The sequence below is a fragment of the Myodes glareolus genome, chromosome 7, assembly GCF_982192425.1.
Source record: "Myodes glareolus chromosome 7, mMyoGla1.1, whole genome shotgun sequence".
Lineage (NCBI taxonomy): Eukaryota > Metazoa > Chordata > Mammalia > Rodentia > Cricetidae > Myodes > Myodes glareolus.
In genome coordinates, this window is record NC_142032.1 from 58,245,296 (window position 1) to 58,317,057 (window position 71,762).

The window sequence follows — 71,762 nt, forward strand, 5'->3', positions numbered from 1 at the left end:
GACACCTGAGATTGTCAGTGTCCTCTACATGCACAAACGCATGCATGCAATGCACATATGCATGTCGTACAAAAACAGCCGCTGATGTTGTCATAGAGAGTCCTACCCCCAGGACCTCTTCTAACCATAACTGTCCCAAATTCCCACCTCCAAATGCAATGAAAGTGTGACCCTGAAGATAAAGTTGCTAATGCATGGACTCAGGGAGATACAGTTGCGAGTTTCATTAACACAACCCTAGACATGCCTGGGAAGAGAAACCTCAACTGAGGAACTGCTTCCATTACTTTGGACTGTGGAATCACTGGGCAGGGATGGTGCACACCTTTAATCCCAGCACTCAGAAGGCAGAGGCAGGCAGATCTTTGTGAGTTTGAGGCCAGCCTGGTCTATAAAGTGAGTTGCAGAACAGCCAGGGCTACACAGAGAAACTCTGTCTCAAAAAACAACAAAGCAAGAATGGCCAAGATCAAAAACACTGATGACAACTTATGCTCAAGAGGTTGTGGAGAAAAGGGAACACTTCTGCATTGCTGGTGGGAATGCAAGCTGGTACAACCCCTTTGGATGTCAGTGTGGAGATTTCTCAGAAAATTAGGAAACAACCTTCCTTGAGACCCAGTAATACTTTTGGGTATATATTCAAAGGATGTTCAATCGTGCCACAAGGACATGTGCTCAACTATGTTCATAGCAGCTTTGTTTGTCATAGCCAGACCTGGAAACAACCTAAATGCTCCTTGACCGAAGAATGGATAAGGAAAATGTGGTACATTTACACAATGGAGTACTACACAGCAAAAAAAAAAAAAATACCGACATCTTGAATTTTGCAGGAAAATGGATGGAGCTAGGAAACATTATATTGAGTGAGGTAACTCAGACACAGAAAGACAATTATCACATATACTCACTCATAGGTGGTTTTTAAACATAAAGCAAAAAAAAGCCAGCCTACAAACCACAATCCCAGAGAACTTAGACAACAATGAGGACACTAAGAGAGACTTACAGAGATCTAATCTACATGGGAAGTAGAAAGTAGAAAGAGACAAGATCTCCTGAGTAAATTGGGAGCATGGGGACCTCGGGGGAGGGCTGAAAGGTGGAGGGGAGAGGCAGGAAGGGGAGCAGAGAAAAATGTAGAGCTCAATATATATATATATATATATATATATATATATATATATATATATATATATATATATAAAAGCATACCTTGGTCTGTGGGGACATTTTCTTGATTGATGTGTGAAGGACCAGCCCACTGTGAGTGGCATCTCTCCTGGACAGATGGGCCTGGGATGTGTAAGGAAGGAAGCTGAGCAAGCCTGGGAACAAGCCATAAACGATATTCCTTCACATTTTCAACATTCTGCCTTGAAATGTGAGATAAACTCTTTTTCACCCAAGTTGTCTCGGTCAGTGTTTAATCACAGCAACAGAGACGTCACCTGAGGACCAGCAGAGCTGAGTGTGGGGCTCACACTTGTAATCCCAACACTTGAGAAACTGAGACAGCAGGGTTGCCACCCGTCCTAGTCCACAGTACAGGGGGATGATCGTCTCAAAAGAACAAACCAAGAAATAACAGAGCTTTGACTTTGTATTTTTTTTCATGTTTTATTTTATTTATTGTTGTGTGTGTGTGTGTGCATGTGTGCATGCATGCAATGAGCATGTGGAGGTCAGAGAACAACTTGAGGAAGTGTTTCTCTCCTTCCACCGTGTGGCTCCAGAGATGGGATTCAGATCTGCTTCTATCCCTTGAGCAGCCTCACCTGCCATCTTGAAGCATGCCCCTCAATTTGGGTTTCTGATGTTTCCTTGTGATCAGATCAAGGTCAGGGCTCACTGGCCAGATGGTCTCAGAAGGATGTCTTCTGGCTGCATCCTGGCAGATGGCAAAGTACCTCAGTTTGAGCCTCCTGGTGAAGTTGGTTCCATTGTGCCTCTTCGTGATGTAATGCCACCTGGAAAGTCACTTCTTTTCCTTCTTAGGGTTCAGGAGCTTGGAACTGGGAGGAGGCAGTGTCCATTCCTCACTGGGCTATTTACTCATTTATCTTATTTTGTTTTGAGACAGGGTCTCATTTTGTGGACCAGGTTATCCAAGAACTCACAGATATCTGCCTGTTTCCGCCTCCCAAGTACTGGAACTAAAGGTGTCCACCACCACAGATGCAACTTATCTATCCTGTACTCCTGGTCTGGAATGTGGTAAGAGCTTGGTCTCCAGGTTCATGCTGCTGGAAGGTGGTAGCAACCTTTAATCCCAGCACTTGGGAGGCAGAGGCAGGTGGATCTCTGTGAGTTCAAGACCAGTCTGGACAACAGAGTGAGTTCCGGGATTATTGACAGAGATTCTGTCCCGCCAAGTCCCGCAGCCTTTCAATCCCAAAGAAACACACAGAGGTCTACATTAATTATAAACTGGTTGGCCTAGTAGCTCAGGCTTTCTTATTAACTAATTCTTACATCTTAAATTAGCCCATAATTCTTGTCTGTGTTAGCCACGTAGCTTGGTACCTTTTATCAGAGAGATGTTCTCATCTTGCTTTCTCTGTGTCTGGGTGGCAACTGCAGATTGACTCATTCCTCTTCCCAGAATTCTCCTATTCTGGTTGCCCTGCCTATACTTCCTGCCTGGTCGCCCCACTTATACTTCCTGCCTGGCTACTGGCCAATCAGCATTTTATTAGAACAATACAATGTAAGTGACAGGGTACATAGACCATTGTCCCACAGCACAGGATAACCAGAGCTACACAAGAAACTCTGCCTTGAAAAACAAAAACAAACAAACAATAACAGTAAATAAATAAGCATTAAAAGATGGGGCGTTGTTATTGGGGGTTGAAGACCTTTCCTCTCCCTCTCTTTTACTTCCCCTGCTGTGAGGTGAGTGAGGTTTTGCTCCACCAAGTACTTCTGGCCTAGATGTTGCCTCACCAGATCCAAAAGCAACAGGGTAACCAAAGGTGAACTGAAACCTGTAAAACTAAGCCGACAAAAAACCTTTGCTCTTGGATTGTCTCAGGCATTTTGTTATAGTAGCAGAAAGCTGAACCGTCTTTCTCTCTCCCTCCCCCTCTCCTCTCTGTCCCGTCTTCCTCCTTTCTTCTTAAATTTCTCTCTCCTTACTTTCAGTCTCCTTCCCTGTCCTCACCCTCTCTTCTGTTTTCCTTTCCTCCTGTCTGCTCCCCCTCCCTCCTCTCTTCTCTTCCTGGTAGTATCTTACTATGCTGCCCAAGCTGCCTTAAACATGCCTGTGTCCTGTGCCAGCCTCCCAAGAGGGATTATGGACATGTAGCATCATGCCTAGTCTTTTTCTTTTTTGGTATTCATCTTTATGTGCAGTTGTATTTATTTTAGGCAAAAACTGTAAAGAACCCAGATGCCAGCCAGGCAGTGGTGGCTCATGCCTTTAATCCTAGTACTTGGGAGACAGAGGCAGGCAGATCTCTAAATTCAAGGTCAGCCTGATCTACAGAGCAGTTCTAGGACAGTCAGGGCAACACAGAGAAGCCCCATTTCAAAACAAACAAACAAACAAACAAACAACCCAAATGCTACTCAAATACAAAGGAATGAGCTACTATTACCAACAGCATGGGTGAATTTGTTGACAAACATCTTGTTGACAGAATGAAGCCATGAGCCACAGTTTAAAAAAAATGGGCTGGGCAGTGGTGATGCACACTTTTAATCCCAGCTCTTAGGAGGCAGAAGCAGGTGAATCTCTGCGAATTCAAGACCAGCCTGATCTACAGGGTGAGTTTGAAGACAGGCTCCAAGGTTATAGAGAGAAACCCTGTCTCAGGGGGAGAAATGGTTTGATTTAAGCTGCATAGTTCCTAGAACTAAAAACCTGTTCAGTAGGAAGAGACTTGAAGAGTCATTTGTTCCCTGGCAGGTGGCTTGCCCATGTAGACGCCAGACTTTAGGTCAGCTAGAAGGGTCTCTGGGCTCCAATTATTCAGGAGTGCATGTTGGAAAATTCTAAAATTGAACTCTATGTTCTATGGGAAATGTACTCAAATTAGAGGGTGAAGCTGGAAAACAAAACAAAAAACAACAACAAAAAGCAAATTGAGTTTGGCTCCCACTCGGTAAACACATCTCCAGTCTTCCCACGGTGTCTCTGACCCAGGGAGCTCTGCAATGTTTGTCTGTGATGTTTCCATCATCACATCCAGGACTGGCTTAGTTCACAGATCAGCTCCAGGCAAAAGCCTGAAGATTCTAGTTCCTTTGGCCAGGTATGTGCCAATTATTTCTGGAGGACATTGAGGAGGAGGAGGGACACTGTTCTATAACCTTCTCCAAACACTTGAGACTTTTCTTAGGTGCCTCCCTGCTGCTGCATGGACTGAGAGCCTTCCTAAGCTAAGCCTCTGGCAAGGATGAATCTATGACATCATCCCTCCCTCACGGTCTCCTCATAGGAGTACACTTCGGGCAGCCGACTTGTCTCTTGGTAAGTTCCAAGGAACGGTGATTCCCGTACCAGAAGCTGAGGTGATGATTTCCCCAGATCATATTCTGAGAGATTAAAGACTGCTTCCCGCTGGTCCCAGGGGACATGACTTCCCAGGTAAGGAGTCAAGGGCTGGCTCACCAGAGCAGAGAGGAAGGCTTGTGCTGTCCTTTGGACGCCATGGTCAATAACATTTCTTAGCCTGGCTGGACTCAGGGTGCACAGATAGCTGGATAAACACTGTTTTCTGGTGCATGTGAAGGATGTTTCTAGAAGAAATAAGTCAGCAAATCAGTGGACAAAGAACAGCAGCAACCTTCCCCAAGGTGGGCCACATCATCCACTCCACGGAGGACACAGATGGGATATTAAGTCTTCTTTATGACAATTGACTATTTGGAGAGTTCCATTTTCGGGGCTGGAGAGATGGGTGCACGCTTCCTGTTCTTCCAAAGTACGGAAATATTATTCTCAACACCCATGTCAGGTGGCTCACAACCACCTGTGACTCCAGCTCCAAGGGATCTGACGCTCTCTCCTGGCCTCTGAAGCACCTAGATGCATGTGCATACTCCCACATACTCACATCAATAAAAACAAAATAAACCTAAGGAAGGAAGGAAGGAAATCCAAAGCATATACTATTTTGCTTTAGTACTAGCAGAGGTTTCAGGCACCCACTTCAGGTCCTAGGACAGGTCCTCTGTAAACAAGGGAGGAACTGCTGGTTGCTGTCAAGTGGAAAGGAATCTCTACACTTGGTTTGAGTATCCTTCCTTCCTTCCTTCCTTCCTTCCTTCCTTCCTTCCTTCCTCCTTCCTGCCTTCCTTCCTCCATCCTTCCTCTCTTTCATTTTTTTATGTGTTATGTATGCATGCGTATGCGTTTGAGGGCAGAGGTGCAACGAAAATGTGTGCTGCAGGTGAAGGCACAGGTGAAGGCACAGGTGTGGCAATGGCGCACTTGCTGAAAGCTTACAACTCAGTCCCAAGACCAAGGCATAGGAAGAACATGACAACTAGGATTGACATGGCCTTAAAAACCCAAAGCCCACCCTGAATGGGACACCTCCTCTAGCAAGGTCACACCTCCTAATCCCAAATAGTTTCATCGACTTCTAACTGAGTGTTTAAATATAAGAGTCTATAGAGGTTGTTCTCATTCAAACCACCACAGCTATCAACTTGATTGGATCTGGAATCAATTAAAGACACGCCTATGGGCAAGTCTGGAAGAGTATTTCCTGGACGGAAGAATAACCCTGTCCTAGAGGGAGTGATGCCTTCCACCTGCGGCCCAGATATAAGGAAGTCTTAGAGAAAAGCTGTGCTATATGTTTATTTATGTGTATGTGTGTGTGTACATATGAACACACATTTGCATAGCATGATGCAGCTGTGGAAGCCAGAGGACAACTGGTCGGAACCATGGCTCTTCTTCCACCATGTGGGTCCCAGGGAAGGAACTCATGCATGCTCTCAGACTTGGCAGCAGGACCTTTGCCTACTGAGCCATCCCACCAGTCCAAACCAGTGCCCGCCCCTGGCTGGTGCGTCCATCTGTTCTGTTGCTGCTGCCACCCCTACACCGGAGCCCAGCTGCTTCTGCTCGCACCCTGAAATGGAGACCAGTGGCGCTCTAGGAACCTTCCAGGCCTTCAGTGGCAAGTTGGAAGTGCTCAGCTGTCCAGCTTTATGAACCGAACTAGGTTCTCATCTGGTGTGCAGATCGTCATTGGACACCCTAGCCTGTATGATGCAAGGCAAGCTAACAAACCCCCTTCAGAGTGTGTATCCACTGTACTGCATCAGCTCCTCTAGAAGACTGACTGATACAGGCTCCTTCCTGTTATATAGCCCAGACCATCCCTCTCAGCCTGGGTTCCCCAGAAGCTGACCCCAAGAAAAAGACTGTAGAGACCACCCCAGAAAGCTCCAGCATTAAGTTAGGGAAGCGGGGAAGGAAGCAAGAAGCTGGCATGAAGGTTTGGGTAACTCTGTGGGCAACTGTGGTTCAGGATTACTCAGAATCGTGGTGTCAGTGGGGGAAACACTTCAGAGCAGCGTTGTCCCAGCAAGGATGCAGAGGGCCGGAGTGAGAATCTGTCTATCACCAATGACCAGCATTACCTCTTGCCTGGTTGCAGACACCAGGGACAGAAAAACCTCCATTCCATTCACAAGTACTGGAGTGGCCACAGTGGGGACAGTTGGTGGATGCAGAAGAATGGGGCCACCCCATGGAAATGGGTCCTCGTGTCTCCCTTTCAGCCCTATTTGTCCATAGCAGTCAAGCTTAGAGCTTTCCTGTTCCCACAGGATGCTCGCTCTCTTCAGATAGCTGCTGCTCCGCCAAGCTCAGACTCGCTCTCTTTGAGTTGGGTTCCAGGCAAGAGCCTGAGGAGAGAACAGGAGAGAGGGAGGAGTCATCAGGAATGAAAGTCTCCACCACAAACTACTGAGCCTCCTCCCCTCTCCAAATCCTGCTCCAGTCTGTCATTAGATGGAGGTCACTCAGAGAGTGACCTGGAGCAGGGCTGCCCACAGCTGCTGCGGTGCAGGGGCTTCAGTTGGGGAAGGGATCTAAGCAGCACAGGAGAGCCCTGTCCCTACTGTTTGGGCCCATGAACTGGTTACTTGTTTAGTTACTGTGTCCAAATAGCTGATAAAAAGCAACTCGGGGAGGAAGGATTTCTTTTTAGTCAAGGTTTGAGGGTCTACTGTCCACCATGGCATTGGGAGTGGCACTCACCCGTGGCAGCCGGAGTGGGAGACTGATTGTTAGTGTCTGGGCGGAGCAGGAAGCGGAGAAGGAAGAAGCTGGCTGGACTGTGAGCTGTAAGAGCTGCCCTTCAACATTTCTTCCTCCCACCAGGCTCCACCTCCCAAAGGCTCCACAGCATTTCAAAGCAGGTTCACCTCTCTGTACCAACTGTTCAAAGACTATAAGGGACATTTCACCTCAGTGGCAATCCTTCCTGGACTCTAGGGGTGACTCTAGATGGACCCTCTTCCCAGTGGAAAGTTAGAGGGATTAGGCCTTTTGGGCTACAGAAACTCTGTCTGTAAAATAAAATAAGATAAGATAAAATAAAATAAAATAAAAACTAAAAAGAAAAGGAGGGTGGGGGAAGGGGAGGAGGAAAGAAAGGAAGAGAGGGAGACTTGGAAGGAGATGAATTTGGCAAGGGCCGGGCCGCTATGACTGACTGGGGCACCTCTCTTCCTCAGCCAGCACTCCTGCTAAGAAAGCTGCTTCCAGTCTCTCACCTAGTGGTGTGACTCAGGCCCTGTCCCTGGTTATTACCAGATCTTTCTCTGACTGAGGCTCTGCACTTGGCTATCTTCCATAAACAAAAATGGACAAGGGAATAGCCAGAGGACACAGACAGACAGATAGACACAGACAGACACAGACAGACAGACAGACAGACAGACAGACACACACCATAAATAAATAATAAGTCAAATAATAGAAAAACCTTTTAAATAAAGATTGGGCTGCAGGCCAGCGGTGCAATATTTGTTTAGCGTTCACGAGGCCTCCAGGTCCCTGCATAGCTGAGGACGACCCTAAAGACCACATCTTTCTGCCTCTACCCTCCTCCCCAGTACTGGGATTACAGATATACAGCTTTTTTGTGAGGTACTAGGGATCAAGTCATGGCTTCGTGGGCAAGCTTTCTACGAACTGATTTAAGCCCTGGTCCTCAAGGCCGGCAAGCAATCCTTTGTCTCAGGGGGCTGGGCTACTGGTGGTAATATTACCCTCACTGAAGAGTCAATGGCTCAAGGCACTTTTTTCTTTTCTTCTCTTCTCTTCTCTTCTTCTTTCTTTCTTTCTTTCTTTCTTTCTTTCTTTCTTTCTTCTTTAAAGTTATGACCTATTTCAGAGCCTAGGACTTCCTGGTGACTGAAGGACCAGGGTGTGCCTGTGGGCATGGGCCTGGGAGACCAGTTCAAAGTCTCAGCAAGTTGTCCACACAGGCAGGAGGGCACAGCGAGCTGACAAAGCGCACAAGCGCTGCAGACACCTGGACCGCTGCTGACATTACCCTAACCTCGCCTAATGTATGCATGAGATCTGAAGAAACAAACCCAGGAGGGAACAGGAGCTCAGAGGTGGAGAGCTGGCAAAGACCAAGCAGCAGCTGCCACCCCCAGATCAGACGGCCACAGAGAGCCAGGAGGATTGGGCCTGCTGCCTTCACACAGCCATCCCAAACCCTGCATTCACCAGCCCTGATAGCCACTGATGTCTTCTCCAGTTCTTATTAGAAAGTCATGTAATGAAATTATTGAGTCAAGAGTGTGGTACAAAGACCTATAATTCCAGAACTAAGAAGATAGAGGCAATAGAATCAGCAGTTCAAAGTCATCCTCAGCCACAAAGCCAGGATACAATGATTCATCCATGTGCAGTGGCTCATCTATGTACAACGACTGATCCATGTGTGTCTTGGTTAGTTTTATGTCACTTGGCACAAACTAGAACCATCTGAAAAGAGAGGACCTCAATTGAGGAAATGCCTCCATAAGATCCAGCAGTAAGGCATTTTCTTAAGTAGTGATTGATGAGGTAGGGCCCAGGCCATGGTGAGTGGTACCATCCCTGGGCTGGTGATCCTTTGTTCTGAGCAAGCAATGGGAAGCAAGCCAGTAAGCAGCATGCCTTCATGGCCTCTGCAGCAACTGCTGCCTCCAGGTTCCTGTCCTAGCATCCTTCAATGATGAACAGTGATTTGGAAGCATAAGTCAAAGAAACCCTTTCCTCCCCAAGTTGCTTTGGTCATATCACTTCATCACAGCAATAGAAAACCTTACTAGAATGGTGTGCAACAGCTGGTCACTGTGCATCGACTCATCCACGTGCAATGGGCGATCTGTGGGCAATGGCTGATTATTATGCAATGGCTCGACCGTTTGCAATGGCTTGTCTGTGTGCAATGGCTCATCTGTGCACCGTGGCTTTGTTGAACTCTTACATCTCACAGCTCCAGGCTGCTGTTGACTGGCATTTCTTTCTCCTTAGAAGGGCTGACAGAAGCATGCTGGACCGTAGCCTCTGTGTAAGGGGTTCTCCCTGCTCTTGTCTACCTGTTAATGTATTTAACGTTCTACTCACTCTTGAAGGACAGTTTTGCAGGACCCAGGATTTTCTGTTTACTGTTTCATGTCTTCTTTCTTTTTAAAGATTTATTTATTTGTTTTTATGTGTGTGAATATTTGCCTGAGTGTATATAACTGCACTATTTGTGTACCTGGTGCCAGGTCCCCTGGAGCTGGGTCTGTGAACTGCCATGTGGGTGCTGGGAACTGAACCCAATTCCTCTCTGAGCAGCAAATGTTCTTCTTTTTCTGCTTTTTTTTTTTTTTTTTTTTTTTTTTTTTTTTTTTTGAGACAAGGTTTCTCTGTGTAGCAGTTCTGGCTGTCCTAGAACTTGCTTTGTAGACCAGAGTGGCTTTGAACTTGCAAAATCCACCTGCCTTTTCCTTTTGAGTGCTGGGATTAAAGGCATGCACCACTACTGCCCAGCTGCAGTGAATGTTCTCAATCATCGAGCCAGCTCTCTGGCTTCATATGTGCACATGTGTGAGAGTGTGGATTTGTGCACACTGGTGAAGTCTCCCCTTCAAGCTCAGAATGGGGTGTTGAGTCCTCTAGAGCTGGAGTTACAAGTGGTTGTGAGCCACCGTGTGGGTGCCGAGAACCAAACTCAGGTCCTGTATCCCTGCAACCAGTACTCTTAACCTCGGAGCCACTTCGACAGTCCCTTGTTTACTTCCAGGACCACACAAACCTGTTCCATTGCGAAGTCTGTGATGAGAAATCTGCTGATGACCTTTGAGAGTCCCTTGTGTGCGGCAGATCGCTTCTCTCCTGCTTGTTCAACGTATAGCGGTCTGTCTGTCTGTCTGTCTGTCTTTCTTTGTTTCTTTCTTTCTTTATTTAAAGACAAGATTTCCTTGTGTAGCCCTGGTGATTCTGGAACTCTCTCTGTACACCAGGCTGGCCTCCAGCTCACAGAGTTCTGCCTCTGCCTCTGCCTCCCAAGTGCTGGGATTAAAGGTGTGCACCAGCACTGCCCAGCTTTATGTTTTTAATTTTGGTTTTTGAGACAGGGTCTCTTTATGTGGACTAGGTTGGCCTCAAACTCACACAGATCCTTCTCTCTCTGCCTCCCAAGTGCTGGGATTAAAGGCGTGTGTTACCACTCCTGGAGTGCATTCAAAATTCTCAGAATGTCTTTCTGTCAGAAGTTTAACTATTGCCTGTGTTTGTGGGTCCTTGAACTCCTCTGACTTGCAGTCTGGTGAACTTTTTCTAATATGTTTATATTTCATTTGACCTGGGAACATAAAGGCTTCCCCCCCCACCCCTCCCTCTCTCTCTCTGTTTTTGTTTTTGGAGACAAGTTTCTCTGAGTAGCCCTGGCTGACCTGAAACTCACTCTGCAGACCAGGCTGGCTTTGAACTTACAGAGAGTCACCTGCCTCTGCCTTCCAGGTGCTAGGAGTAGAGGCACACGCTACCACTGCCCATCTGGACATCTTTTCTTTCAATATCTCTCTGTTCTTCTTTCCTTCCCTCTGGAAGGAAAACACACAGTGTGTGTTGGCTCACTTATCTGTGTGTTACAGACTGTCTGAGAGACTATGTTCACTTTTACTCAAAAAAGAAATCAAAAAACATTTTTATTTCTCAGACTAGATAATTTCCCCCATTCTCCTGTTTTCAAGTTGGCTGACTTTCCTGACAGCTCAAACTGGCCTTTGAATTCCACGAGCAAATTTCAATTCTCTCTGCGTGTGGTGTATATGTGGTGTACACATGTGTCTACATACATGTGTGTGGGTGTTCTCACCTGTGCATGGCTATGTGGAGTCCAGAAGACAAGGCCAGGTGTCTTCTTTCGACTCTCTCCACCTTCTTTCTTTCTTTCTTTCTTTCTTTCTTTCTTTCTTTCTTTCCCTCTCTCTCTCTCTTTAATAATTTATTTTTATTTTACATTCATCAATGTTTTGCTCTCATGTACATCTGTGTGAGGGTGTCAGAAGCCCTGGAACTGGAGTTACATACAGGTGTGAGCTGCCATGTGGATGCTTGGAATTGAACCTGCATCCTTTGGAAGAGCAGACAGTTCTCTTAACCACTGAGCCATCTCTCTGCCCCTCTACCTTCTTTCTTTAGACAGCTTCTCTCACTGAGCCTGGAGCTCACTATTTCCCCTGGACTAGCTGGCTATAGAGCTCTGGGAATCTATCTGACTTTGACCTCTATGCCAGCCTAGTGCTGGGGTTCCAGCATCCCCCTCTTTTTTTTTTTATTTATTATGTCTGCAGTCTTCTGTCTGCACGTACACCTGTACACCAGAAGAGGTCACAAGATCTCATTACAGATGGTTGTGAGCCACCATGTGATTGCTGGGAATTGAACTCAGGACCTCTGGAAGAGCAACCAGTGCTCTTAACCACTGAGCCATCTCTCCAGCCCCCAACAGCCATCTTTTATATGGGTGCCGGAATCTGAACTCAAGTCCTTAAGCTTGCATGTACATCTTTATCTACAGAACATCTTCCCAGCCCAGGAGGAGCTTTATAGGAAGAGGAACAGAGTCCAGAGAGATGGCTCCGTGGTTAAGAGTGTGTGCTGCCCTTCCAGAGGATCCAAGTTTGGTTTCCAGCACACACATCAGGTGCCACACAAACACTTGTAACTCTAGTTCCATGGAATCTGATGCCCTCTTCTGGCCTCCTCTGGTACTACACTCACACACATAATATTCCTATACACACAAAAACATTTGAATTATACTTTTCACCTCCAAAATTTTCTTGTTCCTTTTTAGTTTTTTTTTTGTTTCATGTTTTCTATATGTTCATGTGTTATTTCTTTGGTTTTGACCAAGCATTCTTTTAGTATCTTCAAGCATTGTTTTAAAACGTTTTGTTTTGTTTTTCCCTTGGTGCTGAAGAGCATCGCATATACTAAGGAAGCATGTGACACTAAACTACACCCCCAGCACCAAATTTCTTAATTTTAAAAAATTATTTACAGCCAGGCGGTGGTAGCACGCACCTTTAATCCAGAAGCAGCCAGATCTCTGTGTTCAAGGCCAGTCTGGTCTATAGAGTGAGTTCCAGGACAGCTAAGACTGTTACACAGGGAAACCCTGTCTTGAAAAATCAAAGGAAACAGAAAGGAAGAAAGAAAGAAAGAAATACAGACAGAAAGAAAGAAGTTAAAAAAAAAAGAATGGGGAAAGAGAGAGAGAGAAGAGAGGGGAGGCGTCACCATACTTCAGTGACTCAGAAATGCACATGTAAATGATACTTCTAATGATATCTAATGATATCTAATTGATGCATCTAGTCATTATTTTCCCGTTGCTGTGAGAAAAACACCATGACAAAGACAACTCTGAGCTGAAAGATTTTATTTTGGGACTGTGGTTCCAGAGGGATAGAGACCGTGATGGTGGAGCTGAGGCATCAGGAGGCTGGGCAACAGCTGAGAATTCCCACCTTCAGCAGCAAACAGGAAGCGGAGAGAGGGTACTTGAAACAGCAGTCTTTTGGAACCTCCAAGGTCACTCCTACTGACACGTTTCCTCCAACAAGGCCACACCACCTAATTCTCCCCAAATGGCCACCAACTGTGGACCAAATATTCAAGTTCTTGACACTGTTGGGGTACACCTCATCCAGACGACTGCAGCACTGCACACAGGATGAACCTCGACTCTGTTGGGGTACCCCTCATCCAGACGACTGCAGCAGCACTGCACACGGGATGAACCTAGACACGGTTGGAGTACACCTCATCCAGACTACTGCAGCATTGCATACGGGATGAACCAATCTCTGAACGTTTTGTCAAGGGCAGCTTAGGTTTTTTTTGTTTTGTTTGTCCGACAGGTCACTGTGCTGGCCTGGAACTTACTACCCACAAACTTGGGATCCCTCTGCCCGTACCTCCTGCGGTGCTACGGATGAAAAGGATCCCCAGTAGTCTGAACCTTTGAGTACCTGCTTCCCAGTTGGCGACTGTGCTACTTGGGGAAGTTTGGGAGGTGCGGCCTTTCTGGAGGAAGTGTGTCGCTGGAGGTGGGCTCTGAGAGCGAAAAGCATCGCCTATTTCTAACTTGCTTTCTCTGCTCTGCAGCTGTGGTGGAGGATGTGAGCGAGCATTCAATGTTCAGCTCCAGATGCCCTGCCTGCTGCTCGCTGCCACACCGTCCCACCACGACAGAACCCTGGCCCTCTGGAACCTAAGCGCAAATAAAGGCTTCCTTTTATACGTGACCTCGGTCGTGGTGCTTTCTCAAAGCAACAGAAAAGTTACCTTTCCCGGTGCTGCGTTGCATGTGCCACCGCGCCTGACTTCCAACTTCAATACTGCCCAACAAAAATCTCCTCGCTGTTAGATGGGCGCCAGTTTCACAGAACCTTCCAGAGAACCTGCTCTCCCCATGGGTTTTTACTTACCACCAACCAACTTTGTGTGCTGGAGTTTGCCTTCCTTTGCCTTCCCTTCTTCCCTTTCTTTTTTCTCTGAGATAGCCTCTCAGTAGGTAGACTCGGCTGGCCTCCTAAGTAGCTGGGATGACAAGCATGCACTGCCTCACACAACTCAAAATCGTCTTCCCATTAAACCATCATTGGAAATTTCTTACTTACTTTATTTATATTTATTTCCATTTATTTATTTAGTCTTTCTTCTTTTTCACTTTGCTTATTTGTTTGCGATAGGATTTCATGTAGCCTCGTGTAGCCCAGGCTGGCCTTGAACTCCTGTCTTCCTGCTTTCACCTCCCAGATGCTGGAAATAAAGACCTGTACCACCAAGGCCAGCTCCACCGGAAGTTTCAAAGCTCAGAGCATGGCAAACTATTTCCCATAATTGCTCCTGATTCCTTTGGTCCCCAGCTGTTCTCCCAATGGCATCAGCAGCAAGAAAGACAAGGACTGTGGCAGCTGGAAGGGGCCTTTGCTCTCTGGGATCTGCTGTCCGGTCTTTTTGGGGGACCACTTTTGTTGGGGCATACTATCCTGGCCAGCCTGGTCTACTGAGAACGTTCCAAGCCAGCCTGATCTACACTGCAAGTTTCAGGCCAATCAAGGCTACACAGTGAGACACTGTCTCCAAGAAAGAAAAAGTCCATATGTTCCTGTTTCTTTTTACACCTTGTGATTTTTGCTGTTGTTGAACACTGGATGGGTGAGTCTAAAAATATGTTAACTATAGAAATCAGATTTCTCCTCCTCCAGAGAGTTTTCTGGGCTTAGTTATTTTTGTGTATTTATATATTCATCCATCCAAAATAATACGCGTTTTAAAGATTTTTTTTCATCAATTTATTTTGTGTATGTGCCTTGGTGCACAGGAAGCAGTCAATGGAAAACTTTTGGGAGTCAGTTCTCTCCTTCCACCATGTAGGTCCCAGGGACGGAACTCAAATCATCAGGCTTGGCAGCAAGTGCCTTTACTGCTGAGCCTTCTCACTGGCCCTATAAAGGTGTTTTCATTGTTGTAGAGAATCTCTATAACAGTCAACCTGGGAAACACATTCTGAGGTCGTCTCTGGTCTTTGTAGAGCTCTGTTCCTTTCCCTAGGCATACACCAGCACTTTCTAATTTTCCTTGCTTGTATAACTGTTCTTGACCGCTCCGGGGTTTAAATTCTGGTCCCTGAAAGCAGAAAATGAGGGGAAAAAGGAACATTGGCCCTTTAAATCCCCAGTCGTGTCACTTCTGCTGGGGGGAGGGGCTTGCCACAATGGGGGAGGTGCGCCCTCAATGGCCACCTGCCTCTTTGTCTGCACCTCCAATCCGTTGCAGCGGTCGGAGATCGGAGCCGGCATCCCCAGTGTTTGGAGGACAGAGACTCCTTTACTCTAACTCGGCTCCAGCAGGCTGTTCTGGAGCGTGTGTGCACAGCTGGCTGCCCGCGGGCTGGGGGCAGAGAGTGAACAGCTGTTGCCACACCGAGAACTAAAACTGCCCAAACAAACTGCGTAGCTTTGGTTCCCCCCCTTCCCCTGAGCTCGCAAACCCGGGCTGCCTTGGAAAGTTGGAAAATAATGGTAACGGACAAGATTCTGCCTGTGTAATGTCTAGGCGGAGAGGAATCTGCGGGGCTCCCACTCAGATACTTTTCCAGAATCTTCTCCTGAAGGATGAGATTTACACCCTCTTTTTTCAGCTCTGAGTTTCTCATTGTCATAATGTTGTCTTTTGCAAAGCTAAAGTTTTAAAATGTGATGTCTGTTCGTCATTTTTCTCCCCTTTAAGCACCATGGTTTGGTGTCAAATCTAAGGATTACTTTTCTAAGCCAAGATCACTTTCTCCTATGTTCTCTTGTAAAAGTTTTGTAGTTTTATTTTATACTTATGTCTGGGCTATGTGTTTGTTTAATTTTTATGTGAGGGACAGGCTGAGGATAATTGCTAATTTCTCTCTTCTGAGCCCCCTGCCCCCCAATTCCTCCTCCAATTGTTTGTGGATGTTCCTTTGTTCCAGCATTTGTTAGAAGACATTCTTTCTTCACTGGCTCACCCTTTTATCTTCATTAAACATCTATGTCTGTCTGGATGCCCTCCTCCGTGTGTGTGTGTGTGTGTGTGTGTGTGTGTGTGTGTGTGTGTGTGTTACACTCAGGTTGCCCTGGCTTCTCAGGTGCTAGGATCACAGGTGTTTTTGTTTTTCCCTCTCCCAGGATCTTTGTTGATGCTTAGAGTACTAAGCCCTGGGATTCTGACTAGGACTGATTCCTGTAACCACATTCAGAGAGAAATGAGTCCTGGCCATACATAGCCTACCAAACCACTCACAGGGCATATTTTTTTCTCTTAAGTTTTATGTTATTTATTCCCTCAGCATTTTTGTAATATTCTGCTTAAATCTCCTACACTTATTTTGTTATATTTAAATCTAATGATTTAATATTTTAAAGATCTATGTTAAACGGTCATTGTTTTTGCTTTTTTGTGTTTTTATGGTGTGTGTGAGTGTGTGTGTCTGAGTGTCTGTGTGTGTGACATAGCACTCCTGTGGAGGTCAGTACATATTCTGGGACTCCATTTTCTCCTTCCAGCATTTGGAGTCCAGGGAGTCAGGTCTGGCATCTCTCACGCCTCCACTGCTTTTTGTTACTCTAAGGTAGAGAAAACAAACGAGAGGAGGCCCCATCTGAAGCGTTTCAGGTCTGCAGTAGAAGTGGAGCCCAGCCTGGCAGCTGTACTGAGCTGAGAGGAAGGATCTGGGTGCCTGGAGGCTCTGGGCTGGAGTTCACAGGGCAGAGAACCAGAAAGAAGACAGATGGAGGGTCTTGAGAGACACAGAGGTACTGAGATTGCATAGGAATCTGTAAGATAGCCCTGCAATTAGCCTGAATATCAGTCTGTGCTCAGGCGTGAAGGAACTCCAGGCTGGGGAAAGATGGCTTGGAGGGATGAGAGAATCCAGGCACAGAATTAGTTTCTACCAGCACAGTGGGGATGGAGGAGACCCTTGGGCACTGTTCTCAGAAGGTTCTGCCTCAGTAGCAGGGCAAATTAGCCACAGACTAAACATCAGTCTGGTCCTACCCCAGAAAGCAAACCCAGGAAGGGTCCAACTATTTCCAAAGAATGTAACAGAACAAAGTTCAAGAATATTTATTACATGAGAATAGCACATAACAAAGTAAAATTATTTTAAGAAAACAGCAAGGAGAAGGAGGAGGAGGAGAAGGAAGAGGAGGAGGAGAAGGAGAAGAAGAAGAAGAAGAAGAAGAAGAAGAAGAAGAAGAAGAAGAAGAAGAAGAAGAAGAAGAAGAAGAAGAAGAAGAAGGCGGCAAGACAAGACAGGGGGAAAATGTTGCCAGGCATATATATATAAAGAAGCAAAAAAACTGACTCACATCTGAGATTGAACCAGTAATGATAGAATGATGAAAGTCGTTAAAATAGTTCTAGAGATTGTCTTATGTACGCTAAGAAAGGGGATGTTTCCAGTGTGAAATAGGGACATGTAAAATTCTTTTAAACTCTTTAGTTGAACTTCAAGTTATTCAAACTACAGAGTCTGGAAGAAACATGTCACGGATATGATTAACCACCGACTAGACGTGGCAGGACGAGCTGTCCAGTTATTCTTTTCTCCACTAGTGCATCAAAGGAAACCCTTCCGGCAGGAAGAAACATGTCCTAGAGAAAACCAGCAATGCTCAAAGGCAGCATTGGAAATGGGAGAAATGGGTAAATATATGCACCTTTTTATTTTTTATTTTTGTCTTGATCTCTTTATAAGATCATTGGCTTTCTAAACAAAAGCAGTAAGAATATTGGCCTCACCTTCTGGTTTCCCTCACCTACCACTTAAATCCTGTGCACATGTGCCTAACCCTTTCCATTGCACAAGATCCCAGGGCATCAACTCTACCCACCTTGCTGCCGCAGGGTCCTCTATAAAGTCTTCCCAGCACAGGCTGAAATGTTTGCTAGTGGGGAAGGCAGAGGGTCACACACAGAACAGTTGGAGCTGATAATTTCACAATATTACAAAAGGCTAAATTCTCCTTGCATAAGGGGAGGGTTGGTGATATCTAAAGAAGTCACAATGGGCCCAGTCTTTCTTTGTCCCAGCACTCTGAAAACTGAGGCAGGAGAATCTCTGTGAGTTGGAAGCCAGCTTAGTATACAGAGTGAGTCCCTATCTCAAAAAACAAAAACAACAACAAAGAAAATCTATTGGGTCCCCTCTCTGTTTTATGTTGTATGTGTTTTGTTTGCATCTTTGGTGACCCAGTGGGTTTCATTATGGATGCTTACAGGAGCATGAGTGACAGTCATGCATTTTAAAATTATTTCATTACAGAGCTGATAAAACCTCAATCTTGAATATTTTTTCTTTTTCTTTTTTTTATTGATATTTATTGAGCTCTACGTTTTTCTCTGCTCCCCTCCCTGCCTCTCCCCTCCACCTTTCAGCCCGCCCCCAAGGTCCCCATGCTCCCAATTTACTCAGGATATCTTGTCTTTTTCTACTTTCTACTTCTCATGTAGATTAGATCTATGTAAGTCTCTCTTAGTGTCCTCATTGTTGTCTAAGTTCTCTGGGATTGTGGTTTGTAGGCTGGCTTTCTTTGATTTATGTTTAAAAACCACCTATGAGTGAGTACATGTGATAATTGTCTTTCTGTGTCTGGGTTACCTCACTCAATATAATGTTTTCTAGCTCCATTCATTTTCCTGAAAAATTCAAGCTGTCATTATTATTTTTTTCTGCTGTGTAGTACTCCATTGTGTAAATGTTCCACATTTTCCTTATCCATTCTTCGGTCGAGGGACATTTAGGTTGCTTCCAGGTTCTGACTATGACAAACAAAGCTGCTATGAACATAGTTGAGCACATGTCCTTGTGGCATGATTGAGCATCCTTTGTATATATACCCAAAAGTGGTGTTACTGGGTCTTGAGGACGGTTGTTTCCTAATTTTCTGAGAAATCGCCACACTGACATCCAAAGGGGTTGTACCAGCTTGCATTCCCACCAGCAATGCAGAAGTGTTCCCTTTTCCCCACAACCTCTCCAGCATAAGTTGTCATCAGTGTTTTTGATCTTGGCCATTCTTCAAGGTGTAAGATGGAATCTCAGAGTTGTTTTGATTTGCATTTCTCTGATGACTAAGAATGTTGAACATTTCCTTAAGTGTCTTTCAGCCATTTTAGATTCCCCTGTTGAGAGTTCTCTGTTTAGGTCTGTACTCCATTTTTTTTTATTGGATTATGTGATCTTTTGGTGTCCAATTTCTTGAGTTCTTTGTATATTTTGGATATCAGACCTCTGTCTGATGTGGGGTTAGTGAAAATCTTTTCCCATTCTGTAGACTGTGGTTTTGTCTTGTTGAGCATGTCCTTTGCTTTACAGAAGCTTTTCAGTTTCAGGAGGTTCCATTCATTAATTGTTTCTCTCAGTGTCTGTGCTGCTGGGGTTCTATTTAGAAAGTGGTTCCCCGTGCTAATGTGTTCAAGTATACTTCCCACTTTCTCTTCTATAAGGTTCAATGTGTCTGGCTTTATGTTGAGGTCTTTGATCCATTTGGACTTGAGTTTTGTGCATGGTGATAGACATGGGTCTATTTTCATTCTTCTACATGTTGATATCCAGTTATGCCAGCACCACTTGTTAAATATGTTTTCTTTTTTCCATTTGATATTTTTTGCTTCTTTGTCAAAGATCAGGAGTTCGAAGATGTGTGGATTGATATCTGGGTCTTCTGTTTGGTTCCATTGGTCCTCCTGTCTGTTTCTTATGCCAATACCAGGCTGTTTTCAATACTGTAGCTCTGTAGTAGAGTTTGAAGTCAGGGATTGTGATGCTTCCAGAAGTTCTTTTATTGTACAGGATTGTTGTGGCTATCCTAGCTTTTCTGATTTTCCATATGAAGTTGAGTACCGTTCTTTCGAGGTCTGGGATTTTGATGGACATTGCGTTGAATCTGTTTGAAAATTTTTAAATTCAAACCCCTCAGATGCTTTTTTTTTCTTCTCTCCAGCCTCTGCTTATGCACAATTCATCCTCTGTAGTCAGCTGAGCTGACAAAGACAGGGGCTAAAATCTGAAGCAAAGGTGCCCACCCCTGCCTGGTTTAAAGGCTTTTTTTACTCCACTGGGCCAGAAGCCTGGGGGCTTTCTCTCTCCTCCCCCTTTCTTCTTCTTTTTGTTTGCTTGTTTGGTTGTTTTTTTTTTTTTAAAAAAAATTATTTATTATGTATACAATATTCTGTCTGTGTGTATGTCTTCAGGCCAGAAGAGGACACCAGACCTCATTACAGATGGTTGTGAGCCACCATGTGGGTTGCTGGGAATTGAACTCAGGACCTCTGGAAGAGCAGGCAATGCTCTTAACCACTGAGCCGTCTCTCCAGTCCTGTTTTTGTTTTTCAAAACGGGGTTTCTCTGTAGCTTTGGAGCCTATCCTGGATCTCACCGTGTAGACCAGGCTGGCCTTGAACACAAAGAGATCCTCCTGTCTCTGTCTCCCGAGTGCTGGGATTAAAAGTGTGCACCACCACCACCACCAGGCTGTCTGTTTTTTGAGAGTGGGTTTCTTTCTGTAGCCCTGGAATTTGTTTGCTCTGTAGACCAAGCTAGCCTCAAATTCAAGAGACCTGCCTGCCTCTGCCTCCCTAGCTCTGGGATTAAAGGTGTGTGCCACCACCACTCAGCATCAACAAGCTTTTTAAACACTGCGTACCTCCTAGTTTGTTGTGTGTGACACAAACGGATGTGGTCTGTCCTATGTGGATGCTGGGAACTGAACTTGGATCCTCTGTAAAAACAAACAGGAAGTACTCTTGGGGCTAGAGAGATGGCTCAGCAGTCAAGAGCAGTGACTGCTCTTCTATAGAACCCCAGCTTGATTCCTAGCACCCACATGACACCTCACAACAGTATGTGACTCTGGTTCCAGGGGCCACAGTGTCCTCTTCTGGCCTCCGTGGACACTGTACCCATGTGATGTGTGACATTAGCAGTCAGAACACCATACACATAAAAATAAAGGTTATAAACATTTTTAATTGCTCTTAACTCCAATCATCTGTCCAGTCACGATTTTATATATATATATATATATAATATGTGTGTGTGTATATATATATATATATATTATCCATATATAAAATTTCTTTGAGATGGGGTCTCTCAATGAACCAGGAACTTGCCAGTTTAACCAAACTGGCTGACTAGAAAGCCCTGAGATCCACTTGTCTCTGCTTCCCCAGGCATGAAGTTATAGGCCTGCACCTGTCATGCCTGACTTCTTATCCTGGGTTTTTGGAGACTCAAACTCTAGTCGCCTGTTTTTACCGACTGAGCCATCTCTTCAGCCCCAAGAAATGTCTTCTGGACCCGATGTTGCGATGTCAGGTAAAGAAGCAGAGCAGAAAGGCTCCCAGTGACTCACAGGTGAAACTAAACAGCCCGCTCATACTGCCTGGGGACCTGCAGACCACGCCCATCTATTTGACTGGCCAATCACAGTTTGGCCTCTGGAGATCATCCCGAGTCTTTCCGCTCATGCTTTAGGCCAATCAGAGCCTTGCCATCAGTCTAGTAGCGCTTGCACTTGGGGACACACACCCCTTCAGCCGGGCTTTAATCATCAGTGTCTGGAACAGTTTCCAACAGCCCCGGAGCAGCGTGTGCCTCAGCAACCGGGGAAGTCAGCTGTTATCTTTGGCGAAGGTGTCTCCAAGTGTTCACAGAGTGTTCAGGATGGCTGGTCCAGGCATCGCGGTAGGCTGGCTGATTAGTAGACAGTCTTTTTGCTCAAGGATGCTCAGACAGCAAGACAGAGACCAGTAGCTGCTAATTAAAGAGCTGGATTGCCTCAACCCCAGTGTCTCTGCTTACTCACAGGAAAAGGAGCCAGAGAAGGGATGCTTAAAGGGTAAACAGAAACGGCTTATCATGAGCAGTAATGGTGGTTGTAACAGTTTTAACGAGGCTTTAGCATGCTTGCTCCTGTCCTGGGCCCAGGGAGAGGTATGTCCCCTCATCTGTCCAAAGGTTACTAAAGTTCTTTCCTCTCTTCATTTTTCTTCTTTTGCTTTTTTTTAAAACTATGATTTTACCTTTTGAGATTATAGTATAATTGTATCATACCCTCTTTCCATTTCTTTCAACCCTGCCCCTTGCTCTCTCTCAAATCTATGGCCTCTTTTTAGTTATTGTTAAGGTATGTGTGTCCCTAAATCTATAAATACAACCTGTTCAGTCTTATAATGTTACTGGCTGACCATTTGGTGTTGGATAATCAGTTGTCTCCCTCTTCCCCGGGACTATTTCCCCCATTCTCAGTCTTCTTCAGTCGCCTGAAGGTCTTTGTGTCTAAGGCCCCTGGGCTTGCCCTCTTCCGCTTTAGCCTGTCTGTTGCTGTCATCCTTGTTTAGGTCTCATGGAGACAGACCTGTTGGTGAGGCTTCATGGGTGTAGTCTCTCTGACATTTCCCTTATTTTATTTATTTTTGGCAGGATCTCTCTGGGTAGCCCTGGCTGTCCTGGAACTCAATATGTAGACCAGGCTGGCCTCAAACTCAGAGATGCCCCTGCCTCTGCCAATCAAGTGCTCTCTAACTTTCCTAGAAGATACAACCTCACAGCGGACTTTCTGTTCTGGCTCTCACAGTCGTCCCGCCCCTTTCACAGTGACTCTTGAGCCTCAGGTGCAGGAGCTATGTTTTAGATGCATTAGTCTACATTTTGATTGGTTGTGATTTTCTGTAACGGACTCCGTCTGTTTCAAAGACAGGGACTACCCTTCTCTGTGGCGTAAGGACACATATTTAGAATGTAGTTAGGGACTATGCTGCTTTAGTAAAGTGGCAGTGGTGGGTTCTCCACTAAGATCCACGACTTCACTAGTCCTGGCCAGCTGGCTAGGTTTCCAGTTCCAGGCATGGTTTCCCTCTTGTGGCGAGGGCCTGAAGTTCATTTAGAGAGCTGTTGGTTGCCAAGAAGGTATGTGTGCCACTATTGCACACTCGGGGTTATTGTGCCACGATGGCCGTGTTTTGGTTCATAGGCGTCACGGCTGGGTATGACGTTGACTGCTTCTCTCCATTGGAAGCTTGCATGGCACCTTCTGATACCATGAAAGTTCAGAGAGGAGGCTTTCAAGGCAGGTTCAGCTTGGATCCTCTGGGCCCCATGTCAGAAGTGTGCAGTGTCTTCAGCAATAAAGACTGACCTTAACCTCAGGAGGCAATCAATGGTACAGGAATGGCCTATGTTTTTATCTCTTGGGTAAAGCAGACCAACACCTAAGAGAGTGATTCTCATGCCAACTGTTGGGGGTACACTAGAATGTGCTAATGTTGATCTGCTCCTTCTATTGTCACTTAGGAGGTCACCTGGGGAAGAGATGTTTTCAGTCTCTGTGACAAAACAGGCATAGACGAGATGTGACCTACGCCATCCTCCCCCACCTAGAAAACAGAATGCTAACGAAGTTTTATTAACTTCCTTCTCAGTTTACTTTTGATATAAAAGCTGTTTGGAAAATAAACGTGGGAGATTTTCAGGATTTAAACGATCACTGTAACTCCTCCCTCCCGATACTATCGTGTGAACTGTGTCTTTATTATTCCCATGCCTCTACGCTGGTATGGGAAATGTTTTATGTTGGGGCTGGACCCCGAAAGGGTCTCCTAAGCCCCACCCCCAGGAGGTGGCTGCTGGAGTAGGAAGGTCAGTTCTCTTCAGTGGTTCATGCCCGGATAGGCTCCCTGTGCTCAGGCAGATGGCCTATACCCACTGCACATACAGGTGAGACTAAATATACTTGGTATTTGAAAAGAGAAACTCATACACGTGAATTTGGCAGAGAAAAGTAGTGGTTGATTAATAAAAAAGGAATTAGAGAGGAAGGGATAGAGGTGGATTTGATTCAAGCACATTATATACATGCATGAATATTAAATCTTTTTGTTTTGTTTTGTTTTGCTTTTTTTTGTTTCTCGAGACAGGGTTTCTCTGTAGCTTTGGAGCCTGTCCTGGAACTCTGTGAACCAGGCTGGCCTTGAACTCACAGAGATCACCTGTCCCTGTCTCCCAAGTCCTGGGATTAAAGGTATGTGCCACCACTGCCCAGCTAATATTAAATCTTAAAACAAAAACAAACAAGGCTGGAGAGACGACTCCGTGATAAGAGCACTGGCTGCTCTTCTAGAGGACTTGAGTTTGATTGCCGGCAACCACATGGTAGCTCATAGGCTTCTATAACTCCAGACACAGGGGATCTGATACCCTCTTCTGGTCTCCTCAGGTATCAGGCACACACGTGGCACACCTGCATGCAAACAAACCACTTGCCACATGAGAGAGAGAGGAGTGAGAGAGAGAGAGAGAGGGAGAGGGAGAGGGAGAGGAAGAGAGAGAGAGACAATGGCTTAGGCTGAGAGCACAGCTCAGTGGTCAGGACTTACCGACCATGGGTGAAACCCTAAAGTTCATTTCACCAACAGAGGATGGGGTGGGTGATAGTGGTGGGTATGACTGCTAATTTTGGGGGGTGTTTTGTTTGGATTTTTGTTTTTGTTGTAGGTTGGTTTCTTTTTTAGTTGTTGTTTGAGACCGGACCTCACTATGTATTCTTGGTTGGCCTGGAACTCAATATGTAAACCAAACTGGCCTTAGTTTGTTGTTGGTTTGGTTTGGTTTTGCTTTTTCAAGACTCTGTAGAACAGACTGACCTCGAACTCACAGAGATCCACCTGCCTCTGCCCTCCTGAGTACTGAGATTAAAGGTGTGTACCACCACTGCTTAGCTGGATACAGTGTATTTTTTTTCTAAAGCAGTTATAGTCTGTATTCTCTATCTGCTGGGTAGAAGAATTGACTAGTGCACACAGGGACAAAAATCTCTGTCAATGCTTTTTTACTAGGGCTGAGTTTTCTTACCCTGTTAGTCAATTTCTCAGCAGCCTATATCTGCCTGTTCTTTAGTAAGGTTTGAATTGCTGACTCAGGACTAAGTGAAAATATTTTTTCTAAAAAAATATTTATTCATGTTAGACTTGGCAACAGGGTGAGATCCTCCTTATAGTATGTACCAACTGACTCTGAGTTAAAAAACACCACCATGACAGTGATGTCATCCTGATACATCCTGGTTACACCTTCTGGTAGCGTAGCATGGGGGCCAGTCGCTCTGGCTCCATCTCCCCATACTCGTTGCTCCTGATGGCGTGTCTGATCAGACGCATGGCTGCATTTTGGTCAGCTGCATAGAGTCCACTGGCTTTCCTCTGCAGCAGCAGACTCTGCATGAGCCCCAGGTTGGCCGTTCTTTGGTCCAGGTGTGGCTATGGCAACCACCCTTGGACAGGTGCCCACCACCAGTCTTACCACATCCGCATTGCCCGGCATGTCCCAGAGACCATCTGAGGCCAGCACACGGAGCTCACCTTGGGGCCTCAGCCTGTGGTATGTAACCTCAGGCTTGGCAGTCAGAGAGGGTGGGGGGTAGTAGTGGGGCGGTATGAACTGGTAGATGTTGAGGGCCTCGGTCTCAAAGCCCTTCCCTAGGACACTACGCTGCAACTCTTTACTCCCCTTTAGCTGGATACCCAAAAGGCCCTGCAGGGTATGAGGACACCCAGCAGCCTATCATCTATGCTGAGAGACCTGTTCTCAGACTCAAGGTGTTTTCTCTTAAGCCGAGATAGCTCAGTCTCATTCCAAGCATTGTGGTCACAGGTAAGAGGTAAACAGGACCACACACGATTGTCTTCCTGGACACCAAGAAGAGCCCGGGAGTCAGGTGAACTCCGTTGACATGGGCCTTGCAAGCTGTTGCCCCAGAAAAAGCAACCTGGAGGGATAAGTTCTTTGTCATCCCATCTTCCAGGGGAGCCTGGATTTCTAGGGAGAGGTCAGAATCCAGTCTCTGGAAGGAGTACATCAATGTTTCTTCAGTGCTCAGCCCCATTTCCATATGCAAGTCAAGAAGTTTCTGCCAATAGACTTGGAAGTGATCCAGGTGTACGGATGTGGCATCCTTATAAATGCTACCCCCAGGATGCTTGAGCCACTGAAGGATGGGCAGCAAAGGCTTCCTGTTTTCCTGCTTTCTCTGTCTGCTCCAAGGTTTGGTGGGACATCAGGGACACTGCCATGTGTAACATGAGGGCTGGCTTGTTGGGGTTTCTGTCCCGCCTGGTACCCCACAACCAGCAATTCCCAAAGAAAATAACACGGAGTCTACATTAGGTTATAAACTGATTGGCCCATTAGCTCAGGCATCTTGTTAACCCTTGTAACTTATATTAACCCATTATTATTATCTATGGTAGCCATATGGCTTGGTACCTTTTTCAGCTGTCAGCTTACATGTTGCCTCTTCAGTGATCTGCGCAGGAATGCCGGAGGGACCTTCCTCCTCCATAACCTTATTCTATTCTCTTTGCCCCGCCTCTACTTCCTGTCTGGTTGACCCGCCTATACTGCCTGCCTGGCCAATCAGCGTTTTATTAAAATACATGATTGACAGAATACAGATAATTCTCCCGCACCATTTCCCTCTTTTTTTTTTTTTTTAAACAAAGGAAAATACCCATGGTCCATTTGTTGGGAATGTGGGCGTAGTATTTCAGGCTACTTCCTGCTGGTTGGGGGCGCTGATGATCTTATGGGGACCTAAAGAAAATTTAGAGTTATAATCAAGTCCTGACTGAAGTATCCTGGGAGTCTTGATCATCTCAGGCTGCAGTCTTGAATCAGTTCTGGATGTAGAACTCTGTCATCTGGGCCATCTGTTCCTATCGGAGATTTTTCAGGTGGCCTCCCTTGGTCAAAGGTGATTATTCTTAACTCTGAATAAATCCAGAGTCTCTCGTTTTCTGTGGAAACAAAAGCAAAATCTCTTCTCCAAAGTAACATACCTTTTGACTTCAGTTTTGAAGCCAAGGTATTTTCAAAATTCCTATCTTGGGTTAGTTCAGCAGCATTTATAAACAAAAGTCTTTTAGCAGTTGTTGCTCCTTCCTCAGCATTCAAACAATTCAAAGAGAGCATAATAACATACAGTATCAAGATTCTCTGTGTATTCTCCATCTTTATTTTAAACTCTATTTCTTTTATTTTTACTTTTACTTTTTGAGACAGGTTCTCTGTATATCTTTGTCCTGGAATAACACTGTAGACCAGGCTGTCCTTGAACTCACAGAGATCCTTCTGTCTCTGCCTCCCCAGTACTGGGCTCAAAGGTGTTTGCTACCACACCTTGAACTCACAGAGATCCACGTGTCTCTGCCTCCCAGGCATTGGGATTAAAGGTGTGTGCTACCACACCTTGAAGTCACAGAGGTCAACTACCTCTGTCCCTTAAAGTCTCAGAGGTCAATATGCCTCTGCCTCCCAGGCATTGGGATTAAAGGTGTGTACCATCACACCCAACTACTCTCTTTCTTTCCTTTTAACTTTAAGAACTTTAACTTTAAACCTGCATATATTTTTAACACACTGTAAACCATTTAGAGGTTTTCTTCAACTTTGAATCTTTCTTTTACTATATATCTCTCTTTTTCTGACCATATGAGCCTAAAACCGTGGCTTTGACGGCTGGATCTAGGCCATTTCTTAGCTTTCCAGCCTCATGGCAGAGGTACTGCTGAAGCCATTTTTATTGCCACAACTCTGTGGCATTTCAAGGTCCCTGCTAGCAAGCAAGCTGCAGCATTCTGCTCACAGACCACACTCAATCGGACTGCCTGCCTGAAACAGTCAGAGATTGCCCTGGCAGGGCAGCCCAGAAAGACGGCATTTTAAAACAGCGCAGCTTTTCTCCTGCTACGGCTGAAAACCAAAAAAGCATGCGTTCAGCTTTTCATCAACACCGTTTAAGTATTTCGTGGCAGGACCTCAAAGAGCTGCAGAGTTTTGCAGCTAAAGCTGAGTCAGGAAGCCTCCCTTAGATGAGAGCATTTGCTTGCCTCTAGCAAGCACAGCAGACCTAAGATATTGCTGCTACCAAGAAAGCATGATTTACTCTATTCTTTCCCAAGCTTTCTCAAGCTTTCTGTAGATTCAGTTATCCACGTCTGGGCGCCATATGTAGCATGAGGGGGCCAGCTTGTTGGGGTTTCCGTCCCGCCCGGTACCCCAACAGCCGGCAAATCCCAATGAAAATCACACACAAGACTCCATAAGGTTATAAACTGATTGGCCCATTAGCTCAGGCATCTTGTTAACCCTTGTAACTTATATTAACCCATTATTATTATCTATGGTAGCCATATGGCTTGGTACCTTTTTCAGCTGTCAGCTTACATGTTGCCTCTTCAGTGATCTGCGCAGGAATGCCGGAGGGACCTTCCTCCTCCATAACCTTATTCTATTCTCTTTGCCCCGCCTCTACTTCCTGTCTGGTTGACCCGCCTATACTGCCTGCCTGGCCAATCAGCGTTTTATTAAAATACATGATTGACAGAATACAGATAATTCTCCCGCACCAGCCATGTAGTAGAAGAGCCTCTCTCTCACCGCTTGGGCATCTGCATGACCACCGTGGCCATCAAAAGTGCCAATCATCAGTCTGTTGGTTTGCATGCAGAAAACTACACCTTGTTGGTCCTTTGTTTGGTCGGAAGCGTCACCTCAGCTCCCTTTACACAAAAAGTCTGGAATATTTAGCTGGGGGCTTCATGCCAGCCTCCGGCATAAGCTCCTTCCCCTGAGAGTTGCCTCAGTCTGAGAAAGCCCACCAAATGGTGACCACTCCCATAGGCTATTTAAACTACCCCCCAGAGAATGAACACATGGTCTCCAGGTTTCCCATGGTCTCCCCTTCTCTCTCTTCCCCTCTCCATGTTTTCCTGGGGCCACCCGGGAGTATTATCATCTATTAAACATGGGCATCTTTTAATGCAGTCTGATTTGGTCTGATTGGGATTATTTGCGTCAACAGAGAGGTTCATCTCAAAAAAATATTTAACATCCTTCACTGGGGAATTGGCAGCCAACTGGTTGCTCTCAAACCTTAACACTGAATTTGGAACTCCATTGTTGAAATCAAGAACCTTGTAAAAAGACTCGTCAGCTCGAAGCATGTCTTTGACCTGTGCAGGGCTCAGTTGTAAGTGGAAAACCTCTTCCTCGGTGGATGTATGCCCATAGGCTCTGCAGAGCAAAGCCACCATGTGGAGTACTGGTCTTTAGAGTCAACGATGCTGGAGATGAAAGCCTCCATTTCAGTTGACTCCTATTTGAGGCACCCCTTGAGTATAAGTGTCTATCCTCTTGTAATATAGCAATTTGATTCGTTGCAGAATTGAAGTCCAGTAAGACACCGTACTTGACATTCAGAAGCTATATTGGCAAGTGGAGGTGGTTTTTTCCCAGCTCGTTGGTTGCTTGGGAAAGGCGGAGGACCAGAGCAACAGATCTAACCTCAGTCTAAAGTGTTTTCTTTAAAGTGACCCAGAGAGATGACTTAATGGTTAAGAACATTGGTTGTTCTTGCAGAGGACCTGGGATTGATTCCCAGCACCCACACGGCAGCTCACAAATATCTGTAAATATTTGGGAGATCCAGTGGCTTTTTTCTGGCCTCTGAAGGCACTGCATGCAAACAATTCATAGCCATATGTGCAGACAAAACACCCATACACACAAAGCAGAAAACCATACATATTTTTAAATGACCTACCTGTATACTATGTAATAAATGAACTTTAAATATAAAAACCAAATTGGTTAAAGAAGAAATGGAAAAGGAATAAGCCATATTAGCATTTGTTAAAAGATCTACAATGGCTATTTTAATATTAGACCAAGTACATGTTAGGGTAAAGAAGGTGACCGGGTATGAAAAAGCTGGCTTACTGAGAGGATATATAACAAACTTCAAACTACGTACAAGTAGCTGGGTGTGGCACACACCCTTTCCATCCCAGCATTCAGGGGGCAGACAGGCAGATCTCTGTGAGTTCCAGGCCAGCCAGGGCTACATGCTGAGACCCTGTTTTTTAAAAACATAGGATCTGAGAGACCAAGATAGTTGGGGCATTCTCCACCTTTCTCAGAAATGCCTGGGCAAAGGGACCAGTGCTTAATGGTGTCCACCGCCCCTGGGAACCTCGCTATAATTATGCCTTGACACCAAGTGTGCCACCATGATCAAACCAGCCACACCCTACAATTACTCCGTGCCTATGAGAGATAATGGCAACATGCCTGCTGTGGCCAGCCACTCCCGGGACCTTCAGGGCCCAAGCCAGGAACAGCTGAAGAATGTGTGAATACTTTCACGGATGGAAGAAGCCCTGCCCCTGTTGCCCCCAATAAACAGGTGGAAATAAAAAAATATACATACATACATTCATATGCTGAAGATATGGTCCGTCGTTAAGAAAACGCACTGCCCTTCTGAAGGACCTAAGTTCAGTTTCCAGCACCAACATCAGGCGGCTTCTAACTCCCTGTGAGCTCAGCTTCAGGGACCCAACGCCTCTGGCCACACAGACTCGCTTATATCCTCCCACGACAGACACGCACAATAACTAGAAACAGCAAAGACAAAAAGAATGCAAGGGCAGAAAGAACTAGAAGGCTGGACAGCAGTGGTGGAACACGACTTTAACCCCAGTACTCAGGAGGCAGAGGCAGATGGATTTCTGTGAGTTCGAGGCCAGCCTGGGCCTACAGAGTGAGTTCCAGGACAGCCAGGACTACACAGAGAAACCCTGTCTTGAAAAACCAATTAAAAAAAAGAAAAAACTAGAAGGAATGAATAACCATTATTTTAGCAGTAGATTTAACACTCCCTTCTCATTAACAGATAAACCAACTGTCAGAGGCCCAGTATGGATAAAGATGTGGCTACCGCTGCCAAACAGCTTGATAGACCCAACTTCACTAGAAAAGTTACATACGTGAACAATTCAGTTATCAAGGAGACAGCAATAAAGAATGAAAAAGATTCATTCTTGCCAGACAGTGGTGGCTCATGCCTTTAATTCCAGCATTCAGGAGACAGAGGCAGGTGGATCTCTGTGAGTTGGAGGCCAACCTGGTCGACAGAGCACATTCTAGGACAGCCAGAGCTACACAGAGAAACCCTGTCTTGAAACCAACAAATAAAAAAATCGTTCTCTAATTACAGTGCATTAAACTAGAAAAAAAAGAAGCATTTCTATAAATTCTCCAAATTTTTGGAGGCTAAGTGACATTCCTTTAAGTAATGGATAATTTAAAACCATCAGGATCGAAATTAAAAACTACTGTGTATATGTGTATCGTGTGTATGTATGTCTGTGTGTATGTGTGCATGTATGTATGTTATATAAAGTTTGTATGAATGTGTGATCATGCATGCTTGTATGTAAATGTGTATATATTTATGTGTGTATGAATGTTTTGTGTATATGTGCGGCTATTTATTTATTCATTCATTTATTCATTAGAATGGCTTACAGACTGTGGTCTAGCTAGTTCAACTATAGCTGTCTACTAATGGAAAGTTCAAGAATCCAGTAGTTCAGTCCATGAGGCTAAATGTCTCAGCTGGTCTTTAGCACACACCAGAACCCCAAGGAAGTAGGCTCTAAACCAGTGAAGAAATAAACCTTCAAGATGAAAGCAAGCAGGCAAAGATTAAAAGCTTCCTTCTTCCACATTCGTTACATAAGATGCCCCCAGAAGGTATAACCCTGATTTAAGATGGATCTTCCCACCTCAAAAATCTGGATTAAAGGTTAGTCTTCCCACTTCAAATGAGTTCTTTAAGAAAAATCAGAGTTGGAGAGATGGCTCAGCGGTTAACAGTACTTGGGGCTGCTCTCCCAAAGGACCTGGATTCAATTCCCAGAACCAGCATGGCAGCTCACGACAACCTATAACTCCAGTTCCGATGGATCTGATGTTCCCTTCTGGACTCCAAGGGCACTTTTAGTCATGTGCACATATGCATGCACAATATATGAACACACGCATGTAATTTAAAATAGCCAGGCAATGGTGACTCAAACCTTTAATCCTAACACTCAGGTGGCAGAGGCAGGCAGATCTCTGTGATTTCGAGGCCAGCCTGATCTACAGAGTGAGTTCCAGGACAGCCAGAGCTACACAGAGAAACCTCGTCTCAAAAAATCAAACATTAATAAAGAAAAATAGAATAAAATAAAAATTAAAAAGAATTACATAACTTAATTTGAGTGAAGTGGAGGACACTGGTAATCCCTATACTCAGGAAGATGAGAGGGCTGGAGAGATGGCTCAGAGGTTAAGAGCATTGCCTGCTCTTCCAAACGTCCTGAGTTCAATTCCCAGCAACCACATGATGGCTCACAACCATCTGTAATGGGGTCTGGTGCCCTCTTCTGGCCTGCAGGCATACACACAGACAGAATATTGTATACATAATAAATAAATAAATATTTTTAAAAAAAGGAAGATGAGGCAAGAGGATCATAAATTGAGTTTAGGCTACATAGTGAGAGTCTTGTTGGGGCAGGGTGGGTAGAAGCCCAGAGAGATAAGCAGAGTGCTGGCCATACAAGCATGCTAGCCTGAGTTTGGATCCCAAGCACTCGGATAAAGGCAGGTGTGACTGGATGTTGGAAGGCAGAAGCAAGTGGATCTCTGAGTTTAAGTCTAATCTGGTCTACACAGTGAGTTCCAGGACAGCCAGGGCAACACAGAGTAACTCTGTCTTGAAAAACCAAAACAAACAAACAAATAAAAGACAGGTGGGACCAGAGAGATGGCTTAGGAGTAAAGAGCACTGACTTTTCTCCCAGAAGACCCAAGTTCAGTTCCCCGCATCCATATGGCAGCTCACAACTGTTTGTAACTCCAGTTCCTGAGGATCTAGCCCCCTCTTCTGACCTCCAAGAACTTCAGACAAACAATTGTATACATGCATACATGCAGAGAAAACATCCACACACATAAAATATATTAATGAAATAGCTATTTTTCTTAAAACAGGTGCAGTGACAAGTCTATAATCCTAACGTCAGGAAAGCAGAGATGTAAGATCCCTGGGGCTGCCTAGTCAGCCAGTTTAGCCAAATTAACAAGTTCAATGAGACACTCTATTAAAAAAATAATAATAAAGGGACTGGAGAGATGGTTCAGCAGGTAGAGGACTGGCTGTTCTTCCAGAAGTCCTGATTCAGTTCCCAGCAACCACATGGTGGCTCACAACCATCTATAGTGGGATCTGATGCCCTCTCCTGACCAATTCAAGACACCCAATGCCATTCTTTTCTCTCTTCCCCCCCCAGCTTGCGTGCATGCGCGCACACACACACACACACACACACACACACACACACACATTTCTATGTAAAAAGCCATATATTTGGGGCTAGAGAGAGATAACTGTGATTAGGAGAGATTACTCTGTGGTTGAGGGTAGTTGGGTTTTTTTGTTTTCTGTTACTTTTGGGGGGGTTATTTGTTTTTGGTTTGTTTTTGGGTTTTGTTTTTTCAAAACAAGATTTCTCTGTGTAGCTTTAGAACCTGTCCTGTAGACCAGGCTGGCCTCGAACTCACAGAAATCAGAGATCCACCTGTCTCTGGCTACCAAGAGCTGGGATTAAAGGTGTGCGCCACCACTGCCCGGCTGAGTGTAGATGTTTTGGGGTTGTGTGTGTGTGTGTGTGTGTGTGTGTGTGTGTGTGTGTGTGTTTTGTTTTTTACTCTTTTACTCTTTGAAGAGCCGACCATCCAGCTCCTAAATAAATACACATGGAACCTTCTTCTTTCTTACAACTGCCTGGCCTTAGTTTAGCTCGTTTTTATTCAGCTTTTCTTAACTTAGGTGTCCCATTTACCTTTTGACTCTGGGCTTCTGTCTTCCTCTATTTCTGTACACCTTTCTTTATTTCTATCTCCATGACTTGCTTTGTAGCTGGGTGGCTGGCCTCTGGAGTCTTTCTCTTCTCTTCTTTTTCTCACTCCTAGATATTTTTGCTTTGCTTGGTGTGTGTGTGTGTGTGTGTGTGTGTGTGTGTCTTTAGACAGGGTTTCTCGGTAGCTTTGGAGCCTGTCCTGGAACTAGCCCTTGTAGACCAGGCTGGCCTGGAACTCACAGAGATCTGCCTGTCTCTGCCTCCCAAGTGCTGGAATTAAAGGCGTGCGCCACCATAGCTGGGCCTCACTCCTAGATCTTTTTTCTCTTTTTATGTTTATTCTTTCTGCCCGCCAGCCCCGCCTATCCTTTCTCCTGGCTTGCTATTGGCTGTTAAGCTCTTTATTATACCAATCAGGTATTTTATAAAGGCACAGTAACACAGATTCACAGAGTTAAACAAATGCAACATAAAAGAATGCAGCACATCTTTGCATCATTAAACAAATGTTCCACAGCATAAATGAATGTAGTACATTGGTGTAGGAGAATTGTCTCTATTCTGTCAATCATGTATTTTAATAAAACGCTGATTGGCCAGGCAGGAAGTATAGGCGGGTCAACCAGACAGGAAGTAGAGGCGGGGCAATGAGAACAGGAGAAGGCGATGAGAACATGAAGGAGGAAGCGCATTCCTCCATTCCTGCCCAGATCACCGAAGAGGCAACATGTGAGCTGTCACACTGAGAAAGGTACTGAGCCGTGTGGGCTAATGATAATGGATTAATATAAGTTACATGGATTAATAAGAAGCCTGACCTAATGGGCCAATCAGCTTTATAACTTATAGAGATCTCTGTGTGATTGATTTTCTCTGGGACTTGCTGGCTATGGGGTACCGGGCGGGAACAGATACCCCAACAAGCTGGCCCTCATGTTACAGTACACCTTTTTTAAAAAATATTTATTTATTTATTATGTATACAACATTCTGTCTGCATGTATGCCTGCAGGCAAGAAGAGAGCACCAGACCTAATTACAGATGGTTGTGAGCTACCATGTGGTCTCTGGGAATTGAACTCAGGACCTTTGGAAGAGCAGGCAATGCTCTTAATTTCTGAGCCATCTCTCCAGTCCCTACAGTACATCTTAAAATGATCTTCTACAACAACTGAGAGAGAATATTTTAGGCTGGAGAGATGGCTCAGCAGTTGAGAGCACTTGTTGCTCTTGCAGAGGATCCAGGTTTGACTCCTGACACCCACATAGTGGCCCATTTGTAACTAGTTTCAGGGGATCTGACAACCAAACCTCTTTTGACCTCTGCAGGTACCAGATACTCATGTGGTATACAGACATGCATGCAGGTAAACATCCATACACATAAAATGAAAAATGAATAAATATTTAAAAAAAGGATTTTAGTTCAGTTGCCAGCACCCACACAAGCAGGCTCACAGTCAGCGGCTCACCAGCCCCTGGATTCACCCTTGTCCACTGAGCCATCTCTCTAGCCCCATCGTTCACCATGATAGTCACGTGAGAGGACAGACTCCCCCGGGAGGTTAGTAAAGCACTGTCTGGCTGTGTTTGTGAGGGCATTCCAGAGTATTAAACAAGATCGAGGGGTGTCCCGCGCTACCGTCTCGCCAGCAAGAACTACGCGGTACACATGGATACTTTTGCAGTAAAGCTTTAATGCCCCTTGGGAGAGCGGGCATCAGCCAACATGGCGGAGACCCAGATAAGATGGAACCCATCCCTTATATAGGAAACAGACCCTGCTTTGGACGTGTCATTTTTCGATTGGTCAACTGCTCCCAGTCCCAGGTGATACCTTGAGAGTAATGGAAAAATACCAACACGTGTGAGCTTTCTAGCTCACCTGGCGGTGCAGCGCCATCGATGGTGGAGAATATGGTTGCGGCCTTCTACAGAGGGGGTCCCTCCCACAATGTAGGGGCCCCATCCTATAGACCTGGAATTGGATGTAAGAGGAAGAAAGAGAAACCCTGCTAACAAGGCACGCTGTCTGCATCCTGCTCACCGCGGCCTGCAGTGCTCTGCTCTTAGATGCCCATCCTGCTGCCGTGGGCTGTGCTGCTTGACCGTGAGCTAGCCCTCACAGGCTCACTGTCTGAATGTGTGTCCCCTGCAGTGGTGCTGTGTGGAGAGATTACAGATCCTTTAGGAGGTGAGGTCACTGGAGGTCGGGCCTGGAGGAGGTCAGCCCAGCCTCATATCTTGTATCCGTCCCTCTCTGCTTTCTTAGTGCCATGGGAATGTAGCCAGCCCCTGCATGGTCCCTGCACCAAACTGTATTGTGGTACTTGAGAGTCAGAACCTGCCCTCCTCAAGGTGCTTCTTTCAGGAATTTTATCACAACAACGAGAAGAGAAACACAAACTGGACCCTCTGAAACAGTGAGCCAAAAAATTTTCCATTCAGTATTTATCACAATGCACACATACACACAAATACACATGCATACACACACATACATACATGCATACACACACACACACACACACACACACACACCCTTGCAGCAAGTCTTTCTCTACCACCAGCACCCAAAAAATGACATAGAGACTTATTAATTATGAAAGCTTGGCCTTAGTTTAGGCTTGTCCCACTAGCTCTTTGAACTTACATTAACCCATTTATTTTTGAGCATATTTTACAGGTCACTCCTCCTACCTCGGCCAAGACCAACCTACAGATGGCCCTCCAGATAATGCCAGCACCTACACCAGCTCCTGAAACTTCACCATTGGTATCACCTCTCCTGACTCAAATGGGCACATACCCAGCAACTAAAATATGGTTTTAAAGGGCATATCTGGGGCTGGAGAGATGGCTCAGTGGTTAAGAGCATTGCCTGCTCTTCCAAAGGTCCTGAGTTCAATTCCCAGCAACCACATGGTGGCTCACAACCATCTGTAATGAGGTCTGGTGCCCTCTTCTGGCCTGAAGACATACACACAGACAGAATATTATATACAAAATAAATAAATATTTTTTTAAAAGAGCATATCTGCTCTCATCTCACTCATTCACCCTTGCCTCTCCTGTACCAGGGCACTCTCTGTACCATTCTTTCTGGCAGTTAATCACCGTTCCCATGGCTAGCCCCACTCATAGGGCCGATAATAACAATGTCATCCTCTGTTCATTCGCATTCAAAAAATTCAAAGCCAACAAAACACCACATTGGATCCAGACCCCTGAGTATTTCCTATCTTTACGTAGCTTTTTACAAAAATATTATTTTACTCTCTCTCTCTCTCTCTCTTTTTTTTTTTTTTTTTTTTTTTGAGACAGGGTTTCTCTGTAGCTTTGAAGCTTGTCCTGGAACTAGCTCTTGTAGATCAGGCTGGTCTTGAACCCACAAAGATCCACCTGCCTCTGCCTCCCGTGCTGGGATTAAAGGCGTGCGCCACCACCACCTGGTCTTTACTCTCTCTTTAATGACTTTACTTTATTATTTTTATTTTATCCCATAACTGTCTATGCTTACTTTCTTTTCTTTCTTCAGCATCTCAGCACATTTGTAGACACACTGTACCTTTTTAAAGGTTTTCTGTGTCTGGACCTGGCTTTACTAAGCATCTGTAGTCTTCTCTAACTGCATGAGACCAATCTTAACCTGCCATGTCATCTGCCAGGTGACTCAGCTTAGCACATGGTGCCAGCGCATGGTACTGGTAGCTGGTGCTGGCAGCTGACTCCAGCCCACAGGCAGCAGCCGACATACATGCCTCTGTATGCCGCTGAACACCAGCCAACCAAGTGGCTACATGACTGGGAAGCTACATCCGGCCCCTTGCCCTGAACTTTGCTTAGCATTCTCAGGCCCTGTGTTCAGATATTTGAGCTCCAATGTTGGGTACCATATATAGCAACTTCTCTTTACCACCAGCTCCCAAATAATGACCAGGTGACTTCTTAGTTATGAAAGCTTGGCTTTAGCTTAGGCTGGTCCTACTAGCTCTTAGAACATAAATTAACCCATTTATTTTACTCTATGTTCTGTCTCATGGTTCGTTAACTCACACCCCAAAACAAAATAAAACAACAACAAAAACCAGACAACCTATCAGTTCCTTTTCTGTTCTTGCAACAAAACACCATGCCCAAAGTGACATAAAAGAGGGGTTTATGTTGACTTATGGCCACCTATGGGCCGAGGGTCCGTCATGACAGGAAAACATGGCAGCAAGCACCAAGCACGGAGGCTGAAGCAGGAAGATAAGAGCTCACATCTTCAGCAAAAGCAGGAAGTAGAGAGTGAATTGGAAGTGCTGTGAGACTTCCCCAACAAGGCTATCACCTCTAATCCTCCCCAATAGTGCCACTAGCTGGGGACCAAGTGTGGAAATACCCATGCTTATAGGGGATGCTCCCATTCAAACCATTACAGACAACATTCTTCTTTCCTTTCATTTTTTGGTATGTGGTATGCAAGTATGTATGTACATCTTTTTGAACATGTATGGGTGCACCTGTGTTTGTATGTAGTGAATCTTTTTCTGTCCTGCCAGCAGCTCCAAAATAATGACACAGAGACTTATTGATTATGAATGCTCAGCCTTAGCTTAGGCTTGTCCAACTAGCTCTTATATCTTAAATTACCCATATTTTTAACTATATGTTCTACCATGTGGCTTTTACTTCTATCACGTTCTGTGTCTGACTCATTCCTCATCTCAATTGCCTCACTTCTTCCCAGAGTCCTCTCTGTGCCTGGAAGTCCCACCTATACCTTCTTTATTAAAACAACGAGAGGACTCCTTGGCAAAGACACATCTTCACAGTGTACAAAAGATTATTCCACAACATGTGCATGCATTTGGAGGCCTGAGGTTGATGATGGGAATTATCCTCCATTTCTCTTCCACCTTTCTCATTGAGGCAGGGTCTCTCAATAGAACTTGTGGCTATGGCTAGTCTCACTAGCCAGCTTGATCTGGGGATCCCATTTGTCTGTCTTCTGAGGCTAGAACTGCAGCCAGGCTGCTATGTCTGCCTGGCATTTTCATGGATTTCTAGGGATCCAAATTCAGGTCCTCATGCTTGTATTGAGAGCTCTAATCACTGTGCCATCTTTCCAGACCCTCAAGTCCATTCTGAACTGAGTCAGACTCTTGTCCCCCAACTTGTTTCTTTTGTCACAATATCAGTCAGTAAATTAGGAACAGAGGAAGACTTGCTGAATTCCTTCAGGAATCTGAAAACATCCAACAGTGTCCATCCACATGGGACTAGAGGTTCTAAGTAGGAATTAAGCAAGAGAAAGAACTGAAAGACAACCAGATTAAAAAGAAGTTAAGATACTTTTTTTTTTTTTTGGTTTTCCAAGACAGGGTTTCTCTGTGTATCTCTGGCTGTCCTGGCAGGTACTCTGGCCTCGAACTCACAGAGATCCACCTGCCTCTGCCTCCCTGACTTGTGGAATTAAAGGTGTGTGCTACCACTACCCAGCTAAGAGACTTTTATTTACAGTTGTCAACACTGTCTTTGCTTCAGAGGAGCTCTGAATGAGCAAATCTTCTGTGGCTGGAGAGGCAGCTCCTCAGATGAGAGCCTTTACTGCCCTTGCAGAGGACAAAGGTTTGATCCCCAGCATCCACACGGTGGCTAACAATTATTTGTAACTCCAGTCCAGGGGATCTGATACCTTTTCTGGCCTCCATTGGCTCCTTAGACATGTGGTGCACATACATAAACTCAGGCATGCAAATCTACACATAAAATAAAACAAACTTGCTTTGTTTTGTTCTTCAAGAAAAGGTTTCTCTGAGTAACCCTGGCTGTCCTAGTCACTCTGTAGACCAGACTGGCCTCAAACTCACAGAGATCTGTCTGTCTCTGCCTTCTGAGTGCTGGGATTAAAGGCGTGTGCCACTACTGTCTGGCAACTTTAAAATATTTTTTTAAAATATTTATTTATTTATTTATGTATACAATATTCTGTCTTTGTGTATGTCTGCAGGCCAGAAGAGGGCACCAGACCTCATTACAGATGGTTGTGAGCCACCATGTGGTTGCCGGGAATTGAACTCAGGACCTTTGGAAGAGCAGGCAATGCTCTTAACCACTGAGCCATCTCTCCAGCCCCTAAAATATTTTTTTAAAAAGAGTGAACTAAGCATGTCTAGATAAGTTTACAAGACACAAAACCAACATATATTTAATCTGAGCACTCAGGAGAAAGAGGCAGCTAGAGTGAGTCTGAGGCTAGGCTGGTCTACAGAATAACTCACACACACCTTTAATCCTAGCACTAGGGAGGTAGAAGTAGGCAGATCTCTGTGAGTTCAAAGCCAGTATGGTCTACATAGTGAATTCTAGATCTGAAAAAGACAAAAAGAAAAGAAAAATTACTTGTTGAGGTTCATAAGATGCTCAGTGGGTAAAAACACTTGCCACCAAGTCTGACGACCAATGTGTGGGGTCCCGGAACCTACACGGTAGGAGAAAAGTGACTCCTGCAGGTCGAATTGACTTGCACATGTAGCATGTGCCTTTCATGCTGTGTTTATATATATGTGCACTGTTGTAGGGTTTCTACTGCTGTGAAGAGACACCATGACCGCAGTAACTCTTATAAAAGGAAAACATTTCATTGGACTGGATTATGTTTTCAGAGGTTTAGTCTGTTATCATCATGGAGGGACAGGCAGCATGCAGGCAGACATGGTGTTGGCAACATCTTAATCAGAAGGCAACAGGAAGTGAACTGAGACACTGGGCGTGCCTTGAGCATATATGAGACCTGAAAGCCTGCCGCCACAGTAACACACTTCCTTCAACAAGGTCACACCCCCTAATATTGCCATTCTATTGGGAGACTGTGGAATATTCCTTTACATTGTATGAATATATGTCACTGTGATTGGTTTAATAAAGAAGCTGACTGGCCAATAGCTGAACAGATAGAGGTTAGTGGGACTTACAGACAAAAAGAGAGTGTGAAGAGAGGAGGAGGATTTGGGATTCCCCTCTGTATGCTGTGAATACCACTGGTTAATAAAGAACTGCTTTGGACCTATTGCAGGGCAGAACAGAGGTAGGCGGGGAAAACTAAACTGAATGCTGGGAGAAATGTGGCAGGGTCAGGGAGAAGCCATGGAGCTGCCACCAGAGACAGACATGTCGAAACTTTACCAGTAAGCCACAGACACGTGGCAATACACAGATTAATGGAAATGGGTTAAATTTAGATGTAAGAATTAGCCAATAAGAAGCTAGAGATAATGGGTCAAGCAGTGATTCAATTAATACAGTTTCTGTGTGGTTATTTCGAGTCTGGGCAGCTGGGAATGAACAAGTAGCCTCCTACAACAGGAGGAGTCTCAGGAATTGAAAGGAGACACAGAGAGAACTTGCAGTTCTGGGAGAAGGCACCAAGCCACGTGGCAGAGCATAGACAGGAAATTCTGGTTAAATTAAAATGTAAGAGTTAGCTAGAACATGCCTGACCTATTGGCTGAGCATTTATAATTAATAATAATTCTTTGTTTTTGTTTGAGAACTGACTGGCAAGAAAGAAAAGTCTGTCTACTAGTGTGGTCAGTTCTTCTGTATACGTGTTATTTTTATTGGTTAATGAATAAAGCTGCTTTTGGCCAATGGCTTAATAGAAATCCAAACAGAGATATACAGAGAGAAGAGGCAGAGTCAGGGAGAAGCCATGTAGCTATCACAGGAGACAGGTGCCTCCACCAGATCGTTGAAACTTTGCTGGTAGGCCACAACCTCGTGGTGATGCACAGATTAATGGAGATGGGTTAGTTTAGAATATAAGAGCTAGCTAGAAACATGCTTAAACTATTGGCCAAACAGTAGTGCAAATAATATAGTTTCTGTGTGTTTATTTCAAGTCACAGTGGCCAGGAAAGAAACTAGTGGCCTCTGACTACACCCTTCAGGAGTCATTTTCTTTCAAACTACCACATTCCCTGGCCCCCAGAGTCTTGTAGCCATACCATAAAACAAAAATGCATTCACTCCAACTTACAAAGTCCTCATAGTTTATCACAGTCTCAACAATGTTTAAAAGTTCAAAGTCTCTTCTGAGATTCAAGCAATCTCTTTACTCAAATCCCCTATAAAATCAAAATTAGGCCCCGCGCTGGCCGGTGGTCCCCTGCTCTTTTCTCCCATCACTCATCGCCCACAGGCCATCCAGCCAACTACACCGGCCGTCCAGCCAACTACACCGGCCGTCCAGCCAACTAACTTTCGGACCATGCCCAACCTAGAGTGTACCTTCATTGCCATCAAGTCAGATGGTGTGCAGTATGGCCTGGTAGGCAAGATCATCAAGCGTTTTGAGCAGAAGGGGTTCCTCCTGGTGGCCATGAAGTTCCTCCGGGCTTCTGAGGAACACCTGAAGCAGCACTACATTGACCTGAAAGATCGTCCTTTCTTCCCAGGGCTGGTGAAGTACATGAACTCGGGGCCTGTGGTGGCCATGGTCTGGGAGGGGCTCAATGTGGTGAAGACAGGCTGAATGATGCTGGGAGAGACCAATCTAGCTGATTCTAAGCCAGGCACCATTCGAGGGGATTTTTGCGTTCAAGTTGGCAGGAACATCATTCACGGCAGTGATTCAGTGCAAAGTGCAGAGAAAGAGATCAGTCTATGGTTTAAGCCTGAAGAACTGATTGACTACAGTCTTGTGCTCATGACTGGGTAGATGAGTAGAGATGGATAGCTCTGGGTACTTTTCAGCATTACTGATGGATCCTGGGCACAGCACCTCATTCCACAGAATGGATCATCTTTTCTAAAACAATAAACTTCGGGACTGGAAAAAAATTAAAATTAAAAATCAGATCACATACTTCCAACACAGCCAGGTGGTGGAGGCACATGCCTTTAATACCAGCACTCAGAAACAGAGGCAGGCGGATCTCTGTGAATTCAAGGCCAACCTGGTCTACAAGAGCTAGTTCCAGGACAGGCTCCAAAGCAACAGAGAAACCCTGTCTCAAAAAAACAAAAACATACTTTCAACACATAATGGCACAGGATATACATTATTATTCCAAAACATAGGGAAGGGGACATAGTGAGGAAATATTGGACCAAAGCAAGATTGAAAAATCACAGGGCAAGCTCCAAACTCTGCATCTTCACATTTGATGTGGAAGTGCTCTTCAGATCTCCATCTCTGTTCAGCTTTGTTGACTGCAACCCACGTCTTTCTCTTGGCTGTTTCCACTCCCTGTTAGCAGCTCTCCTCAGCAGCTGTCCTACAGCTTCAGCATCTCCACAACTCGGAGATGTCCACATCAATCCAGGCTTCAACTTCACAGCTTCTCACAATGGCCTCTTTGGGTCTCCATTCAGAGACACCCTGACACGTACCTGGCCCTAGCAGCTTTCCATAGTTATGGAGGCAAATTCCATAAACCCTTTCTTCTATTCTTAACTCTAAAGCCAGAGCCACGTGGCCAAAGTTCCCAAGTTCTGCTGCTTGATGGGACACAATCACACCACAAGAACATTTGCTCAACTATGTTCATAGCAGCAGTATTTGTAATAGTCAGAACCTGGAAACAACCTAGATGCCCCTCAACCGAAGAATGCATAAAGAAAATGTGGTACATTTACACAATGGAGTACTGCTCAGCAGTAAAAAAATAATGACATCTTTACATTCGCAGGCAAATGGATGGAGCTAGAAAAAGAAAATCCTGAGTGAGGCAACGCAGACCCAGAAAGACAAATACAGTATGAACTCACTCATAAGTGGATACCAAACATAAAGCAAAGGATAACCAGCCTACAGTCCACAGCCCCAGAGAACCTTTTTTTCTGAACCCTTTTCCAGAAACAGAAGGAAACAGATGCAAAGATCTACAACTAACCACTGGGCCAAGCTCCAGTCAAAGAGAGGGAGGAGCAATCATATGAACATAGGAGTAAAGACAGCGATGGAGAAACCCACAGAATCAGCTGACCTGAACTAGTGGGAGATTGCTAACTCCGAACTGACAACCGGGGAACCGGCATAGCACCTAACTAGGTCTTCTTAATATAGGTGACAATGGTGTGTCTTGGGCAGTATATGGGACCAAGATCTAACTCTAATGCATGAACTGACTTTGTGGAACCCATTCTATATGGAGAGAGGTTACTCAGCCCAGGCACAGGGGAGGGTGCTTGGTTCTGCCTCAATGAGATGATGAGACAGACTTAACCTCTCTGAGGAGTGAATCGGGGTTGGTTGGGGGGAAGGGGAAGCAGGAGGAGAAGAGAGAGAGGGAACTGGGATTGGTACATAAAAAAATCAATAAATAAAGTTAAAAAAAAGATGGATTTCACTGCCATCTTGATTGGAGGTGACCATGTAAAATGGACCTAACTAGGAGACAAAAGATCTCCAAGACAGACTGGATTGGGATAGATTTTTATATGATTATTTATGCCCTGTCCTAAACACAGGGTTTATAAGAAAATAAGATTTAAACTATTAAATGCTTTTGTGCACGGAAATGTTCCTTGCCCTGGCAGCTAAACTTTGTAATTGAAGATGTCACTCAGGTGATAATTGTTTTAAAGACATAAAGAGATCATAGGAACAGCCGAGGTTTGCAAATGTGTGGCAGAACCAGAGTCCCACAGAGAGTCCAGTTACCAGTTTTAGAAATGCCAGTGCCAGGTGATCGTCACCAGAGCCCCAGCCACAGTGAAATGAAGCAGGCTGAGATCTAAAAGACTGACTATGAATATGCTGTTGAGAGTGGGGCCAAAGAGGAGATCCAAGCCTATCAAAGGAAGAGGTACTTTATTTTGATATTGCAGAAAGTCATTTAAGATATTTTAATTTTTTTAAGAACAGGTTCTAAGTTATTTAAATTTGTAAGGCTATGGGACATTTGTGCTTAAAATATGTTTTATATTGTTAATATTGGCCTTAAAATAAAAGGCTAAAAACTAGGGGCACAGCCATAAGCACCAAATGCTAACCAGAAACTGGGATGTTCATTTCTTGTGTTGCAGCAAGACAATGACCTAAGAAGTCTGGCAGAGGGCTTGAAGCAGTTTCTCAGCCCACTGAGTCTCGACCTTTTAGAGGTTAAAAGGAAAACCTTTTTATAGGAGTAACCTAGGACCACCTGCATGTCAGATATTTACATTAATACTATAACAATGACAAAACTACAGTTGTAAAATAACAATGGGAAAAATTTTGTAATGAAGGGTCACCACAACATGGGAACTGTATTAGAGGTCAAAGCATTAAAAAAAAAAAAGTTGAGCACCAGTGGCTTAAAAAATGTCCCTGCTTACTCAAGGTCCATTCAAGCTTAAAAATGTATGACTAGCCACCTTGTCTTTGCTAACTTTGCTAAGCTTAAGTTATTTGGATAAACCGAGTCATATAAATGTTTTATGTTTCACTAAAAAGAGCTTCAATTTGAAATCATCATTTTTAAAGTTCAACCTGATAGAAATGTAATGTAAAGTTCTAGTCTTATAAAAGCTGCTAACCTATTGTACAGTGTTAAGGAATACAAGTTAATAGCCATCCTTATAAATGGTCAAGTTTGTTAATTATAGTCATGCTAAGTATTACTGATATAATTAATTACAGAGATAAACCTTACTTAGTCTCTTGTATATATTTTCAAAAGTTAAGCTTAAAAGAAGTAACTAGAGATGCGCAGTGGTGGTGCACGCCTTTAATCCCAGCACTCTGAAGGCAAAAGCAGGAGGATCTCTGTGAGTTTGAGGCCAGCCTGGTCTAGAAGAGCTAGTTCCAGGACAAGCTCCAAAGCTACAGAAAAACCCTGATGTGGGATTCCCCTCTGTATGCTGTGAATACCAAAGACTGTCTTGGGCCCGCACAGGGCAGAATACAGGTAGGTGGGAAAAAACTAAACTGAGTGCTGGGAGAAAGTAGGTGGAGTCAGTGAGAAGCTGGAGACAGAACATTAAGCAGTAAGCCACAGCCTTGTGGCAATCCACAGATTAATGGAGATGGGTTAGTTTAAGATATGAGTTAGCCAGAAATACACTTAAGCTACTGCCCAAACAGTATTGGAAATAATATGGTTTCTGTGTGATTACTTCGGGGTCTGTGTGGCTGGCAAGCAAACAAGCAACTCCAACAACAAACTGCATACCAATGACAAACTGCACACCAATGACAAACTACACACCAATGACAAACTGCACACCAATGACAAACTGCACACCAATGACAAACTACACACCAATGACAAACTGCACACCAACGACAAACTACATACCAATGACAAACTGCACACCAATGGCAAACTACACACCAATGACAAACTGCACACCAATGACAAACTGCACACCAATGACAAACTACACACCAATGACAAACTGCACACCAATGACAAACTGCACACCAATGACAAACTGCACACCAATGGCAAACTACACACCAATGACAAACTACACACCAACGGCAAACTACACACCAATGACAAACTACACACCAATGACAAACTGCACACCAATGGCAAACTACACACCAATGACAAACTACACACCAACGACAAACTACACACCAATGACAAACTGCACACCAACGACAAACTGCACACCAATGACAAACTACACACCAATGACAAACTACACACCAACGACAAACTACACACCAATGACAAACTGCACACCAACGACAAACTACACACCAATGACAAACTACACACCAATGACAAACTGCACTCCAACTTGAGTAACTACATCCACATAGAAACCCAAGAAAGCTTGAGAAGGAATTATAGAACAAAAGAACAGAGTTAAGCATAGCTTAAGGCCATGGCTCCTTTAAGAGAGGTTTTCCTGATTCAGCAACAGCCAAAAAGCAAAACAAAAACAAAAAACAAAAAAGCAAAAAAAAAAAAACCCCAAAAAACAAAAAACCCAAAAACCCAAAACAACAACAACAAAAAACTGCGGGATTTCAAGTGGTGGCTTCTGCCAGCATAAACTTTGCCTCTTTCAGGAGGCCAAGCATTTAAACGGGGTTTGTGGGCAACATGTTACAAACAGCTTAATGACAGTCCATAAATTCACTGCACATTTAGAACTGGGGCAGGTTGCACAGCTTGCAGAGGCAGCAAACATGTCTCTGCCATGCTGGACTGAGCAGAGCAAGCATGCAGGGTGGTGTTGGTCCTAGTCACGCCCTTTTAGCATTAAAACATAAAAGGATGCTTCTGGTCAGAAAATAATTACAGATACACAATAAAGACAGAGTCAGATTTTAAAAAAAGACCTCTAAATGGGTCACAATGTTGGATAAATGTATGTATGCTTGGGAGAGAGAAGAAAACAATTGTAGAGATTATAAAAAGAAGTAAATGGTTTTATTTAAATTGATATTTATTGAGCTCTACATTTTTCTCTGTTCCCCTCCCTGTAAAAGAAGTAAATGGTTTATAAAAAATAAAACAAAGTCTTTAAAGAGACAGAGTAAACTTGTTAAAAAAAAGTAATAGAGTAAGAAAAATAAGCCACAAAAAGATGGAATATACACAGAGAATCTGGATTATCTGTATTATTGTGTTTTCTTTGAATTTTTTTGAATGTAAAGGAGTTAAGTATAGAGAGACATTTTACTGTAAGGCTGCTAAGATAAACCAGCATAAAGGTATCTTGACTTCAAAATTTTGGTCTAAGAATATGTTGCTTTGGAAAAGAGTCCTGATTTTGTTTCCACAGAGAATGAGAACCTGTGGAATCCTTTCAGACTAATGTGGTTTGATGGACCAAGAGCCCATGAAAGTTTGCCATAAACACCCCCCAAAATTACTTTGCCCAACAAAAAAGCAGGAAGCAATTTGGAAAAGACTATGTCCATATTTCCAAATATTGTTTATCATTTTTTTGACATTTTAAAGGAGGATATATTACAGAGATAGATATTTTGCATTGGTATGGATCTTGATTCATTGATACAAATTTTATTTTAATTATATGTATTTCTGCTCTTTATTAAGGTATTGTGTTTGTGCAGCTCATTTAAATGTAATGTATAATAAAGAAATATAAGTTAATAGATAATCATCTATAATAGTCAAGCTTGTAAGTCATGTTAGTTAGGTTTTCTAGATATATAGAGACATATTTCAGTTAGATAGGGATTCTTCAAATCTTTGAAAGACCTTCAAAATATGGCATTTAAAATGTTTAAGAACTTAGGACTTTTCATGACAATGAGACATATCTGCACCTGGCAGCACCAATTACTTCAAGAGGAAGATGGGCATCAAAGAGGCTCCTTATGGAGTTTGTTAGCTATTTGAGCAAGAAATTGCTCTTGCCTGGACTGCTTGATGCTGTGCTATGTGAACTGAACATGCAGGACCCACAGAGAAATGGCTGCTAAAATTGCCTAAAGGTGAGATGGTCCTTCAGGGTTCCTGCTACATGAAAGAGTGCCAGACATTCTGCAGGATACAGAAGAAAGCAACTGATGATGGGGCTGAAGAGATGGCTCAGAAGTTAAGAGCATTGGCTGTTCTTCCAGAGATTCTGAGTTCAATTCCCAGCAACCACATGGTGTCTCACAACCATCTGTAATGAAATTTGGTGCCCTCTTCTGGCATACAGGCATACATGCAGGCAGAATACTGTATACATAAATAATTTTTTTTAAAAAAAAAAGAAAGAAACTGGGCTGGAGAGATGGCTCAGAGGTTAAGGATGCTGACTGCTCTTCCAGAGGTCCTGAGTTCAATTCCCAGCAACCACATGGTGGCTTATAACCATCTACAATCAGATCTGGTGCCCTCTTCTGGCATGCAGTCACATATGGAGGCAGAACACTGTATTGTATACATAATAAATAAATAAAAATCTTTAAAAAATTCTTTAAAGAAAAAAAAGAAAGCAACTGACGGACTTTGCCATTACAAGGCTTCAAATTTGCCGCTTCGTGGAAAAGTCTGCTAGATACTATGGGCCTATAGGCTGAAGATGGGTGCTCACAGAAGAACTTTGGATGATTGTCCAGGCAGCAAGATGTCTCTGTCAATTCTAGAGTTTTGGAAGTTACCTATACTTCACTTCCTGTTTACCTAGGTAATAGTATAACTTTCTGAAGACTTTGATGGAGTTGAAGAATAGATAGTTATAGTTTTCATTAGTTATGATAAAGGATAAAGTAGATACAAATATTGTAACTGTAATTCTTGCTTGATACCTGTTTTGTTATATGTAATTTTACTATGTTAAAGTTAAAACCTTCCTTTTTATTTAAACAAAAAAAGGGGAGGTGATATGGGATTCCCCTCTGTATGCTGTGAATATCATTGGTCAATAAAGAAACTGTCTTGGGCCTGCACAGGGCAGAATAGAGGTAAGCAGGGAAAACTAAACTGAATGCTGGGAGAAAGAAGGTGGAGTCAGTGAGAAGCCATGTAGCCCTGCCGGAGACAGATACCAGAACTTTACCTAGTAAGACACAGCCTAGTGGCAATATACAGATTAATGGAGATGGATTAATTTAGGATATGAGTTAGCCAGAAATATGCTTAATCTATTGCCAAACAGTATTGGAAATAATATGGTTTCTTTGTGATTATTTTGGGAGTCTGAGTGGCTGGGAAACAAACAAGTGGCCTCCAACAACAGAACCCTGTCTCAAAACAAAATAAAACAAAAAAAAAGGAAGTAACTAGAAACAAAGTTGTCTGTTCAGTTATACCCTGGGCAGCCCTCAAATACTTCAGAAATCTGTAAAATATGGCATTTAAAATGTTGATTAAAAAGCTTATTATAGCCGGGCAGTGGTGGCGCACGCCTTTAATCCCAGCACTCAGAAGGCAGAGGCAGGCAGATCTCTGTGAGTTCGAGGCCAGCCTGGTCTACAAGATCTAGTTTCAGACAGAGACTCCCAAATCCTACTAGTGACTCAAAGTCTCCAAAGAAGATTATGGGCACCACAATGTCTCCACCTGGATCATGTTGATGCTGACCACTGGGCAAGATGCCCCAATGCAACACTTGCTGCCAGGACCCAAGTGTGGACAGGTAGCAGGACAATGAGGAATTGATTGCACCAGTTTTGCCTAGAAAAAATAAGATCTGTCTTTTCCATGTACCTTTTCTACAGGAAAACAAGACAAAACAAAACAAACTCTTACCTTATGGGTCTGTTGAAGACTTGCTGCTATGGAGACAGTATATGGCTAACCGGGTATGGATTGGTCCTTGTCATTTCTTTTTAATTATTTTATTGATGTTTTAGCCTGTATGTATGTCTGTGTGAGAGTACTGGATCCTGGAGTTATAGTTGTAAGCTGCCATATGGGTGCTGAGAATTGAACCTGGGTCTTCTAGAAGAGCAGTCAGTGCTCTTAACCACTGAGCCATCTTTCCAGCCCCATCCTTGTCATTTTTAATAGATTCAGGAGTTGCTTGGTCTATACCCAGGTATAATTTATCATTCTTAGATCTCTGATAGCATTGATGACTGTGCTAACCACGACTTCGTCAGCTTAGCAGCAGGCAACCATGTTTTTCCCCAAGACGACAGCCAGCTTGTGAGCTTATTTTGTATATAAAAATCAAGCCTTGCTATGGGTCTAAAATATGGTCTGAGGATATAAAAGCTTATAAGTTTTAAGGGTCTCAGAAAATGATTTGAGACGTAAATACAAGTTATAAAAATATAAATAAATAATTTAAGATATAAACAATGTTTCAGATTTTTGTTTTCCCCTCTATGGTATAAAAGTTCAGAGTGTAGCATTTAATAGAGTCCTGATAGGCTGGTAGAGCAGCGACTGTTTGCTGCTCAGTCACAAGTTCGAGATTCTGGATTTATTTTGGTTGTCTTATAAATATAAACTTAAAGGTGCTTCTCATCAGGCCAGAGATATCTCTGTCAAATCTCTACCTGGTTCTCAGGGGAGAAGAAAAATGTACGTGCTTCTAACCCAAATCTGTAGTTTTAGCCAGGACTCAAAGGTATGAGTCTGTTCCTGCTGTTTTACAGCTACTCATTACATCTTTCTCCTACAATATGGATTTCAGTATAGATCGGTAACACTAACATAGCTAAAACTTTTATGTCCTTTTGTAAAATAAAAATTCATACAGGCGCCAGGAAACAACCTGGATCCACTTCTCACAGGTCACAAGGATTCCAGATAAGTACAGCCTAAATTTTCCCCACCTGTCTATTCCTGAGGATGACATTTTGATATTTTTCTCTCCCCTGGTCTTGGAACTCCTCCCCTTCCCACTATGAACCTGAAAGTTTCAAATATAATATTTTCCTTTAAGTTCTCTCTCTCTCTCTCTCTCTCTCTCTCTCTCTCTCTCTCTCTCTCTCTCTCTGTCTTTGGTTTCTTGAGACAGGGTTTCACTGTGTAGCTTTGGAGCCTGTCCTGGAATTTGTTCTGTAGACGAGGTTGGTCTTGAACTCACAGAGATCCGCCTGCCTCTGCCTCCCATCTGGTTTAAGTTCATAAATTTTAACTTCTGTTAAACTTGTCTCAACAGGTTCCACTTGGCTGACACACCCAAGCATCAGTTGCTGCTCCAAACGACCTGCTAAAAGCTGATTGGACAGTCCAGCCCATGTGACCGCTCCCTGTCTCTTCAGTGCAGTCGGTGAACCAGATGCTCCTGATGAGTACCCACTGCCTGAATTCCCTCCTTGCCTTTGACTAGCCTTTCATCCTTCTTGGGCCCTGATAATAATGCCCCAATGTCAACTCAAAGTAGTTACAGAAAAGAACACATCATTCCATGTTTCCTGCCCAAAATAGGTTGAAATGCTGAGACAAGGGGGAACTCCCTGGCATGGGGACAAAATGGCTCCCTATAGTGCCCATTGACATAACAGAAAAATAGGCACAGAGTTGTCAATTAATGGATTTATTAACTAAAGTGGTTCTACAATAAGATAAGACACTTTGGTTCTTTACGCAGAACCACAGAACCCAAGAGGACATTCAGGATTATAATTACAATTTTGTTGTTCTCAAAGATCAGAGCTATAGGGCCTGGTAGCAGAGGATGGCCACTGCCCTAGAAAAATCTGTTAACTAATGGTTCTTAGATCCAGGATACCATCCCCTTAAACTCTTGGACGAGCAGGATCCATGACTGGGTCCTGTCATCTCATCGGTACTTATGAAGGGGAACCATGACAAACTCAACAGAGGCCTGAGTTTCAGATTAGATCACCTAGGCACCACCTAGGAACAGACCATCCTAGAGAAAAGTACCTAAAGTTCCAATCATTGTAGATAGGATCACTTGATGTCCCCTAGCCCAGCACACACCCATCCCCTTTCACCAGGACAGCCCTAGACAAACAGCAGTCAATCAGGAGTCCTGAACCTTAGAAATCCCTCACTCCAACCTCTGCTGTGTTAAAATCCTCACCAAAATTGAACTCAAGACTCTCTGATCGTGCCAATGCGTTGGACACACAAAGAATCCAAGTTTGAACTTGAATAAAGGCTCTTTGCTTTTACATATAGACTTGGTCTCCTTGTTGGTTTTTGAGGAAACTCTGGGCATAACCGGTTCAGAGATTAAGAGCACAGTCTGCTCTTCCAGGGGACCCAGGTTCAGCTCTCAGTACCCACAGGATCACTAACAACTGTTGTAGGATGGGTGTGTGTTCACGGGGTGGGAGGGGGCACAGAAAGAAGACACATCTTAAGGATGAATCTCGTCTTTCCAGCTGCAGGGGCTCCGCCTCTGTGGACTGAGATGCTCTCCCTTCCCCCGGTCCTTTTTCATTGTTCTCCAACTTACACCTTCAGCAAGTTGATTTCCATATCCCCAAAACATCCTAACCAAGCTTCCAAAGGGACAATGACCAATGAAATTCTTGATTAAGGAATATCTCCATGTGCCAGATTTTTCCCAACCAAGTTTTGCATAGGCTTCGCACCCTCGGGAAACTCTCAGACACGGTTCACACACTTTAAGCGGAGGGTGCTGAAGACAAAGGGCAGATTCAGGCTCTGCGTGACACTCCAGAGCCAGTTGTAGCCGGGTAAGAGTTCTCCCTACAAACAACCATCTGTAATTCCAGTTCTAGGGAATCTGATTGTATGCACACGGTGTATAGACATATGTGTTGGGAAATACTTATACATGTAACATTAAAAATTTTAATATTTTAATTGAAATCCATTGCATTCCTATATACTAGCAACAGCCAATGTTATATGCACTTGCTTTTCCTGTTTTCCAGGCTGATGGGTCATGGTGCAAAGGGCTCCACGCTGTCCCTGCCTGAAAGCTGTGCTGAGGGTGGAGACAGAATGACTGTGAGAGCGGCTCAGAGCTGGGACTCCTGTGCTCTCAAACCTGGAGGGCTGTGCCCTTGAAATCAGTAGAAATGAGTGTGGCCACCTGAGGCACAGTCCTTGGGGCCATGCAGAACACATGCTGGAGAGGGTTTCTAAATTAGGAAAGTGGGGTTGGCTGGGGGGGGGGGATTGTGGCACACACTTTAATCCCAGCACTCCAGAGTCAGAGGCAGATGGATCTCTGTGAGTTCAAGGCCAGCCTGGTCTACTAAGCAAGTTCCAGGACATTCAGGGCTACACAGAGAAACCCTGTCTCAAAAAACAAAAACAAAAAAAAGAAAAAAGAAAGAAAGAAGGGTTGAGAAGATGGATTGGTCAGTTACTCTTCCAGGGGACTTGGTTTTGATTCCCAGCATCCACATGGTGGCTTACAACTATTTGTAACCCCAGTTTCAGGGGTCCAACAGGCATGCACATACGCACACGGTACACATACATGCATGCAGGCAGCATTCATATGTGTGTATGTATAAATTTTTTGAGAAAGAAAGAAAAGGGACCTGCCAGAGAACTCAAGTCTTGGAACGCAGGGCACGTTTGTCAAGCAGCATCTCCGGAGTTCACGGCCTGAAGGGCTCGAGCCTCTGTCCCCATTCCATCCCTACCTTTTTTGTACATTTTTTGTTTTGTTTCATTTTTGTTTTTTGAGACAGGGCTTCTCTGTGTAGCTTTTGAGCCTATCCTAGAACTTGCTCTGTACACCAGGCTGGCCTTGAACTCACTAAGATCTGCCTGCCCCTGCCTCCCAAGTGCTGGGATTAAAGACCTGCGCCACCACCACCCAGCCTTTTTCATGAGTTTTGTTTTGTCTGAGACAGAGTCTAACTATGTAACTTAGGCTAGTTTTTAATTCACTATGTAGATCAGGCTGGCCTTGAACTTGCAACAGTCTTACTGTTTCTGCCTGCTGAGTACTAGAAGTATGTGTCCATGGATGCCTAGATAAAAGGAGACCTGAAGTGAGGTTCGGTACACAAAACTTTCATCCCAGCACTTGGGAAGCAGAGGCAGGTGGCTCTCTGTGAGTTTAAGGCCAGTCTGGTCTACAGAGTGAGTTCCAGGCTAGTCAGGCCATAGTAAAACCTTGTCTCAAAAACAAACAAAAAACAAGTTTATTTTCTTCAAATTTATGGATTTAACATAATCTAATGTAAGAAACTAACAAGCTGACTCTAAAATTTACATGGAAGGGCTTAGGAGATGGCTTAATGGGTAAAGGTACTTACTGCTAAATCCTGATGACTTAGGATCAATCCCCAGAACCCACATCGTGGGAGGAGAGACCAGGCTCCTAAAATGGTTCTCCTGTCTCCACAGGGATGCTGTGGTACCTGCACTGCAGCCTACACACAAATCTACACATGAATAAATGTAAAGTGTAAAATGAGGACTGGCTCAGCAGTTCAGAACACATGCCGTGCTTGCAGAGAACCTCAGTTCAGCAGCCAGCACTCACGTCTACAGTGCACAATTACATGTGACTCCAGGGGATCCAACACCCTCTTCTGGCCTCTAAGGGCACAGACATGGAATACACAGACAGAGATACACACACATACACATTATTTTTTTAATTTAAATTAATTCCATTTAAAAATTAGAATTCATGGGGAAATTCAAAGACCTGGAAAAACTAAAACAATGGTCACATTCTGAGTCACAAAGAGAGAAGAGTGAGAGGCTGTGGAGACAACATCTCCCAACATCCAGGCCTGGACACTTCCCAAACAACACATGGGCTCTGGCACCTCTCACTGGATCATCCCCACTCCCACCCTTCCGAAGGTCCTGTTCGAGAGTGAGGCCAAAGGAAAAAGTCAGCCAGACTGACAGGGAGCTTAGGGTTTTTATTATTTTGGATTATTCACATTTGTTTTGATGTAGCATTTTCTTTTTTTAGTTTTGTGTGTTTTTGCCTCTATGTACACGTGTATCATGTTCATGCAGTTCCCACAGAGTCCAGAAGACAGCGCTATATCCCATAGAACTGGAGTCACAGATGGTCACCAGCCAGCATGTAGGTGCTAGGACTCAAGTCCTATCCTCGGCAAGAGTGGTCAGGGCTCTTAGCCTCCAGGTCATCTCCCAGCCTGGCTTCTCGCTAGTATTTAAGGTGCTTCTTTTGTTTGCATTCTCAACTTGCATCTTGCACTGTTTGGGCAGGCCTGCCATGGGCCCAAGGGAACCTCAGGGCATTCTGAAGCAGGGCTCTCCAGGCTTCATTAGGGAACTGCAGACTCAGCACAGACGCCGCCTTGCACGTATCTAACTCTCCTCTGAAGAGGCTTGGGATTTTTTGTTGTTGTTCTCTTTAATACTTGAATAAATTTTATTTTCAAAAACTTACAACATGGGGTGGTAAGATGTTCAGTGGGTAGAGATTCTTGATGCTAAGAATGAAGATCTGAGTCTAATCCTGATAGGGGAAGCTCTGTTAACCAATCACCTTTAAGAAGTGGAACCTAGTTAAGGCATAGCTATCTGGAGCCCAGGAGGAAAACTGGGACGGACCAGGTGCATGCTCTCTGGGTGATTCCCACTGGAAATAGCGGAACTCAGACTTCCCATTCTTGTGGCGTGAGTTTCCCCTTATAACAATTAAAAACATAATTGTTTATCTTTAAGATGGCCTGATTATTTCCCGAATTGAACGAACAGTTACATAATCCCTAGGATCCACATGGTAAAAGGATAGAATCCACTCCGGAAATTGTTCCCCAACTTTGACATGCCTGTGCATGCAATAAAAAAAACCCATACATGTGTGTATATTATATATGTACATATAAGTATATACATATATATGTGTACATATACACACATATTCAAGACAGTGCTTCTTTGTGTAGCTCTGGCTATCCTGAGAATCCTAACTCAGTCTGTAGACCTTGAGCTCAGAGATCTGCCTGCCTCTGTCTCTTGAGTGTTGGGATCAAAGACGTGTGTCACACAGCTCAGCCATAGATATGATTTCAAATCATTAAAACTCCTGCTCCTTTCCCTTTTCCTCCTCTTCTAACAATTCCTGTCTCCCTTCGCGTGAGGATTCGTAACCCCATGGAGAATGCAGAATGCCGGAGGCCTCTTTTCAGACACGCATGTTTCTAAGATGTGTCTGTTTCTTTAGAAATAACAGGAAGAGCCGTGGCAGAGCAGCCTAAGGTGACAGCCATCTCTGTTTCCTGGCATTCATGTAAACCCTCTCCTCTCCGGGAGTATGGGTCAGTCTGTGACTTGCTTTAAGTTCATGACCCCTAGAGCAAAAGCCCTTCCTCATTCATGCAGAGACTCACAGAAACAGGGTGGATATACTGTCATACATATACGCCATAGCCATGGAGTGATCAGCACTCAACGACGGCCTATTGTACTGTACTATTGGCAATTTTTCTTTCTTTCTTTCTTCTTTTTTGGTTTATTTATTTATTTATTTGGTTTTTCGAGATAGTGTTTCTCTGTGTAGCTTTGGAGCCTGTCCTGGCACTAGCTCTGCAGATAGAGCTGTAGACCAGGTTGGCCTTGGACCTATAGAAGGAGTCAGTGAAGTATAGGTCAGTAGTTCAGCCCTTACCTAGCATGTGCTAGGCCTGGGTTGAAGGAAGGAGGAAGGGAGGGAGGGAGGGATGGAGAACAGAAAGTAGAAATAGTAAATGTCTATGGGTTCAGTCTCCAAAGTCTCCAAGTTCCCTGGCTTTTCTCTGGGGACTGAATGTGATCTCGTCCAAGTTCTGACTCGTAGGATGACTGAACAGCTTCCCCTAGCTCCTCCCCGTGGCAGCCAGAAGGATCTTACACTTGGGAGCTTGAAGTGAGGACTCCACCCTTCCTTCCTCCCTTCCCTTTTTCTTCTCATTTTTCATCATGGAAATTTTCATACACACATAAGCAACTGGAAACTGGCCCTTCCCCGGTTTTTGATCTTTTGGTGGGGGGAGTGTGTCTCAGGTTCTGTCTCCCCTCCCCCTCTTTCTCATTTCTCTTTAAAATTTTCATTTTATTTATTTATTTACTTTGTGTGCGTGTGTGCATGTGCACAGTGCTTATATGGCAGTCAGAGAACAATATGGATTGTGGGGATCAAACTCGGCTGTTCAGGCTTGAGGTGAGGACAAGCATCCTTACACACTAAGCCATCTTGCCTGGCCACCATTAAACTGTTTAAAGTAACTTCAGTGTCATGAAAACACAGAAGCGCAATTAAGTAACTGTTTAAAATCTAAACCGAAAGGCCTTACTTCTTTGCTTAAATCCCTGAGGACAGGCTTCTCATCTTACTCTGGCCGCTAGTCCTGCTTCGGACTGCCTCTTCTCACACTCACCAGCTTTGTGCCACTCTTGAAGGTTCAACGCGGGAGGTCATTACCTGGATCTCCACCCATCCCCCCATTTCTCCGGCTTCTTTTAACACTCCCCTCCGGTCGCGCGCATTTCTAATTAAAGTGTTTGCCTCCCCGCCCCACCCCATCCTCCAGTCCCAGTGGGAGGCCAGCCTGGGAAGCTGAGCATTAAGATTTGAGTTCTGTTTTAAAAATATCCCCCTGGCAGCTAAGTGGAGGATGAGCCGGGGGTGGGATGGGGGCAGGAAGGCAGTCCTGTGAGATAAGAGATAGATGGCAGCAGGCGGCTACCTGAGCAGGCCACAAAGTAAGCGTTCACAGACACCAGCTGTTAGCAGAGTGACGATATAAAGATGCTTCGAGTGTCTTGTTCCGAATGACCCCCAAAGCTAGCTGGTTACAGGAAGAGCGGGGTCACCATATTGAGATGTTTCGGGCTCCCAGAACTAACTCCAGGATGCCTAGGAGATGGGGAGGAGTTTCAGACTCACATGACGTCATTCCCTCAAGCACATGCTGTCCCCAAGTGGAGACGAGACCTCCCTCCCCCCAGGGATAAAAGCATCCGCGAGAATACGTATTCCAGTGGGAACATCTTGGGGTGCCTTTCAGGGTCAGAGCCAGCTGGGTGACTTTGTCGGTCTAAGTAGCCAAGGCAGGTGGGCCCAGCCGCGGGTCGGATGCAGTGAGAAGCTCGGCCGCCAGGGGGCACCAGGGGATCACCGCCATCGCGACCAGGGCCACCTTAGGTGCGACCGGTCCCTGTGTCCTCGTGAGCACGTGTTCGCGGCGCCTTGAAGATGAACCCTCTCCCTGGCCACCTCAGTGCACAATGCTGACCTGCAGGCCGTCCGTGAATCTCGGCCTGCTGGGTAACCTTGATAGGCAACTTGGCCTTTCTGCGTTAACTGACTCACTTCAGCCCTCTTCTCCCCACACCCCGAAAGGATTAGGGCTCCCAGATTTGAGAACACACTTTGAAATGTGGTGGACGTGGGCCCAAGGTGCTGGCGCACGCCTTTAATCCCAGCACTAGGGAGGCAAGGCAGGTGTTGAGTTCCAGGCCAGTCTGGTCCAGAGTGAGTGGGTTCCAGAACAGCCAAAGCTACACTGAGAAACTCAGTCTCGAAACACCCCCCCACACACACACACACTCCATCAGCCACGAGGGGGAGCCCGCCACTCATTCTACAGGGGCTGAGCAGAGGGCAAGCTCCAAGACCCTACTAGCCCCAGGGCTATGATGAGTGTAGCAGGTTAAGTTTCCAGACACAGAATGTTGTGAACTGGTCTGGACCTGAGGCAATCAAACCAGAGGCTGGAACCAGACATCTTTCCAGCCAAGGCTAGGGCCAACAGTTTTTGTAGTGGTGCTCGCCTTTAATCCCATCACTTAGGAGGCAGAGGCAGAGGGATCTCTGTGAGTTTGAGGCCAGCCTGGTCTACAGAGCAAGTGTCAGGACACTGAGAAACCCTGTCTCGAAAAACCAACCAACCAACCAAACAAACAAACAAATACTCTGCTCAAGAGTATCTGTTCTTGAGCCAGCTATCAGCTTTCAGTACAAACTGCTTGACTCAGAGGAGTGGGTGAGGCAGCAGGGAAGGGCAGGGCAGGGCAGATAAGGTGGGTGGGAAGCCACAAGAGCCACGTGATAATTCTGATCCCTTTGTCTTACCCTGCATAGTCTGCAAATGGCCCAGGGGTTTACTTTGTCTCTTATTACAGGTCACCTGCCATCCCTTTTATTTTTTTTTAATATTTATTTATTTATTGTGTATATAATATTCTGTCTGTGTGTATGCCTGCAGGCCAGAAGAGGGCACTAGACCTCATTACAGATGGTTGTGAGCCACCATGTGGTTGCTGGAAATTGAACTCAGGACCTTTGGAAGAGCAGGCAATGCTCTTAACCTCTGAGCCATCTCTCCAGCCCATCAACCCTTTTGTATGAGGCAGAACTAAGATGGGCCATCTTAATCTAATCTAATCTGGGTCATCATGGGAAGGAGACACAATGACCCCAGAAAATAGCAGTCTTAGCCAGGCAGTGGTGGCACACGCCTGTAACCCTAGCACTCAGGAGGCAGAGGCAGGTGGATCTCTGTGAGTTCGAGGCCAGCCTGATCTACAAGAGCTAGGTCTAGGACAGGCTCCAAAGCTACAGAGAAACCTTATCTCAAAAAACCAAAAGAAAAATCAAAAACAAAACAAACAAAAAACCCCAGCAGCCTTAGCCATAATTACTCTCTAGGTCAGGCACCATGCTCAGGATAAACAGACATTGTCTACTAGATGAAGCCAAGCTCCAGAACATTCCATAGCTGGACCTAGATCAGCTGGGTGCCATAGACCTGGCCTAGAACACAGCTGAGAACCCTTTGGCTGCTGCGTGGCTCTTGTGCTCTGGCTACATTGGGCATGAGGGTAGGAAAAGGCCAAGGATCAGCTTGGTATACAGAGCAACTGAAAAGAACTGGGACCCTAGGACCAGGGGCCACAGCTGGGGTACGGCTCAGCAGGAATGTTTACCTAACATACACAAAGGCCTGGGTTCCATCCTCCACAATGCCAAGAAACAGTATTCAAACCAGATACAGGCAGGCTTTATCCTGACCCTGACCCTTGAAGAATGAGACACTACTGAGCCTCAGCAGTCGATAAAATGGGAGCTGGAATGCTGATCTGCTGGGGTGGGTGCCCAATGTGTTACACGCATTCACGCGGGGACGGTGGCTGGACTGTGACAAACTCATGGCAATATACCCTCTGACTGCTATGACAAGTGCCTGGAATCCAGAAATGCCCTGTTGAGAAGGCTCTGAGCTTCTGCCTGGGAACAAGAGATTCGGCACCACTTTTCCTTGGACCAACTATCCCACCTCTGTTTCTGTGGCTAAGCCAGGTAACTAGCAGGGTGTGTAGGGGCCAAGCTGGCTTTTTTATGGATGGTGCTGGATTTGGCTCTTTCATACCCAGGTTGGGCTCCAGAGGTTCAGCTCCTGAGAAACTAAGTAGCCAACTGCCAGCACCAACGGACAGCTCAGGACTTGGGAGAGCCACTGTTGAGCACTTGGACATCAGAGAGAGCCAAGACAGTGGCCTGGATACAGCAGCCCTGCAGGGACTCATGTCATATCCATGGTTACAAGAGGAAGCCCCCAGGGATCACAAAGGCTGCACCTGGAGCGACTGAGGGCAGGACACAGACCCACAGGAGCCAGACAGAGATCAGTCACTGCTTTTAATTCTGGTCAAGATCTCACCCGCCAACAGCCACCCCTTTGACCGCGGCCATGCTTGCATATGTGATCGTTTAAAAAAATAACTATGAAAAGGCAGCTCTCTCTCCTGTTCCTGGAGTGGGTCTGACAGCAGCTATGTGTGTCTACGATCTGGCACAGTTCCGAAATTGCACCAAAAGGATCTGGAAGCACTTGGTTTGGTCTGAGACAAAAGAGAAGGCCATGGAGGAGGCCGGCCTCCTGGGCTCACATCTCTGAGTCGGCATACATGCCATTGATCAGGTAGTCCACCTGCGTGTAGTCCTTCTTCTTGTAGCTCTCGTAGGCTTGCAGGGCAAACATCGCTAGGACTGCGATGAACAGGGTCACCCCAAAAACGAGCACCACCAGAAGCAACATTTTGTTCACTAAAGATGGAGTGAGGGGCTCAGGGGTGATCACTAGGTACTGGCCTTGGGTGCTGAGCTGACACGAGTCTGTGGTTGGCACCTTAGGGTCCCCGGAGCTCCTGGGTGTTGGCCCAGCAGAGCCAGTACCAGCTGTGGCTTTAGTCTCCACCCGCTCTGTTGTCAGGGGTGTGCCTGGCCCACCTATCCCTTGGGTAGATAGTGCAGGGCTTGGCTGCGTGGTGAGGGATGTGGCTTCCACTTCAGGGGTCGGGCTGGTAGGAGGCACTGGCATTGTGCTGGCAGTTGGCTCCTTGGTTTGTATCTGAGTGGTGGTCACTGTTGCCGAGGACGTTGAAGCCACAGAGTGGGTGGTGGTGGGCTTCAGGGTGGTATTTGAAGGACTAGGTGTTGATCTATCAGCTGTGCTAGGCACTGGCTGTTCTGTTGTCACCTGGATGGTGGTACCTTGGGTTTGGGCACCTGAAGTGGATATGGGGTTCATGGTGGCTGCGTTAGTAGGTGTGCTTTTGGCAGGACTCAGAGTCCTTGTGGGACCGCTAGTGTTTATGGTGCCCGCAGCAACAGTCGTGGTATGTGGGGCCACTGTTGTCACTGTGGCTGTTCTTGGTGATGTGCTGGCATCTGTACTTGGCACTTCTGCATGAGGTGTGCTGAGAGAGGGACGCCCAGCAGTGGTGGTGGGTGGCGATGGCCCCACAGTCGCGGGGCCTGATGATGGAGGTGGTGCAAGGGAACTGGAGGTCACGCCACCTGTCGTGCCTTCTCTGGTGGCCGGAGCGCTCATGTTTGTCCGGTGCGTTGTCATCTCTGCTGTCACTCTGGAGGAGTTCGGGCTGGCTGCCCAGGTCCCCGTGGTCGATGTGACAGGAGTGGGCGACACTATGGCTGTTCTCTCGGCCGTTGTATTATCAGCCCTCGGAACTATGCTTCGCTTCACTGCTTTAGACCATGGCCTGGCTGTGACTAAGTGTCCTTCAAGTCAGAAGGGAGAGAGAAAGACAATACTATCAACCACAGGCAGGGTCACATGCTGTCACTTAGCTCCTGGCCCTGTGCTGGCTGGCACCATATTCTAACCAGAGCCCTGGTGTTGATGGAAGTGGCCCTTGAGTCCAGTGCCTCCTCTTTTCCTCTCCACAGCTGACCATTACACCTGACTTAAGGATTCCTTTGCCCATTCAGAGACTCCAGCCTGTGGAGGCTTCAGAACTTTGGAAGTGGATCCAGTCCCTAAAGCATCAGGCCAGAAGGCTCACATTATATGATTAGCCCATGAAAACAAAGTAAACCTCAGCCCCAGTACAGAAAAGTGGCTGCAGACATTCAATTCTAGTTAGCCTCAAGGATAGGCTTGTCTGAAGGAATTCTTGGAGATTCACAGACCCCGCCAGGGCAGGAGAGCATTCAATATTGATGCTCCAACAAATGAACTCAAAAAGACAGGGCAGATCTACAGGGCTTTGCTGCTTGGTCCCACTGGGGTCCCCACCTGTGCTCCCCTCCACCCTAGCCCCGCCAGCCCAGCCCCAACTGACAGCCCCGCCCCGCCCCGCCCCGCCCCGCCCTGGGAAGGCAGGATTGTAGCTGCCTCTCTTCTGAGCTCAGGCTCCTGGGGCCTTCCTGGTGGCTGCACAGCTTTCTCACTTACGTGGCTCCTCAGTCACTATATGGCTTCTAGATAAGGGCATGGAGGAAATCCAAACCAGCACCAGGGCTGTCCACATCTTGCTGGTGAGCTGGAAGCAAGGCTGGTGGTCTCTGAGCCAGCCAGCCCTTCAGGCTGTCAACAGTTGCCTTCTGCTTGGCCCAGGGATCTGGGGTGAAAAAGGCAAGTTGGTCAGAGGCGTTTGCTCAGCAGCACACAGCCTCCCCAGAGACCAAGGGCTTAGCGCTACATCTCTTGTGCAGGCTCTGCAGGGTCCATGATGTACAGAGCCCAGTACTCAGACCAGGACCAGGGCCAGGCACCAGGAAAAACACAACTCAGCGGCCATGAGGGAAATGCCAACCTGCCCATGTCTTGCTTCCCATCGCCTAAAGCACTTGACCCAATTTCACAGAGTCTCAACTTCTGGTCCCAGAGTTAGAACAGGAGAAGGCCAAGCCTTGCCAACAGGGTAAAATTTTTTCCTCCCCAATAAAGGGTGGGTCTTATTTGTTTGCCCTGAGGGAAAGGTGGGGTGGTGAGAAGAGACAGAGCTGAGAGGAAGGTTTCACGTGGAGCATTCAGGCTCAGCTGTGAGCTCAAGCAAGGCAGCTGGGTCATGGTGATGAAGGCATTTAGATGGTTCTTGAATCCTTTCATCTACTGGAACCCTAAAGACGCCAGCAGATACAGGGTATTTGTTTCCTGTGCTCCAGCCCTGGGCTGGAAGCCTGCTGGTGAGGTCAAGGAGAAAAGCTTTGGCTAGGGAGGGTCTCAGCTTCCTAAATATACTCCGGGTCTTAGCACCCACTGCCCACTCATTACACATATGGGACAGAGGTGAGCCAACCTTTTCTATAAAGGGCCAGGGAGCAAATATTTTAGACAAGGGATCATGCAGGCCATATCTCTGCTACTTAGTCCTGCCACTGTAGTGAAGAGACAACCATGGATGGCAGAGGCTGTGCCCCCTCCCCCGCCGCCCATGCAAAACTTTATTCACACAGTAGGCATCCCAGGTAACACAGCCCACAAGCTGTGCTTTGCCAACTGTGGCTCCAGAGCTTCCGGCCACCTCAGGGTGGCTTTCTGTTGACTCTACAAACCCACTACCCCAGGGCTCTTCCTAGGTTCCTTGTCTGGTCCCCAAACAGGCAGGACCTGGGACACTCACCAGAGGTATCTGCTCAGTGCAGACTGGGAGGCCAGGCTGATGTCCTCCTTGGGCAGCTGTGGGCTTGGCATCCTGTACTTGCCATACTAAGTCTGGCTTTGCAGGTGAGAGCAGCTGGGCAGGGCACTCCCAGGCCATGGCATTGGCTGAGGCACATGTAGGACAGAGGCAGATCCTCCTCCGCAGTGCCAGACACACCTAGGGTTGAAAGAGAGCCAACATTGCTCAGGAAGAACAAGGGACACATATCCAGTGAGGAGGCCCAGGAGGAGCAGCACTTAGCAGCTCCTGCCAGGAAAGAACATGCATCAGAACTGTCAATGTTACAACTTCTGATGAAGCCAATTCTGACACAAGAACTTTTGCTTGTTTTATCAAATCATGGGTTCTCTGTGTAGCCCTGGCTATTCTAGAACTTGCTCTGCAGACCTGGCTGGTCTCAAATTCAGAGATCCACCTGCCTCTGCCTCTCAAGTGATGGAATTAAAGGCTCAAGAACTTTTTCTAAAGGAGGAACTGGACAGAAGTTCAAAGATGGAAGTCTTGGTGGCACATGCCTGTAACCTTAGTTGGGAGGTGTATTCAGGAAGAGCAAGAGTTCATGGTCAGCCTTGGCTACACGGTGGCTTCCAGGTTAACATCTGATACACATAGCCCTCCTGTACATAGATGATAAAAGGCCTGGGGAAGAAATCAGAGAATCAACACCCTTCATAATAACCACAAATAGCATAAAATATCTCAGAGTAACTCTAACCAAACAAGTGGAAGACTTATATGACAAAAACTTTAAATCTTTGAAGAAAGAAATTGAAGAAGACACCAGAAAGTGGAAAAATATCCCATGCTCTTGGGTAGGCAGAATTAACATAGTAAAAATGGCAATCTTACCAAAAGCAATATACAGATTTAATGCAATGCCCATCAAAATCCCAAAATTCTTCAAAGAACTCAAAAGAATGGTACTCAACTTCATATGGAAAAGTAAAAAACCCAGGATAGCCAAAACAATCCTGTACAATAAAAGAACTTCTGGAAGCATCACAATCCCTGACTTCAAACTCTACTACAGGGCTACAGTACTGAAAACAGCCTGGTACTGGCATAAGAACAGACAGGAGGACCAATGGAACCGAATAGAAGACCCAGATATCAATCCACACATCTTCAAACACCTGATTTTTGATAAAAAAGCAAAAAATATCAAATGGAAAAAAGAAAGCATATTTAACAAGTGGTGCTGGCATGACTGGATATCAACATGTAGAAGAATGAAAATAGACCCATATCTATCACCATGCACAAAACTCAAGTCCAGATACATCAAAGACCTCAACATAAAGCCAGCCACACTGAACCTTATAGAAAAGAAAGTGGGAAGTACACCTGAACTCATTGGCACAGGGAACCACTTCTTAAATATAACCCTAGCAGCACAGACACTGAGAGAAACAATTAATAAATGGGACCTCCTGAAACTGAAAAGCTTCTGTAAAGCAAAGAACATGGTCAACAAGACAAAACCACAGCCTACAGAATGAGAAAAGATCTTCACTAACCCCACATCAGACAGAGGTCTGATCTCCAAAATATACAAAGAACTCAAGAAATTGGACACCAAAAGATCACATAATCTAATAAAAAAATGGAGTATAGACCTAAACAGAGAACTCTCAACAGATGAATCAAAAATGGCTGAAAGACACTTAAGGAAATGTTCAACATCCTTAGTCATCAGAGAAATGCAAATCAAAACAACTCTGAGATTCCATCTTATACCTGTAAGAATGGCCAAGATCAAAAACACTGATGACAACTTATGCTAGAGAGGTTGTGGGGAAAAGGGAACACTTCTGCATTGCTGGTGGGAATGCAAGCTGGTACAACCCCCTTGGATGTCAGTGTTGCGATTTCTCAAAAGATTAGGAAACAACCTTCCTTGAGACCCAAGTAATACCACTTTTGGGTATATATCCAAAGGATGTTCAATCATGCCACAAGGACATGTGCTCAACTATGTTTATAGCAGCTCTGTTTGTCATAGCCAGAACCTGAAAACAACCTAAATGTCCCTTAACTGAAGAATGGATAAGGAAAATGTGATACATTTACACAATGGAGTACTACACAGCAGAAAAAAATAATAACGACAGCTTGAATTTTTCCAGAAAATGGATGGAGCTAGAAAGCATTATTTTGAATGAGGTAACCCAGACACAGAAAGACAATTATCACATGTACTCACTCATAGGTGGTTTTTAAACATAAAGCAGGGCTGGTGAGATGGCTCAGTGGTTAAGAACACTAACAGCTCCTCCAGGGGACCCGGGTTCAATTCCCAGCACCCACATAGCAGCTAGCATCTGTCTGTAACTCCAGTGCGCATGAAATAAAGTTAAATAAAGTTTTTTTTAAAAATAAACATAAAGCAAAGAAAGCCAGCCTACAAACCACAATCCCAGAGAACTTAGACAACAATGAGGACACTAAGAGAGACTTACATAGATCTAATCTACATGGGAAGTAGAAAGTAGAAAAAGACAAGATCTCCTGAGTAAATTAGGAGCATGGGGACCTTGGGGGAGGGTTGAAAGGTGGAGGGGAGAGGCAGGGAGGGGAGCAGAGAAAAATGTAGAGCCCAATAAATATCAGTAAAAAATGTAAAAAAGAAAAAGAATTTTTAAAAAAATCTGATACACAACTGAGGCCGGGAGGTGGCTTGCTGCACAGGACAGGCACAAGGACCTGAGTTCAGAACCCTAGCACTCATGCAAAAGCCACACATGGTGGCATGAACCTGTAAGCCCTGCACTGCGGGAGCAGAGACAGATGGGTCCCAGGGTTTTGAGTTAGGTTGGCAGAAATAGCAAACTTGAGGTTCAGAGAGACCCTGCCTACATAAAACCAGTGGAGAGGGGATCAAGGAAGACATGCCAGTGTCAGCCTCTGGCCTCCACACACACCTCGTGGGTGAGCACTGCAGTACACACCACACCAGAGATCTACAGATATTTTTCACAGTAGCACACTCTGGAATGGCTCTGTAAATACTGTGCCATCCCTGTGTAAACGACTTGACATTTATGGTCACAGCGTGCATCAGGAAGTGAATGTCAACAATGACTATCTTGAGGACTGGATTTGGATTATTTTTTTATGAGTTTACATGTATGATGGCATGGATTCCTTTGGGAAACATCTATGAAAGGCACTTTCAGCGCGTAGGCAGTGTGGCACAGAGCAGCCGACAGCACATGGAGATGGGGGGGGGTCATGGAGATTTTTGTTTGTTTGTTTGGTTGGTTGGTTTTCCAAGACAGGGTTTCTCTGTGTAACAGTCCTGGCTGTCCTGGAACTTGCTTTGTAGCCCAGGCTGGCCTCGAACTCACAGAGATCTGCCTGCCTCTGCCTCCTGAGTGCTGGGATTAAAAAGTGTGTGCCACCACCTGGCAGGGTGCATGTGCACTGCAGATCGTGTGTGGAGGTCCAAGGACAACCTGCAGAGATCTGTTTTCTCCTCCCATCACAGGGGCAGGCCTGGTGGCAAGTGCCTTTATCCCTTGAGGCACCTTGCTGGACCTCACCTGGAGATTTTTTTGAGAAACTACCTGATTTATCTGTTAGGAAACCCATTTTCTAGGAGACAACTGGAACCTCGTAGAACCCAGGATGGTACTGCCGTGAGAGGACACTGAGCAGATCTATTCTCCCTGAGGAGTTGTTGGAACTGAGTCTTAAGGTTCTTTTATTTTTTCAACCTTGCATATTCATGTACATTTCTGTGTGTGTGTGTGTGTGTGTGTGTGTGTGTGTGTGTGTGTGCAGGTGCCCCAGAGGCCAGAGGCATCGGATTACCTTGAAGCTGGAATTATAAGCAGTTGTGAGCCACTAGATAGATATAAGTGCTAGGACCCAAACTCAGGTCCTCTGTAAGAGAAGTACAGGCTCGTGTGTTCTGAGCCATGCTGCTGAGACAGGTCTCACACTGTAACCTAGGCTGGCTTGGAACACACTATGTAGCCCAAACTGACCTCAAACTTGCCCAGCCTCCCAAATGCTGGGACTGCAAGTATGAGCTATTAGGCCCAGATTTCACTGAGGAACATATAATGTACACTCAGGAGTGCCTCACCTTCTAGAGGACAGGCGTTAACAGATGGCAATGCCCAGAGACTAGAGAAACAGCTCCTCACCTTCCAGAGGATAGGTGGCGTTAGCAGGTGGCAAGCCCTGATGATGCCAGCATTGTCACAAACCTGCTATCCAAAACAAATGTGCAGAAATGCACACACCTGTACACACAAGCCCACTTGCACAGAACTGTCCTTGCACACAGCCAGTCATACACATACAAGCAAGCAGCCACATGTGTAGGAAGTCACACAGGCAGTGCATGCATGCACACATAAGTGTACACACGCCACAGCAGCTGTTCAAATCTATCTCTAAAACGCCCCACAGGTAAAGCTTCTGCTGTGTGCCACTTTAATCACTTACTCCCAGCCAGTGGGTGTGTCTAGAAGTCACTCCCACAGAAACAGAAACTAGCCACTAACAAGAGCCAAGAAGGCCCTTCTTGTACTGCGACTTCATCTCTCTGGCGTGGTCCTGTCTCCACTTTGCAAAAGAATAGTCTTAATGTCAAGATCGCATGTAGAGCTAGGCATGGTGACACATGCCTATAATTCCAGCTCTGGGGAATCAGAGGCAAGAGGCAAGTTCGAGACCACCCTGCCTACAGAGTGGGCTCCTGGGTCAACAAAACAATGTTACAGAAGGAGAGCTACACTAACCTTTACAAACTGACTAATAAAAGAACAGCATTCATGTGCTTAGAAGTAAGTCTTTTTTTAAAAAATATTTATTATGTATACAATATTCTGTCTATGTGTATGTCTGCAGACCAGAAGAGGCACCAGACCTCATTACAGATGGTTGTGAGCCACCATGTGGTTGCCGGGAATTGAACTCAGGACCTTTGGATGAGCAGGAAATGCTCTTAACCACTGAGCCATTTCTTCAGCCCTAGAAGTAAGTCTTGATTGGAGAACTTTAGGGAGCCTTAAGTCAGAGTTTGGACCTCAGTAATCTCATTATCTGTATAAAGACCCAGGCATGGCAGTGTATATATAGTATCCCAGTACTCTAGAAACAAAGTCAGGAGGATAGCCAAAAGTTCTAGGTCACCCTGATCTATATAATAAATTCCAAGACAGGGACTCATGCTGAGAACTCATCTATTTTATTTGTTTTTTTTGAGACTAGGTTTCACTGTATAGTCCTAGCTGGCCTAGAACAAGCTGTGTGAACCAGGCTGGCCTTGAACTCACAAAGATCTGCCTGCCTTTGCCTCCCAAGTGCTGAGATTAAAAGCATGAGTCACCATGAACAGTGTAAAACCTCACTGGAAAGATGGCTCAGCAGTTAAGAGCAATGGACGTTCTTCCACAATCAGGGTTAGATTCCCAATACCCACATGGTGATTCACAGCCATTTGTAACTCCAGTTGTGGGGAAATCCAATGCCCTCTTCCGGTCACTCCAGGAATTGCATGGACATGGTGCACAGACATGCATGGAGGCAAAACACCCATATATGAATGTGAATATATATAATGTTTTTTGAGACAGGATTTCTCTGTGTAGCCCTGGCTGTCCTAGGACTAGCTCTGCAGACCAGGCTGGCCTTGAACCCACAGAGAATTGCCTGCCTCTGTCCCTGAGTGTTGGGATTAAAGGCGTGAACCACCACTGCCTGGCAAAAATATTTTTAAATATTTTTCTAAAAGTGCTCTTAACCCCTGAGCCATCTCTTCAGCCACCTCCTATATATTATCTATTATATTATATTATATTATATTATATTATATTATATTATATTATATATTTTGAGGCAAGGTCTCTTGATGAACCCACTGGAACTTGCCAAGTTGACTAGACTGACTGGACAGAGAGCCCCCCGATTCCCCTGCCTCTTTCTCCCCAGTGCTGAGGTTATAGGCCTGCACTGCCTAACGACAGTCTGTTAACTCTAGTCCCAGAGGATCTGACAGCTTCTTCTTGCCCTCGGGGCACTACATGAACGCAGTGCACAGACAGGTATGCATATAAAACACCCATACACATAAAGAAGGAAAAAATGACAATAAAACACTAAGTGTTAAGTCTGAGACTAGGATATGCAGACTGCGCCGAGAGTCCCTCCTCTTTGGGAATCAGTTCCCCAGGAATCTGCAGGGAATAAGCAGCAGGGCGCCTTTTGCCAGCTCACACAAGAAGGCCAGTATCTAACGTTCCAAATTCCCATCTGCCACATAGGCAAATCCTTTAGACCACAGGGCAATGTCTATACACACAAGACTTTAAGTCTTTATTTCCTGGACTGCTCCTACCAAAGTTCAGCCAGGTGACGTGTCTGAGTCCCCAAGTGTTAACGGCATTCCTTTCCTAAACTGTGCCCTTAAGATGCCTCCCAATTCCTCTGGTGTTTGATATCTTGCATTCTCAATCTTCCTTGACTCTTTAGTCCTTTATGAACTGAGATGTATGGATTGCTATATATAAATCACATAGAACTAGACCTCGAATTGGTGAACTTCTTTTTCTAACATACAGATTCCATACAAGAAGTACAGACTTGGCAATGACCACTAGTAATCCTTTATCTACTCCAAGCAACGGAGATTGAGAAAGCTAGTACAAGACAAACTAGAGCCACCTAATCCTGACACATCACCTGTTTGGACTTACATATAGTATGTCACTGCCCTGTGACCCAAAGGATGTGTCCATGGGACAGGCATGAGCCCATGACCCCAGAACATCAATAGTATCTTAATTACACTGCTTAGCTCCAGGTTTCTGGAAGTTCAGGTTTCACAACTAAAGTACCAAAGGTCTGCTGTCTTAATGCTTGCCACGCAAGTTTTGATATTTCTCTGTCCATTAGGCAGGTCTAATTTATAAATGGAAAACCTGTATTTTAAGCACTTTGCTGGTTGATTTTACCGAAAAACTGGAGCTGCTTCCTGGGGGTGGGGGCTTAAGTAATGCAAGTTCTAGTCGGACTCCTACGCACCAGTCAGACCGCTAGTGCACAAGCTAGCGGCCACAGGGGAAGGCAGGCAAGTAGGCAAATGAGGAGTAGGATGGATTTTCCTCACTCGCAGGTACAAAGAATTTGGGGAGCAGGCCTGAGTCACCCAAAGAGTCAACTATTTCTGAGATCAACACCTTCTAGGGTACTAACTGATCCAGGACTCGCCTACTCTCAAGTGTCCATAGAATGTTCACAAACTGCCCAGCCTGGGCTCTCGCAGGCTGGCGATCGCCGTCAGCCCACCTCCTCTTCCTCCTGCGCATCCATGCTCCTCCAAGGGCTCGGCCCGTTCCTTCCTTCTCCTCGCTTTCATTCCTCACTGCCTAGCATACCGGATTCCCATTCATCCCTTCTCCGCCCCGCACCTCGCTGTCCATCCCCAACCGGTTCAGGAGACCTTCACGACGGTACCCTGGCCGGCAGCGCCGGTCGCTTACCCGGGCGCGGCAGGCCTGTGGCCCTCGCTCCGCAGCGTAGCCACTTCAGCGATTCAGCCCCGCACGGGGACGTGGACCGCAGCGACACCCAGTTAACTCAGCTCGGGGGTGAGCGCCGGGCCCCACCCGGACCGCCCCGGAAAGACGTCACCAAGGCGGGACCAATAGGCCATCGCTGTGCACGCGCGGCCGGGTGTGAGGGGCGTGGTTTGTCTATGTCACGCCCACCTCGGGAGCGGGCTTCCAACC

The 71,762-nt window shown here is 45.3% G+C and overlaps 1 protein-coding gene, 1 long non-coding RNA gene and 3 pseudogenes across 2 annotated transcripts; 2 read left to right on the forward strand and 3 right to left on the reverse strand.

Annotated features, from left to right (window-relative positions):
* Positions 1-2,422: 2,422 nt before the first annotated feature.
* LOC125415691 (uncharacterized) lies at positions 2,423-7,523 on the reverse strand. The gene is made up of 3 exons (XR_007236665.3): positions 7,232-7,523; positions 6,610-6,876; positions 2,423-4,749 (listed from the first exon to the last, which is right to left on the reverse strand). It is a non-coding gene; the product is annotated as an uncharacterized LOC125415691 (long non-coding RNA).
* A 17,514-nt stretch (positions 7,524-25,037) lies between these two features.
* LOC125415937 (pyruvate dehydrogenase [acetyl-transferring]-phosphatase 2, mitochondrial-like) lies at positions 25,038-29,332 on the reverse strand (annotated as a pseudogene).
* A 450-nt stretch (positions 29,333-29,782) lies between these two features.
* On the forward strand, positions 29,783-30,271 carry LOC146893532 (NADH dehydrogenase [ubiquinone] 1 alpha subcomplex subunit 3 pseudogene; annotated as a pseudogene).
* An 11,812-nt stretch (positions 30,272-42,083) lies between these two features.
* Positions 42,084-42,541, forward strand: LOC146893531 (nucleoside diphosphate kinase B pseudogene; annotated as a pseudogene).
* An 18,193-nt stretch (positions 42,542-60,734) lies between these two features.
* On the reverse strand, positions 60,735-71,643 carry C7H11orf24 (chromosome 7 C11orf24 homolog). The gene is made up of 4 exons (XM_048458259.3): positions 71,514-71,643; positions 63,979-64,176; positions 62,808-62,973; positions 60,735-62,131 (listed from the first exon to the last, which is right to left on the reverse strand). Exons 3-4 carry the CDS (start codon positions 62,881-62,883, stop codon positions 60,996-60,998), a joined length of 1,212 nt encoding a protein of 403 aa, XP_048314216.3. The 5' UTR covers positions 62,884-62,973; positions 63,979-64,176; positions 71,514-71,643; the 3' UTR covers positions 60,735-60,995.
* Between the last annotated feature and the right edge of the window lie 119 nt (positions 71,644-71,762).

What these genes read in the sequence shown, in the direction of transcription:
- C7H11orf24 (XM_048458259.3), bottom strand. Translation starts at nt 62,883, where the DNA reads ATGTGGACAGCCCTGGTGCTGGTTTGGATTTCCTCCATGCCCTTATCT. An exon ending in TATAGTGACTGAGGAGCCAC is followed by an intron (nt 62,132 to 62,807) that starts GTAAGTGAGAAA and finishes TCTGACTTGAAG; the next exon opens with GACACTTAGTCACAGCCAGG.